At 48.5% G+C, this 71573-nt stretch overlaps 2 protein-coding genes and 1 long non-coding RNA gene across 4 annotated transcripts in view; all 3 read right to left on the bottom strand.

Moving 5' to 3' along the window:
* The window catches only part of LOC144144286 (prolyl 4-hydroxylase subunit alpha-1-like), a 16900-nt gene extending 8108 nt beyond the window's left edge, over positions 1-8792 (bottom strand). Inside the window, exon 1 of the mRNA XM_077675649.1 lies at positions 8271-8792. Within this exon, the coding sequence (XP_077531775.1) occupies positions 8271-8792 (522 nt within the window). The remainder of the gene's footprint in view (positions 1-8270) is intronic.
* Positions 8793-20021: 11229 nt separating this feature from the next.
* LOC144144287 (DNA polymerase eta-like) lies at positions 20022-51730 on the bottom strand. Of its 2 annotated transcripts, none has more exons than XM_077675650.1 (11): positions 51541-51730; positions 50893-51043; positions 48149-48283; positions 47331-47530; positions 45182-45333; positions 41323-41426; positions 34885-35004; positions 31000-31123; positions 29550-29615; positions 22597-22769; positions 20022-21908 (listed from the first exon to the last, which is right to left on the bottom strand). In XM_077675650.1, the coding sequence occupies exons 1-11, from the start codon at positions 51569-51571 to the stop codon at positions 20774-20776; spliced, it is 2391 nt and encodes a 796-aa protein (XP_077531776.1). In that variant the 5' UTR covers positions 51572-51730; the 3' UTR covers positions 20022-20773. The 2 variants fall into 2 exon arrangements, with proteins under 2 accessions (XP_077531776.1, XP_077531777.1); XM_077675651.1 differs by having other exon boundaries at positions 50893-51048; positions 51541-51728.
* An 11911-nt stretch (positions 51731-63641) lies between these two features.
* On the bottom strand, positions 63642-67842 carry LOC144144285 (uncharacterized). Its single transcript, XR_013317210.1, has 3 exons — positions 67774-67842; positions 64407-64490; positions 63642-63762 (listed from the first exon to the last, which is right to left on the bottom strand). It is a non-coding gene; the product is annotated as an uncharacterized LOC144144285 (long non-coding RNA).
* Between the last annotated feature and the right edge of the window lie 3731 nt (positions 67843-71573).

Raw genomic sequence — 71573 nt, 5'->3', positions numbered from 1 at the left:
ACGTGAGATTCGAATTAGACAGTTTTAGTTTCACGTACGTAGAAGCTCCGCGTACGTAGAACTTTCACGGGTGACCAGTGCGCATGCTCAGAACGCAAAGGGCCGTACGTGAGCCTTACGGACGTACGTGAGATTCGAATTAGACAGTTTTAGTTTCACGTACGTAGAAGCTCCGCGTACGTAGAACTTTCACGGGTGACCAGTGCGCATGCTCAGAACGCAAAGGGCCGTACGTGAGCCTTACGGACGTACGTGAGATTCGAATTAGACAGTTTTAGTTTCACGTACGTAGAAGCTCCGCGTACGTAGAACTTTCACGGGTGACCAGTGCGCATGCTCAGAACGCAAAGGGCCGTACGTGAGCCTTACGGACGTACGTGAGATTCGAATTAGACAGTTTTAGTTTCACGTACGTAGAAGCTCCGCGTACGTAGAACTTTCACGGGTGACCAGTGCGCATGCTCAGAACGCAAAGGGCCGTACGTGAGCCTTACGGACGTACGTGAGATTCGAATTAGACAGTTTTAGTTTCACGTACGTAGAAGCTCCGCGTACGTAGAACTTTCACGGGTGACCAGTGCGCATGCTCAGAACGCAAAGGGCCGTACGTGAGCCTTACGGACGTACGTGAGATTCGAATTAGACAGTTTTAGTTTCACGTACGTAGAAGCTCCGCGTACGTAGAACTTTCACGGGTGACCAGTGCGCATGCTCAGAACGCAAAGGGCCGTACGTGAGCCTTACGGACGTACGTGAGATTCGAATTAGACAGTTTTAGTTTCACGTACGTAGAAGCTCCGCGTACGTAGAACTTTCACGGGTGACCAGTGCGCATGCTCAGAACGCAAAGGGCCGTACGTGAGCCTTACGGACGTACGTGAGATTCGAATTAGACAGTTTTAGTTTCACGTACGTAGAAGCTCCGCGTACGTAGAACTTTCACGGGTGACCAGTGCGCATGCTCAGAACGCAAAGGGCCGTACGTGAGCCTTACGGACGTACGTGAGATTCGAATTAGACAGTTTTAGTTTCACGTACGTAGAAGCTCCGCGTACGTAGAACTTTCACGGGTGACCAGTGCGCATGCTCAGAACGCAAAGGGCCGTACGTGAGCCTTACGGACGTACGTGAGATTCGAATTAGACAGTTTTAGTTTCACGTACGTAGAAGCTCCGCGTACGTAGAACTTTCACGGGTGACCAGTGCGCATGCTCAGAACGCAAAGGGCCGTACGTGAGCCTTACGGACGTACGTGAGATTCGAATTAGACAGTTTTAGTTTCACGTACGTAGAAGCTCCGCGTACGTAGAACTTTCACGGGTGACCAGTGCGCATGCTCAGAACGCAAAGGGCCGTACGTGAGCCTTACGGACGTACGTGAGATTCGAATTAGACAGTTTTAGTTTCACGTGCGTAGAAGCTCCGCGTACGTAGAACTTTCACGGGTGACCAGTGCGCATGCTCAGAACGCAAAGGGCCGTACGTGAGCCTTACGGACGTACGTGAGATTCGAATTAGACAGTTTTAGTTTCACGTGCGTAGAAGCTCCGCGTACGTAGAACTTTCACGGGTGACCAGTGCGCATGCTCAGAACGCAAAGGGCCGTACGTGAGCCTTACGGACGTACGTGAGATTCGAATTAGACAGTTTTAGTTTCACGTACGTAGAAGCTCCGCGTACGTAGAACTTTCACGGGTGACCAGTGCGCATGCTCAGAACGCAAAGGGCCGTACGTGAGCCTTACGGACGTACGTGAGATTCGAATTAGACAGTTTTAGTTTCACGTACGTAGAAGCTCCGCGTACGTAGAACTTTCACGGGTGACCAGTGCGCATGCTCAGAACGCAAAGGGCCGTACGTGAGCCTTACGGACGTACGTGAGATTCGAATTAGACAGTTTTAGTTTCACGTGCGTAGAAGCTCCGCGTACGTAGAACTTTCACGGGTGACCAGTGCGAATGCTCAGAACGCAAAGGGCCGTACGTGAGCCTTACGGACGTACGTGAGATTCGAATTAGACAGTTTTAGTTTCACGTGCGTAGAAGCTCCGCGTACGTAGAACTTTCACGGGTGACCAGTGCGCATGCTCAGAACGCAAAGGGCCGTACGTGAGCCTTACGGACGTACGTGAGATTCGAATTAGACAGTTTTAGTTTCACGTACGTAGAAGCTCCGCGTACGTAGAACTTTCACGGGTGACCAGTGCGCATGCTCAGAACGCAAAGGGCCGTACGTGAGCCTTACGGACGTACGTGAGATTCGAATTAGACAGTTTTAGTTTCACGTGCGTAGAAGCTCCGCGTACGTAGAACTTTCACGGGTGACCAGTGCGCATGCTCAGAACGCAAAGGGCCGTACGTGAGCCTTACGGACGTACGTGAGATTCGAATTAGACAGTTTTAGTTTCACGTACGTAGAAGCTCCGCGTACGTAGAACTTTCACGGGTGACCAGTGCGCATGCTCAGAACGCAAAGGGCCGTACGTGAGCCTTACGGACGTACGTGAGATTCGAATTAGACAGTTTTAGTTTCACGTGCGTAGAAGCTCCGCGTACGTAGAACTTTCACGGGTGACCAGTGCGCATGCTCAGAACGCAAAGGGCCGTACGTGAGCCTTACGGACGTACGTGAGATTCGAATTAGACAGTTTTAGTTTCACGTACGTAGAAGCTCCGCGTACGTAGAACTTTCACGGGTGACCAGTGCGCATGCTCAGAACGCAAAGGGCCGTACGTGAGCCTTACGGACGTACGTGAGATTCGAATTAGACAGTTTTAGTTTCACGTACGTAGAAGCTCCGCGTACGTAGAACTTTCACGGGTGACCAGTGCGCATGCTCAGAACGCAAAGGGCCGTACGTGAGCCTTACGGACGTACGTGAGATTCGAATTAGACAGTTTTAGTTTCACGTGCGTAGAAGCTCCGCGTACGTAGAACTTTCACGGGTGACCAGTGCGCATGCTCAGAACGCAAAGGGCCGTACGTGAGCCTTACGGACGTACGTGAGATTCGAATTAGACAGTTTTAGTTTCACGTGCGTAGAAGCTCCGCGTACGTAGAACTTTCACGGGTGACCAGTGCGCATGCTCAGAACGCAAAGGGCCGTACGTGAGCCTTACGGACGTACGTGAGATTCGAATTAGACAGTTTTAGTTTCACGTACGTAGAAGCTCCGCGTACGTAGAACTTTCACGGGTGACCAGTGCGCATGCTCAGAACGCAAAGGGCCGTACGTGAGCCTTACGGACGTACGTGAGATTCGAATTAGACAGTTTTAGTTTCACGTGCCTGGAAGCTCCGCGTACGTAGAACTTTCACGGGTGACCAGTGCGCATGCTCAGAACGCAAAGGGCCGTACGTGAGCCTTACGGACGTACGTGAGATTCGAATTAGACAGTTTTAGTTTCACGTGCGTAGAAGCTCCGCGTACGTAGAACTTTCACGGGTGACCAGTGCGCATGCTCAGAACGCAAAGGGCCGTACGTGAGCCTTACGGACGTACGTGAGATTCGAATTAGACAGTTTTAGTTTCACGTACGTAGAAGCTCCGCGTACGTAGAACTTTCACGGGTGACCAGTGCGCATGCTCAGAACGCAAAGGGCCGTACGTGAGCCTTACGGACGTACGTGAGATTCGAATTAGACAGTTTTAGTTTCACGTGCGTAGAAGCTCCGCGTACGTAGAACTTTCACGGGTGACCAGTGCGCATGCTCAGAACGCAAAGGGCCGTACGTGAGCCTTACGGACGTACGTGAGATTCGAATTAGACAGTTTTAGTTTCACGTGCGTAGAAGCTCCGCGTACGTAGAACTTTCACGGGTGACCAGTGCGCATGCTCAGAACGCAAAGGGCCGTACGTGAGCCTTACGGACGTACGTGAGATTCGAATTAGACAGTTTTAGTTTCACGTGCGTACAGAGTTCACGTACGCAAACGTGGAAAGAGTACATAGCCCACGCGCATGTAGTTTGGTATCCTTTTAGTTACACGTACGCGACGCACTCTGCGCGTAGAGCCTTTGGATGCACGCGCTCTCTCCCCAGTCATAGCCGCACGTAGGGTGCCTCGATGCGCGCCCGCTCCACGCTACTCCTAGCGCCATCTGCTAGCAGACACAGATACAGCTCGTGATCTCGCGAGCCCGTTGCTATGACGACGACAAGCGCTACTTCGTCACGCTTAAAAAAATCGCACTTCTCCAGCGACTGCGCCCGTAAAATCGCAACCTTTGGAACCCTGTTTTAAGCCCCTTTAAGTCCTCGGCCTTAGCTGGGCCATAGCCAGGCGCGTACTTTTAACATAAATGGTTCATGTTTGAAGCGCGGACAGCGCTTCAAACATGAATCAGATCTAACTATGAAGCTCAAATTTCCGTTCTACTTCATAAATGGTGGCCTTTTTAAAGCGAAGCTTTCTAGGCCTCACTGAAGGCGCCGATGTCCGAGCTAAACGCACTGTTGGAAACCCAACTTTACACAATGGATTTCACAAAACGACGACGATGATGATGATAAGCGGAGGCACATCAAGCGCCTCAAGAAAAACGCTTTCCGTGTTCCGAATCGAACCTGTGTCCCTCGCGTTATGAAGCCGACGTCTTTCCGATTGCGCCACCATTCAGAAACAGTCGAAGCAGCTAGGATTTTATGCGTGCCCTCACCCCTTCCACATTCAGATGCACGCATAAAAGTGGCAGCGGAGGAGATAGACTCCGCGCGTGGCGAGCAGAATACAAGACTCCGGAAAGAGGCGGCACCGGTGGAGAGGAGTATGAAGTATGGCTGCTACCATACTCCCTCCGTAGATGGACATGCTTCACTGTGCGACACACACTGTGGGAAGTGAGAAAGCCAGCTTACAAAAACCAACTTACACCAATGTTTCTTTACGGCAGGCTTCACCTCTAAACAAATGAATTGCTGGGAAGGCATTTTTCCGGGGTCAGTATAAGACATCTTCGATCATAATATGGAGGCCCTATACACCTTTGATTTATTTTTATGAATTCCATTTTATTGAATTTTTTCAATATACGAACACAACTCCCCGAGTTTTCGTTCCACACGGGGGTGGGAACTTAAAAGATTAGGCATACAGTTTCGCTGTAAAACCAGGCTTTGTTTCAACGCCCATCTACTGCGTAAAGGTGACCCCACCCTGGCAATGCCGTTTGTTGCTCCTAAAACTCGGGCACACTGCTTACGTGTGGGGTTGCGAAATCATTACGTCTAATTCGAACCGGAGCGATCCTGTACGCCTCGTGGTAGGTCGGTCAGGATGATTTCCTCTTCTGTTACGGCAACGTTTTCGTCACGAGAAGCATTGCTCCCAATGCGGCATTTTAAAGCGAAGCTTGCTATGCCACACTGATGGCGTCCCATGTCGCAACACAACGCACTGCAGGAAAGCCAACTTGGGTTTCACGAAACAACGATGATGATGATGATGATAAGTGAAGGAAAATCAAGCTCCCCAAGAAAAAAAATTGTGGTTGATTCCTCTGTCGTAGACATCAGTAAAACACAAAAGGGAAATGTGCAGCGGAATCTGCAGCTGAGCATGATTTGCGAGTGGCCGGCTGTCTTGTGGGTGTGCTTGGCGAGCGACGTCCTGCTGGCGGTCGCTTCGGCGAAGGTGTACTGGTATCATTTCCGTCGCGGATATGACGTCAGTGAAATCTTTGTAAAGTGTACTGTTGGACGAGTTGGTAGTTCACTATAGAGGATGCTACAGCACGAAATAACTTACACTTTGAAATAACGTACACTTTGTCAAGCTTTATTTCTAGTTCACCAGGCTCTTTTTCTTGTCTAACCTTGCACCCTTCCATTCTTGTTACATTAATTGCAGTCGCGGTATGTCGCTGTCGTACCTTGTCGTTATGCCTGCGCACAAATGAGGTTAACACCCGATGTAGCACAGCTGTTCGGTCTGCGCTCGTCCCGTCGTCTTTCTGTGTCCGTGTTTTATTTCGCGCTGTAGCATCTTTTATAAATCTTTGTGTATACAGGAACAAAACACTTTCGTGTTAAAGTATAAAACCCGAAAACGAACAACCCTGAGTGTGACGTAATCTTTGGTACTAAAGGTTGCTTCCCCGCAATAAGGCCCTGTGTGCAGGGGTGCACCCTTTACAGGCCGCTTGCTTCGTTGTACTGGCGTTACTTCCGTGGCGGATATGACGTCAGCGAAATCTTCGTGTATCCGGGAATAAAACACTTTCGTGTTAAAAAAACGCTTCCCGTTGTACGGAATAAAACCGTGGTCCTTCGCGTTGTGAAGCCGACGTCTATCCTGTTGCGCCATTCGGACACGGTAGAAGCACCTCGGGTTTTGGATTTTGACTCTGTGCGGTAGAAAGCTTCGCGTTCTAACCATCTTTCTCTTGAGAAAGGGGCTTTAAATTCTTTTCCTTTCTTTCCTTTTTCTTCGCCTTCGTATATACGCTATTAGCGCAGGCGTGGTCCGCTAAGTTCCCCAATATCACGCTCAAATTACTCCTGCATGCACCTATGTATGTTTCTTAGGAGCTAGTCTAATTCAAAGGCCACAACGAATTCACGAGGCTCGCCTGTTCTTTGCTTGAGCCGAGGCTCGGCGATGGTGCTGGGGCTGCGTGTTGGAGTCGCATTCCGAAGGGCTACGTACTGTTTACTCGTTCAGCCATTTTCCCGAGTCCCGATCATTTTTGAGTCACGCAACGCCGCATTTTCGCGAAGTGGTGTATTTAACACTTTAGCCATAATAACGGCGTCATATTGTCATGTGAGCATGCCCCTGCTATATTCCTGCGGTTTAAAAACACTCCAGCCACCCTTCGTCAGGCCGTGCTGACGACGACGATGAGGGCAACGTCGCGGGCTCTTGTGCGCGAGAGCACAGTGCAGCGAGCCAGACGAGCAAGAACGCCGGTGTAGCGCGTAGTGTGCAGGGGCAATGTCTTTATGTCTGAGTTTTTAGAAGCACTAGTTCGCTTTATAAAGCTATCTTCAGTCCTACCACTCTACCGGACTATTTCACCTTCATTCTTGCAATACGCCATAATATATTCAATTGTAACTTGTTTCAACCATGACTAAATAATACCGGAACTTTCGGGAATCGAAGAAATAATGCCAACTGTTTACGGGAATTCACGCGTATAGGATCAACCACTGCACAAAACAACCGTGCACGTTGAAGGGAAAATTTCATTTGACCTGTCGCATGGGTGACAATATTGAGCGCTCATCTCGCTAATCGTCTCTAGCCATGCAAACATGTGTAGGCGTTTTCGGTTTCGCATGGAAGTTTCCAGATGAGGGACGACAGCCGACAGAAGCCGATTCCATGTGATCTGAGTACTAGCCCTAGCAAGGGACGGAATAATGTTAACTAAGTGTATACTATCTATTGCTGCTGTTTACTTTCCATTGCGATAAACATGGCGCACCGAACCCAGGTCAGTCATTCGTAGACTGGAACAATGGCGGAGGGAATTGAAAAATAAAAATAAAGAAATTGCCGTATATTGCTAAGGAAGAGATTTTTTTTTTCACTTAAGTTATCTATCTTCATCGAAATTAATACAATGTTTCTCTGTTTCAGATTTGACTGGATAAATAATACCAACGGAACAAGTAACCATTTGCAATCACACACAAAAAAGTGTTTGTTCATGAAAAGAATATGACGTTTTCTGGCATCTAGGCTTAGCTGAATAGAAACGGTAATGATTCAGCTTTCAACTAGCCTAATTTTTTCGCCATACCGAACCAAACTGTTGAAGACTGTAGGGTAGCCAAATGACGAAAATGATAGGCTGAGCTCCGAAGAATCCGTTTGCTGAATCAAATGTAACGAGTGCGCGCATGCGCATATGAGACTCCGTACGTTGGATTGTCGCAAATCAGTGCCCAGAAAATTTTCGATACCAAACATTGCCAAACTTACAAATGTCGCAGAAAGTGGGGACTTCCGGGCCAATGACGCCCGCTCTCTGCTCCTTGCCAAACCATATAAATACTCCGACCAACCTGTACTCAATTGTACTTACAAGTACAGCGTCAACAGCTCCCTTCAAGCACTGAACTGGCTTTTCAGTCCCAACCCTCATGATGTCCTAAATAAAGGTGTGGTCAGGATTTCGCCCAACTGGCAATTCCAAGGGCAAGTTGCGGTGGCGTTTTAATTCTCTCCTAGCTCGACGTGACATAACACGCGCAATTGAATGCTGAGCTTGCAATGGGCGCGCGCTTGTACGTTGAGAGGTTCACGAAATTTTACCTACCTTACTAATACGGAGCCAGCTGACAGCATCTGGAGTGTAGTTTGCGCGAGTCAGCGCTCTCACCGAATTGTGCCGGATGAAGTTGACCTCAGAACGGCTCAGGAAGCTCGAGAAGAGGACGATACGAGGCTTCGGGGACAGCATTTCCAATGCAAGAGGCTTCAGCACGAGAAGAGGATGGCCGGAATTAGTCAACGTTCGGCAAAATAAATGTTTCGCCACAGGTCTTAAGTCACCCTCCCGAACACACACAGATTTGTATTCGTGAGCGTCGTTGGGTGGCGCATCGGGGTGCCTAGTCTGTAGTCGTGCCTTTTTAAGCGCTTTGCGACGTTTGTCATTTGCATCGAGCCAGGAGGCACCAAGCTCCAGCTTCCTGTATGCACGGCCCCGCAATTTCGCCGTAGAAAGGGCGGCCTGAAGCCAGGCAGAAGTGTTGCCGAATTGTCCTTTTACGAAGCAGCCTCTTGCGACGTCCACCGATTCCCCGGGCGAAGTGGCGGGCATCGAGGGAACCGCCATGGCGGCCATCCTGGTTGCAGGTATGTCGTAGACCTGTTGAAGTCTGCAGATTCCGACGGCCGCTCCGCTAAGGTCGTGAAGTGCCGACCACCAATCTTCAGACGACGGTGGCTTGAAGGCGGACCGCAGTGAGCGGCCGTTGCTCTTCCGGCGTAGGGCTAAAACGTCCTTCAAGAAGACACCGAAACGGCTCGCGGAGAGGAACTTGCCTAAGACGTCGTGATCGGTGTGTGAGGTGGTTGGCACCTCCCGTCTGTGGCGCTCCTTCGCTTCCTGCAAGCATGCCTCATCCAGCAGCAGGAGGTACGAGGCATCTTCAAGGGCGAGGGTTTCGCTTTCGAGCACTTCCTGCAGATCTTTGCTGGATGTGAATAGGTCTGTTGCGCTTAAACTACTTCGCCAATGCGGGCAGAGCGCAAAGAATCGCAGCCAAATGGAAGACATCTTCATCCTCATTTGAACAGCTGATACAATGGTAATGATGATGATTAATAAGCGAGCGCAGAAAAAAAGATGATGATGATACCCTCGATGTTAATTTCGCTCGTACCCACAAGGGGGATTGGCCAGGGCTAAATCATTGACTGTACTCCGATTGGACCTTAAAAAGAACAATTTATTTTCAAGGAAAAAAAAAATTGGTCGCCATCCAGCCCTGCGAAAGGGGATGTCCAGTAAAGCTGTTGTAAACCACTACAAATAGTGATGGAGGAGGGCATGAAATGTTGATCGTCGTCTCGGCGAGCTTGTCGCTTGCGCTCGGCTAGTGCCACTATAGATAAGGGTACTAAACAGAGTGGATACTAAAGGTACTAAAGGTAAAGTGGATAAGGGTAAAGTGGATAAGGGTAAAGTGGATAAAGGTAAGGGTAAAGTGGACTAAAGGTAAAGTGGATAAGGGTACTAAAATGGATACAGAGACAGAGTATCGGCACTCTTCTCTCTCATTGTTCCGTGCCACTGCCATGATCATTGGACAGTTCGCATTACGTGACATTTGTTTACACTGCGACGGTTCATTGGCGCCGCCATTTTGTTGTTGCCGTTTATGCGTTTTAGTCGGTCAACTCTGGTAGGCTTAGCTTGTCCTCTTTGCTCTGCGGCTGTTCGCGACTGACGCTGTTCCGAATGCGAATCAAAGGTAACGCGTGTAACAACATTTCGGCAGCAGAAGTGTGTCAAAAGATTCCGTTTTGCTGTACGTTCGGTAGTGTTGTTAACAAACACCCCAGTCGAAGTTAACGGTGAGGCTGTAGATGCGCCAATCTCGCAACACTGATGAACTACAAAATGGCCGCCCTTGCTGACTTGCGTTCTTCAGTGGCAGTACTCTCATACCTTATCTACTGACACTACCTCGGCCTCTCTGGCGGCCACGGAGGAAAGCTTCCTCCATGCTGGCGGCAAATGCTGGGTTCTGCCTAGCCTGACGCATGCGCTCGGCGTCTTGGGCAAGAACTGCTCTATTCGGTGTCACTATACTCCGTTTCATACATCAGGTGCAACGCTGTCAAAGCTAGCGCTCTTGTTTGCGCTGTGTGCTTCCGCGACCAAAAGTAGTGGGTCGCTTGCGGTGCGCCAGATACAATAAATGCTTCGCCGGCAACCTTAAAGCATAAATATTTATCATCAGCTTGACAAAAAACGCCCGTGTTGCCGGACAAACGATCGAAATATGCGAGTTTGTATTTTATGTTTGTCGCTTTCGTATCAGGTTTTCCCTCTCCGCGCAACCTTGAACGCCGTTTTTTGTTTACTCTTTGAGGCAGCGTTGAAAAAATGGCGTCCAGCTCTCGGGCTTCGCCCACGTTTCCTGTAGGTATTTTTTCGAGGGTTTGCGCATCAAAGTTGTCAAATAACGCCAAGCAAGTAATTGCAAATGTGTGCGCCCGTACCAGGGTGCGTTTCCCGGTGAAATCTGTGCAGGAAGTACTGAGTGTTGTGAGCGAGGACACCGGAGTATCTCACCGTACCGTGGCGAAATTAAAGGCGGAGTGTCTACGTGGGAATTTGGTGTCTCCAAAGAGAAGACCTCGCGACGTGACGATATCAAGCACGTGGACCGTCAAGCATGACAGCTTCACAGTCCATGCCATCCGTCTGAATGTGAAGAGCATGTACGCCAAGAGGGAGATCCCGACACTGGACAGTGAGCGAAAGGCTGTCCACGAAGACGACGACTTGCCGAACTTCACGAAAACCACCGTGTGGAGGTTAATGAAGGACATGGGCTTCACCTATGATAGGGGAATACGGAATCTTGGCATCATTGTCTGGCGCCGCAGGTACCTGCGGGCGATCAAGGAATTCGAAGGCAGGGCAGGGGGGAATCGTTGATGAACTTCCCAGCAATGTGTGTCCTGTCAGTAGTGGCGGCTTTGTTCACGAGGGTCAACTGGTAGAGCTGGAGCGTGCACACCTTTCTATCCAGCCTGCTCGCGCTTCTTCATGCTGCGCCGATTCCCCGAAAAGGCTTTGTTACCGCGACAAAGCAAACTGTGTGTCTTCGTCGTGTGGTTTTGTTTGTGGAGTTTAACGTCACCAAGTGACCCGTGCTATGAAAGACACTACATTGTAGTGCTGTCCTGTTCGGTCGGGAAGTGTATACAGCTGGAGCAGTCATATAACCTCTGCAAAAACTGGGTGGGAGAAAGGAAGGAAAGTAAGAAGTCGGAACCCACCAAGAAATCGACCAGAGGTGCTCTTCTATAAATAAAGTTTGTTTTTTAAACCGCGAAAGTCAGCCTCCTCTTGGAATATTTGTGTATGACACACAATCCGTATTGCCCCTGTATGCATTTGTGTATGGCAACAAATCTCCAACTCATGAGCTAGTACTGTTATTTGTCACAGCATTAACCTATACCATAGACATTTCCTTGACACAGAAAAACGGGCCATATCAGGGTTCCGTATGTAAAAACAATTGACCTATCTATGATTGTCTTGCGAATAAGTGCCTAGCTTAAAGAGCTCTTTCTCCAATCACAAAAGAAAATATAACTCTTGCTTCCGGGGTGAAATATTGCAGTGAAGAAATAAATAAACCACGCACAAGAATTCACAAAAATTTTGCATATATTCGGACTGGAAAGGGGCGAATAACAAATTTAAAATATATATTATGCGTTTCTGTGCCAGAAATCAGTATTCTAAGGTACAGAAATCTGCTTTCTGTCCTTTTCTATGAATAACAAATGATACGTTATTCGCACCAAGAGCTTCGGGATACTCCAGAGTGCAGGGCCAAAGTCGGTTCCAAATGTTTCGGTAAAAACTGAACCCGTTGCTCTGCTGGCGGCCCGGTATAATCAATAACATGCTGAGTGTGTTAAGAGAGGCCCATAAAGAAGTGGATCGTCAGGGCAACGGCAAAAACGAAAGCTGAAAGTGAACACCTGTTGGTAATTCACCCTGGTTAGAGCAGCTGTGCTAAATAATTAATGAATTAACGTGTTTTTCTTACACAAAGTTCTCGCTAGAATCAACGAGGTAGCTGACAATGGTATAGAATCGCGACAAAATAGCAATTGCTGGTCAAACATCGGTATGCATCCAGAACCCATACGTGCAGTTCATTTCCGCATGCGCGTAGTGTTTAAGTTACTGGGAACGAAATAAGATTTAGAATTGAACTCGCAGAAGATGTGATAAAAAAAAAGAAACGTCGGAACGCGGTTTCGAACCCATCAAAATTCAGCGTCTGATCTCCAGAGCGACGCGTTAGACCACTCGGCTACAAAACAGCGCGGAGTGATGCACCTCCTTTCTTTGCGGACTACTTGTGTAGCCTTCACAGCGTTGCACTTGATGTATGAAACGGAGTATAGTCCTGCCCATAGAGTTTCTTATTCCATTGGGCGAACAGGAGCACTTCTAACTGCGCCCAAAGTGCTCTCGCGAGTTCTGGCGTCTTCCAGTGGTCGGGCAGGAGCAGGGGCGTTGTGTTTCATTGGTCGAGGAGGAGCACTTTTTTGGCGCCGAGGGCAGTTCTCGGTGCTCCGTCGCCAGCGGCGGAGTAACAGGGAACGCCGAGGAAGTCACATGACCTCTTTTACGTCATTTCTGGTTTTATCCCCGGGTGGCGGAGGAAAAATGGCGGAATCCGGCAGCCGCGATAGTCGCTCAGTGCGTACGGCAGCAGCTAAGCGCGGCCGTCTGGACGATGCTGCTACTTTTAGATGATGAAAGCACCACAGATTCAAGCGCAAACTCATCATCGGACAGCAGCAGCAGCAGCGACGATGACGACGATTTGACATTGCATGAGTTTATGTTCGAGCACCTGTTCACCCCGCCGGAGCAGCGACCGAAGGTAGAGTCGTATCTGGAAAAGACGGCGGATGCTGTTATCGTTCGCAGCTAATTTTTGGGAGATACGATGGTGACCCTATCATGGACATGAACATCCACTCGGCTTCTTCATTCGTCGCCATGCGGAAGGCAGACACAAAACCACCGGCACGTATCTGGCAAAACTGGCAAGGAACAGCGTGCGGACAACACGAGCGCGCGAAATGCTCCGGGAAGCGAGAGTCGGAAAAGTTTGGTCACATGACTCTTGACATCACGCCCTCCCCCTCTTTTCACTGCTCCCGGAGCAGCGCGAATGTTCCATTCGCGGAACGAAAGCACACGTCCCCGTTACTCCCGTGTGCTGCTCTGGCTGCTCGCTCCACTTGCTCCTGTTCTCCCAATGGAATTCGCCGTGAGCCTGCCCCGTAGGCGAGTTTCTGCCCCGTAGGCGAGTACCAGCGGTGAGTACCAGGTGCAGCGGTGGCGTAAAGGTAGAACCTCCGCCTCACGTGCAGAAGGACCGTGGTTCGGATCCCGGTGAAGGACAATTCCCACCGGATTAAAAAAAAATCCCAGTGTTGATGGAATTGCAGAATGAGGCTTGGGGTGTGGCCTGATCCCGGCGACCACAGCCGGTAACGCATTCCCTCCCCAGAGCCGGATTGGCCACCGTGGTGCAGTAATGCCCACAATTTCCCACAAATGCAACAATTAATCTTTGCCGTACGACCATATAATTCCGTCGGGTCCGGGTTACTCAGGAGCGGCTGTCAAACAAGTTAATCACGCCATGCGAAGGAAGTGCGCAATGGACGAGAAGCTGCACCAAAATAGGCCCAAAACAGCCGTCACTAAAGCCGACGGAATGATCCCGCCGCCACGGCTACCGAGGTGAGCAGCTCCGGCGCGTGGGGAACGCTGGGCAAATTCGCCGCGCCATCTACAGTGTGCTCTGTGAGTGAACCCGCCCCCCCCCCCCCCCCCCCCCCCCCCCCCCCTTGGCCTAGCAGCCACCGATTGCAGTGGAGACATGCAGAGCTGCAGAGCACAGTCACAATCCTTCCTTTGTCCGTGTCGTAATATTCAAACGGTACCTACCTGGCAGTCCTTCAGTCACCGAGCACATGCTTAATTGTTGCTGTACAAGGATCTATGACATGTCACAGGCCTGAAGCCCTTTAGCATTAGATTAAGTTGACAAGCTCATCCATTTGTCTAGATAATGTTAATTGATATTGCGGCACTACTGACCTGTAAAGAAATGAAGCAAGCAATGCTCTCTTTCAGATTTATTGAAAACAAGTTAAAAAAATAAAAATGTGTCCTAACCTTTAATTCTTTCATAAAATCAGGATTGGGCAGCAAATTGTTGTGCCACAAACAGCATCCAGGCACGAGTCCTGTAAGCCCGCTGCGGAATTCTCGTTTTGTTTACCGGCGGGACGCGAAGTTGGAAGCCGCGAGTGCATGCCTCGCGTTCCTTCCTTTTGTGCTTTCCCGATAACCTTTGTTGCGCTGGTATGCGGTCAGCTCTTCCCGCAGGTCGGGCGGCGGCCGTCCTTGGCTTCGGGAGGGGATTAGCCCCGACTCCCTCATTGTGCCGGCGAGCGCCCGTGGACAAAGGCGAGGTGGCGAGACGTTAAGACGTTACTGTAAGGCGTTAGTCTAGACCGCTCTAAGCCGTCCGGGGTTGGCTTTTGAACAGATACCGCCCGTTCAACCTAGTGGGGTGACTACTCCTTACGGTATGCGACTTTGCGTAGCCGAGGCCTTGCTTTGGCTTAGCGGTGGCAATAACGTTCGCGGGAAGCTGACTAGGAGTTGCATGAGAGAGATTATCGGGTCATGTGACCGCGGGGGTGACATGTTTACGATTGGTTAGTTCTTTTTTTGTGTGTGTGTTTTATTTGTTTGTAGTGGACCAATCGGGGCTTTGAGAGCTGACACCCTGATGTCAGCCCGGATATCCGCCTGACATCATGTGCACTCTCGCACCAGCAGGGGCGCTGCCCAAGTCCTATAAATGCTAGGAACCCCATTACCGGGGGTCGGATTTTACTTCTTACAGGCGCTTCGCGCCATCGGCTAGGCCGAGCGTTCTTCTAAGATCCACCACTTGGGTCCATTCTCGTTTGTAGGTACCCTGTACCTTCGGCTATGCCGAGAGTTGTAACGAGTTACCCCATTTTATGTAAATATTGTAAATTTCTCTTGTAAATAGTACTGCCCATAAACTCCAAGTTATATCGTACCCAAGCCTGCGTCTAATGGCTACCGGAATCCAGCAACCACCGAACCCCTCGACGGCCGCCTCCGGCGGCTTAACAGATCGCCGGCCGCACCGGCGAACATCTCGTCTGGTCTTCATTGGCCGCACCGGCGAACATCGCGTCTGGTCCTCACCGGCTGACGGCGGTACCAGCGGATCCACCTTTGGGGGAGGAGAGCGAAGGAAAACCTTACTGGCGCAGTCGGACAGGCTGGTATCCGGAAGCAACGGTACGACACCTGCATCGCCTCTGGCGATTCGCCTCGGGCAAAACAACTTGGCAGAACTTCACCGCGGCGAGATCTCGGATCGTCGCCCCTGGCTGCGGAGCAGCCGAACGTCGACAGAGCTACAACCACCCTGGGTGGAGTCACCGATCGACAGCATCACCAGGAAGCCTGGCGTAACTCCGGAAACCTCGAGCGACCACAGGCCGCTAGCCACACTTGACGCAGCTAAAGTGGGTGAGTCTCCTCATTTCTTTCCCCGCTGCCACTGTGGTGTCAGAGCTGTGTGTGGGCCAGAGATAGCGGGTTAAAGGGCTAACATGTCTGGCGACGAGGATAACGAGAGTGTGAGTGGCGGTAGCGACGTACAAAGTGAGGTGCTCTCAGAGCGCCAGATGGAGTACAACTTGAAAATGGCAAGGGAGCGCCGAAAAACGCTAAAACTGGAACTCGCTCTGGTGAATAGGGCCTCTCGATCGCGTGAGCCAAGCCCAGCTGGCAGTGCGTCTCCGCGCGGTAGGAACAATGGGTTGCGGTACCATGCGAAAATGCTGGCAGGCGCATTCCCAAAATTCCCCACGGACGCGGAAGTACCGATATGGTTTGAATCGGTTGAAAGCACACTCTTGGCATACGAAGTCCCTAAGGAGTTCTGGGGGCAGATAGTGTTTCCCATTATCGCCGAGAGGGTCGAGTACCTTTCAACGAGACTAACTCCCGCTCAGCACCGCGACTACGAATCGGTCAAGGAGGTGGTACTTGAGGAGCTGAGGCTTTCGCCCTTAGAGTACCAAAAGCGGTTCCTCGGGGCCCGCAAGCGTAAGTCGGAGACGTGGAAAAGCTTCACCACCCGCCTTCGCAGCTACCTAAATTTCTACGTGGAAGCGAGAGGTGTGTCAACCTTCGAAAAGCTGTTGGACCTGCTCGTGGCCGATCAACTGAAGACGGGGCTGACCGAGGAGGCTTTGAAATACGTGAGGCTGCGTGAGGGGGCCAGCTGGTTTGACGCATCAGAGTCCGCAAAGCTGCTGCAGACCTTTGAGGGTGCCGCAGGAAACAAAGACGCTAGCGCTGAGGCTAACGTGACCAACGGGGAAAAACCGGCGACTAAGCCGAGCGGTGACAACCCGAAGGGGGCACGGAAACTTCCGCATGGGCCCAAGACAAGGTTTAACCAACAGAACAAGGGAAAACCTAACGCATGCTTCGAATGCGGCGCGGAGGGTCACCTGCGCCCGAACTGCCCACGTGTACGGGAGCGACAGACAGCCGCGACAAACGCGCCAGCGCGCACAGAAAGGCTAATCGCGCGGGTCGCCACCGAGGGACCTACAGGTGTGGGGGATCGCTTAACGAGCGTAACCATGCACTGTGGGAACCAAGAGATAAGCGCAATAGTGGATACCGGAGCAGAAATAACTGTCGTGCGGGAGAGCATCGTGCCCGACGCGCTAACGGAGTCTCATGGCACCGTGAAGCTTGCGTCCGCGTTTGGGGAACAAGTCGAGGCTAAGCTAGTAGTCCTCCCGCTTGCACTAAAGCGGGATTCAGACGACGGAGAAACCCTCTCTTTTTGGCCCGCGGGACCCGCTCACGTGACCGGTTTTAGGCTCCGCCCCTCGGTGGGGATAGCACGCGGTGGCTCCGCGAAAGAAAATGCCTCCGCGTGTTTTCGCTCGACGGCGGTGGCCCTCGGCGGGGAATAAAACCTGTTCCTCGGCGCTGTCGTCTGCTACTCACTCCGCGTAGCTCCGCACGTGTGGGTGCGCCGCCAGGCCGGATAATCCGGTCTCGTGCTGTTGACGTCACATATCCGTCCGCCTCCGTGAGAGGGTTCCTCCGTCGTGTGAATCCCGCTTAAGGGCGGGCCAGGCGATTTTCTCCAACGTCGTGGAAGGGACTCCAGTGCTTTGCGCACTCACAGACAAGCTAACATCGCGTACAGACTGTTTGCTATCCGCGGAGGATTGGGGCGTTCTGCAGGAAAACCGAGATCAGGAGCAGGAGGCAACCGGGATGGTCGCGCCACCGACGAAGCGCGATGAGCTGGTAGCCGCGCTTGAGCTGAACGAAGCAGACGCTCCCCAAGAAACCCTGGAACAGGCTGAGGAAAACGCGAACGAAGCGGTGACCGGTGAGGTTGACGGCGACGCTCGCCTCGGTGGGCCTCTCGGCGAACTTAGAGAAGTGTCAGATCGCGCAGTCTTCCATCCGCTACCTGGGTCACGTGGTGGGTTCCGGGAAGCATGGCCCCGACCCGGCAAAGCTGGAGGCGATCAAAGGGCTTAAGGTACCCCAGACCAAGAAAGAGCTCAGGAGCGCGCTGGGCCTGTGCGGATATTACAGGGAATATGTACCTAACTTTGCCGCAATCGCGAAGCCTCTGACTCACTTGACGGCTAAGGGCACTCCCTCTCGCATCCCATGGTCTACTGAAGCCGATCATTCCTTCAAAATGATAAAACGTGCTCTCTGTGATGCCACCTCCTTGACAACACCCGATATCACCAAACCCTTCTGGCTGTTTACCGACGCGTCAGCCATCGCCGCGGGAGCCTGTTTGGCTCAACTGACCGACGACGGCAAGGAGCTGCCGATAGCATTTGCCAGCCACCGCTTCACGCCCACGCAATCGAGGTGGTCCACCATTGAACGCGAGGCATTCGCGGTGATTTGGGGTCTGAGGAAGTTCGATACTTGGGTATTTGGCGCCCAAGTCATAGTCATGTCCGACCACAACCCACTCAGTTACCTCACCCAGACAGTACCGCAAGGGGCAAAGCTCACGCGTTGGGCCTTGGCATTGCAGCGGTATAACATTGTGGTAAAACACCGGAAAGGCGAGGCACACGCCAACGCGGATACCCTGTCCCGCCTTCCGAACGAGTGCTGGAATGAGGCGCAGTAATGGCTCTGACATACGCATTGGCCGGGGAACAGCGTGGGGAGGCCACCGGTGCCGGTGTGTGTGCGAGTATGTGCGCGTAGACGAAAACGGAACACTGAAGAAGTGGCCGTATGAACAATCGTCTAGCCAGTGGCAATCAGTGTACCTGTGGTGTTTCTATGTGTTTTTTTTTCTGTTCCTTTTGTCTAGCATTGCGGTATTGTTGTGTCAGGGTGTAGCGTGTCTCACGTTATATTGTGTCATTTTTAGTTTCAGTTCTAAGCCCTCAACTGCGTGAAAAACAATAGCTACATGCAGCTGACTTTTATTATTTTTTTTTTGTTCTGCTAATACTGAGTTCAAGTTATTGCAGAATCTTGGCATGGGGGTGTAAGCCCGCTGCGGAATTCTCGTTTTGTTTACCGGCGGGACGCGAAGTTGGAAGCCGCGAGTGCATGCCTCGCGTTCCTTCCTTTTGTGCTTTCCCGGCCGATAACCTTTGTTGCGCTGGTGTGCGGTCAGCTCTTCCCGCGGGTCGGGCGGCGGCCGTCCTTGGCTTCGGGAGGGGATTAGCCCCGACTCCCTCATTGTGCCGGCGAGCGCCCGTGGACAAAGGCGAGGTGGCGAGACGTTAAGACGTTACTGTAAGGCGTTAGTCTAGACCGCTCTAAGCCGTCCGGGGTTGGCTTTTGAACAGATACCGCCCATTCAACCTAGTGGGGTGACTACTCCTTACGGTATGCGACTTTGCGTAGCCGAGGCCTTGCCTTGGCTTAGCGGTGGCAATAACGTTCGCGGGAAGCTGACTAGGAGTTGCATGAGAGAGATTATCGGGTCATGTGACCGCGGGGGTGACATGTTTACGATTGGTTAGTTCTTTTTTTGTGTGTGTGTTTTATTTGTTTGTAGTGGACCAATCGGGGCTTTGAGAGCTGACACCCTGATGTCAGCCCGGATATCCGCCTGACATCATGTGCACTCTCGCACCAGCAGGGGCGCTGCCCAAATCCTATAAATGCTAGGAACCCCATTACCGGGGGTCGGATTTTACTTCTTACAGGCGCTTCGCGCCATCGGCTAGGCCGAGCGTTCTTCTAAGATCCACCACTTGGGTCCATTCTCGTTTGTAGGTACCCTGTACCTTCGGCTATGCCGCGAGTTGTAACGAGTTACCCCATTTTATGTAAATATTGTAAATTTCTCTTGTAAATAGTACTGCCCATAAACTCCAAGTTATATCGTACCCAAGCCTGCGTCTAATGGCTACCGGAATCCAGCAACCACCGAACCCCTCGACTCCTCGACGGCCGCCTCAGGCGGCTTAACAGATCGCCGGCCGCACCGGCGAACATCTCGTCTGGTCTTCATTGGCCGCACCGGCGAACATCGCGTCTGGTCCTCACCGGCTGACGGCGGTACCAGCGGATCCACCTTTGGGGGAGGAGAGCGAAGGAAAACCTTACTAGTCTAATTCGCTCACTAGAACAGTAACACACCATCTATTCATGAATCCATAATAAAATAGATACACAGGGGTGCATAGCAGTAAATGACCGTTACAGAACTAGCAGCTTTGTTATTACAAACAATTTGTAAAATGAACATCAATCGAGCCATCATCAAGTTCGTTGCCTAGAGAATGCATTACTCATGTGCATGATAAGTTTGGAGGAAAAAAAGAAAAACGGCGTTTCGATGGTTTATGGTTTTCTTTACAAAAATTAGAGACGAGTGAAACAGTTTGAACTATGTTTATGAAAATTCTCAGTGTTCTACCAACTAATGCGTCTGCAGCACTAGGCTTGAACTATGTTTATGAAAATTCTCAGTGTTCTACCAACTAATGCGTCTGCAGCACTAGGCACGGGTTCAATAATCACACTAGAACAGCAACGAACATGCATTATGTAGTAACAAAAATGTAACACAGGCATATACTTACATTACAAATCAATGACTAACATATAAAAATTTGCCAAACTTCTTCTGAAATTATCTTTTGATAGATAAATAGCGCGCTTCAAATGTATATTGAACAAGCATTAATAAAGTTGGATTCATACAGGTATATCACAGGGAGTGTCAACATCACCTCTATTTACAACTTTCACTGGTATCAATTGAATGCATTCGGGAATAAGATAAAATTTCACTTCTTTTGATGATGCAAGTCATGCAAGAGACATGTCACCGTAACATCGACTTCCTCAGCACCACAGTAAGCCACCTGCTGAGAATTGGTGTGCCGAAGCAAGTCTAAAATGAAAAAGAGCTACAACACCGAGTTTCCGGAATACAAATCTTAAGTGAAAAAATCCTTCAGTGTCTTCACTTTCTCTGGCCGCATTTTCTTCGTTTTACTAGTTCTTTTTGTTGAAGTCGAAGCAGTTCGTTTCTGGCCTGCTGCCTGCGTTTTAGGCTTGGATGCAGCTGTTTCGTCAGAACGGCTGAGCTTCAGTGCAAGATGGTAGTCATCGTGCTCTTCTTTCTTCCATACCACCACCGTCTTGCCGCAATGCTCGCACTTGTGCAAGAGGCTCGGGTCAATCGGCGGAAGGTCCCCGCTCAGGCTGATTTGGTCACTGCTCGCCGATGTGGCGCCGCCGTCTGGGCTGTGCACGGTGTCCACACTGACGATGTCGTTTGCACCTTTGGCGCTCACACAAGCTTTCTGTCCTTCAGCACCCGAAAGGACTGAACTCCGCGTTGAGTCATTGCTGTTCTCGTTGACAACTGAAGGCCCTGCTAACGCAGCTTCATTAAGGGATTCTGACAGCGCGTCTTCTAAAGATCTGTCGAGGTCCTGTGCGGTAGCAATGTCTTTCACACTCACTCTGGAAGCGTCTTCTTTCTCTGCTGACGTTTGCGCTTGCAAGTGCGTACCAGTTTTCGCCCACATCTTCTCGAAGTAACTTTCTTTTGGAGTAGCTGTGCTTGATTTCTTAGCATTCTTCTTGGTGGAGGCTGTTTTCTTTGCCTTCTTCGACGTCGTTACCTTTGCAATTGTTTTGGAAGCGGTGGCTGATGGTACAGTGGCTGCTAGGGCCCGTTTCACCTCTTCGATGCGGTGACTTGCCGCAACCACCGGTGGCGGCACATCGTCCCGTTTCCTGGGCTCCCGAGGACTTTTTAGAATCAAGGCCAACTTCTCTGCAAACGGCAGGTCGTCTCCTTTCTTGGGTGTCTCTAATGGTTTTGGTGGCTCTGGCGGCTCAGCAGGCACAGAACTCTCACTGTTGGTTACCGGTTCCGCAGATTTTTCAACTCCTGCTTCTGCCTTCTTGGGCGTTGCAGGGGGCGGAGGCAGCGATGTCGCATCCTTGGAAGTGCTGCCCTTTGACTGCCGTACGAGGAACCTGGAGATCTCCTGAGACCCATCCTCCACGCTGTCCCGAAACTTGGTCGCTGCTAACGAGATGTTTGTCAAAGGTGGTGACCTGCAAGGAGTTGGGGAGGGAGTAATGGTGCACGAAATGAGTTGAGTTCAGCAGAGGGGTGGTCACTGAAATTCAGCGCAATGCTTTCCAATTACAGAATGGCTTTTCATTACTAAATTGACATTAAATGTTACTCCGGTAATAATAACACACAATGCATATGTCATTAAGTGGTTAATGTCCTGCATCAAAGATTTAGTTCGCCTACAGCTCGGCAGATGGTACCAGTGGGAAAGTGAACAGATGGCGGTGCCTACCACTCGAACTGAAGAGGTATTTAACACCTAGACATCCAATCACACCTCAGGAGTTTCTTCTGCTCGTTCATAGGTGGTGTAAATTAGAGAAGATGATGATGACAGAAGGATAAAAGACAACCAATGAAGCAACCGGCCCAGAATTGTCAGATGACAAGCCCAGAACGTTCCACGTTAATGTTGCAAACACTGTGGACGCGCCTTTTGCAAAGCAATCGCTCACTTTTACGCCGCCTGTCTACACAACCGAAAAGGGGATGACGGGTGGGCAAAGCCTAAATTCGTTGGCATCGTCCTTCCAGTGGGTCGGCATTTTCCCGAGCTAGTTTCTTTTTGTGTTAAAGCTGTAATGTGACACCACTATTACAGAAACGTGGCTTCGGCAGGCCAAACCATCTGGTGGGAGGCTCTCCACCATGCCGTGCGCTCACCAGACATCCCCAGTGGCCGCCGCAGAGGACGTATTCAGCTTGGCGAGGACTGCCAGCGCATCCTTGGCCACCCTGGCCGCATCGTAGGCAACCAGTGGGCACGACCGAGACGTGCCCCCTTCCTGGCCCACTTTGCGCACGCTCACCACCAGCAGCTGGGCTATCCTCTGGTTCTGCGCAGGCACCACCACGCAGGGCAACTGTGTTACTCTGAGCGTCCCCTTCACAGATGGCCGACTAGAACATCTCTCGGTTCTAGAAAAACTAGAACACCTGCTGCTACTGGAAGTGTGGTGCAACAAAGCAAACCTATTACTTGGAGACAAGCTAGTACGGATGTAGTTTTGTTCACTTTACGTTAACTGGTTGTTGTCAAACGGTGGCTCGCAAATCCTCTAAAACTCACAAAAGGGTTTCAAATGTCCGCGAGGCTCATTAAAAAAAAAAAGAGAGAGAGAGAGAAAGTACCCCTTTTTTTGTGTCCCTTTTACTGGCAAGCCTTGGAAGTGCTGAAAAAGTTGTCCTAATTGCAGAACTCCCATACATAATCTTACCTTCTCTACCCTCGTATGTATGTTTGTGGTTTATTGGCGCAAGGGTTTCTAAGACCAAAGAGCGCCAGAACTATGTTACGTGGTCTTTCAATAGTCATGTTTGTGCTTAAAATATGTATGAAATGAGTATGATACATCTTAAAATACTGTATATATGGGTGTAGAGGGCCCGTCCACTAAAGCATGAAGATGTTCATAATGGTGGCTGAAATGGATTATGGGTGCAACGTGATGCACCTCGAGCCAAAGAGCATGCGACGAGAGTGGGCCTCCCGTGCGGACAAAGGGAGCATGAGGGCCTCACTCACTGCTCGTAGGCTCCGAGGTCACGCACTGTACGAGATGAGTTTTAAAAACTTGATGTCAGCAAGATAACTTAAAAGACTTTTGTTTGTAAACATAGGTTCATCTCCTAAGAACAGTGAAGGATGAAGTGGAATGTTGTAGGTATATATTTTCGGGAAATGCCGTTTTCTGGCTTCATTGCAGAATGTGCACTCAATTAATACATGGAGGACGGTGAGCCGTTCCCCACACTTGTTACAAACAGGTGGGAGTGTTCCATTCAAAAGATATGCGTGTGTAGCGTAAGTGTGGCCTATTCGCAGTCTGCAAATGGATACCTCAATGAATCTGTTTTGTTTTTCTGTTGTGTATCTTCCTAGGTTTGGTTTTACTGAGTGGAGCTTGTTGTCTGTGTGTGTGTCCCACATGTGCTGCCAGCATTTACGGATTCCCCTCCGGATTACTGGTTTCAGATCGAGGTGAGGGACCTGCGCTACATCAACACCACTACGTAGGGCCGCCAAAGTGGCGTTCTGGTCAGCAATTTCATTGCCCAGAATGCCACTGTGTCCAGGGATCCAGCAAACAAGTATTTTTAGCTTTGACTTATAGGCAGTTATAAGAGCTTTAAAAAGGCGGTTTAGAATAACGTTTTTTGTGTGCTTAAAGGAATTCAATGCAGTTACTACGCTTAGGGAGTCTGTGTAGATGACTGATTGTTGTATTTTGTTCTGTGTAATGTGTTCCACTGTGATTAGAATACCATAGGCTTCTGCTGTAAAGATGCTACAATTTCTGTTCAATGTCCTTGTGCTGGCAAAGTCCGGGCCATGTGCAGCACAGGACACAGAAGAAGAAGACTTGGAAGCATCTGTGTAAAAAGAGGCGCATGGATATCTGTGTTGTAAACTTAAGAAATGCTGTAAAATCAATTCGCGGGGTGCACGACGCTTGTCAATTTGTTTAAAGGATGTGTCACAATGAATAGTTGACATGTCCCAAGGTGGGACTATATCGGCGATACAGGTTTTTATGCCATCATCTAAAGACACCCCTATCTCCTCTGCAAGGCCTTTGACACGCAAGGCTACAGGGGCAGGGATCGACGGGCGCGCTAAATACAAATGGGCGGATGAGATGTCGTTCACAATAGAATTGCATGGGTGATTCGTCATAGACATTGTCCTAATAGCATAGAGGAGTGCTGTATAAGCACGCTGGTGCTCTAGGCACCAGTGGTCGCATTCTACATAAAGACTCTGGATTGGACTTGTCCTGAAGGCTCCAGAGGCAAGGCGAAGGCCCAAATGTAGTACTGGGTCTAACATTTTTAAGGCAGTTTTAGACGCGGACCCGTATGTTACACTTCCATAGTCTATACGTGACCTAACTAAACTCACAAAGAGACGTAGAAGGCAGTCTTTATCAGCACCATAAGACTGATGTGACAACACTTTTAAAATGTTAATGGTTTTTAGGCATTTTTGTTTGAGTTTCTTTAAGTGCTGTACGTACGTTAGTTTTCCGTCAAGTACAACACCTAAAAACTTGTGTTCTTTCTTGACAGCAATCCGTTCTCCGTTCAGTGTGACATCGGGTTCTCGACGAATTCCACGCTGTCTTGTGAATAACACACATGTACTTTTGTGAGGATTCAATTTAAAACCATTTTCTTCCGTCCATTTTGCAAGCCTGTTCACACCTAACTGTATCTGCCTTTCACATATGGACTGATTGCATGACCTAAAGCTTATTTGGACGTCGTCAACATACATTGAGTAGGAGATTGAGGGTGGCAACGACTTCCCAAGTGAATTCATTTTAATTATAAACAGAGTACAGCTTAATACTCCACCCTGGGGAACCCCATTTTCTTGTATGTATGTTCTTGATACCACTGTCCCTACTCTTACCCTAAATGTCCGCTCCGACAAATAACTTTCAATAGTGTTTAGCATATGTCCAGACACACCGAATGCCTTGAGATCAAGCAGTATGCCGTAACGCCAAGTTGTATCGTATGCTTTTTCTAAGTCAAAGAAAACAGAAAGACAGTGCTGTTTGTGGATAAAAGCATCTTTGACATACGACTCAAAGGCAACTAGCTGGTCAGTTGTGCTTCGACCTGATCGGAAACCAGCCTGACAACTGTCCAGGATGCCGTTATATTCAAGAAAATGGATTAGCCTCTTATTTACCATTTTTTCAAAAACCTTTCCTAAGCAACTTGTCAGAGCTATCGGTCGGTAACTGGCAGGTAGTGAGGCATCTTTCCCCTGTTTTAATACGGCAACTACAACTGCTTCTCTCCAAGCTCTCGGAAAGTATCCCACCGCCCATATTTTGTTGAACAAGTGCAAGAGTGTTCGGAGAGTTTCTGGGTGCAGATGTTGTATCATTGTGTATGATACACTATCTGCCCCAGGCGCTGAAGCCTTACATGTTCCCAAGGCGACCAAAAGCTCTGTTATGGAAAATTCCGTGTTGTATGGTTCGTCAGATCTTTTGTTATCACGAATCGGTTTCTTCTCCATAGATGTTTTGTGTCGTAAGAAAGCATTCGTGTAATGAGCAGAACTCGATACATATGAAAAGTATTTCGCAAGTGTGTTTGCCTGGTCTTCTAGGGTATCGCCTGTACTGTTGACCAAAGGTAGGGTGTGTGTTTTCCGTCCATTAAACTTTTTAATTCTGTTCCATACTTTGCCTGCATCTGTGTACGAGTTGATAGAAGTGACGAAAGAGCGCCAGCTATCTCTTTTTGCTTGCTGGCGAATGCGTCTTCCTTGTGCTTTTGCACGTTTGAAGGAAATCAAGTTTTGCGTAGTGGGGTACCTGCGAAGGACACCCCACGCCTTATTTTGAGCCTGCCGTGCAAGCCTACACTCTTCATTCCACCACGGCCTCCTAATGTTAGGTGTGGCACCAGATGTTTGCGGAATTGAGCCCTCGGCAGCATGAAGAATGTGTGCAGTCACCAGTTCACAGGCTTCGTCAATGCCCAAATAGCTTAAGGACGTGTATGAAAGCTGAGATAATTGTTTAAATTTTAACCAGTCAGCACCAGATTCCTTAAACTTTTTATGGCAGATGGAACTGTTACGGGCTTTATCAATGCCTTTCAAGATGACAGGGAAGTGGTCGCTCCCATAGGGGTTGTCGTCCACTTCCCATTCAACAGCCGGAAAGAGGACAGAAGAGCCGATCGCCAAGTCTATGTGTGAGTATGTATTGTGTGTAGTGTTGTAGTATGTCGGCTCTTTTTTGTTAAATAGACAAGCTCCAGATGAGAAGAGGAATTTTTCTATCAAGCGGCCCCGGGAATCTGTGCGTTCAGATCCCCATAGTGGGCTGTGTGCATTCAGGTCACCTACGAGTAGGAACGGTTCCGGCAGCTCATCTATGAGAGACTCAAATTCAGAGCTAGATAAACGATATTCAGGGGGAATGTATAGTGAGCAAATTGTTGTTAATCTGTTGAAAATAATTGCCCGGATTGCAACCGCTTCTAGGGCGGTACGCAATTGAAGAGATTGGCAAGGGATAGATTTTTGCGTAACTATAGCTACGCCACCAGAGCAGTGCGTGCAGCTATCTCTGTCTCTCCTAAATACTGAGTATTGGTTCAGGAAATTGGTGTGCTTAGGTTTCAAGTGTGTTTCCTGTAAACATAGGATGGCTGATTGCGTTTTGTGTAGGATTTCATATATATCATCTAGGTTTTTAATAAGGCCCCGGCAGTTCCACTGTGTAATTATTTGTGCTACCATAAATGTTTAGGGAGGAGATTTTACCTGGTGTAGATGAGGACTCGGGCTGGATGTATACTATCTATCAGTTCTGACGTGGGCCTGTGACACGGGTGGCTGGTGGCTTTTTGCCTCGCCCCGCCATGGTGCGCTGTTCTCTTTCCGCCTTTGGCACTGGCAGAGACGGTGTTACCTCCATGTCATCATCTGAGTGGTGTGACAGTGACGAGATGGAGTCCTTGCGGGCTCCGCCTCGAGATATGTTCGAAGTGGAGCCAGGAGCCCCTGCCGTCCCCGACTGTTTGTTGGACACAGAAGTGGTCGTGGGACCGACCACATCTACGTCCATGGCCGCCTGCAGTCTGGCAGCCGGAAGAGGAGGATTGACGGCAGAGCCGTCACTCCTCACACTTGCAGCTAACACAACACTTGCGGGCGCCACAGGTGTCGTGTCAGATGGTTGGGCTGCCTTGGGCAGCACCTGGGGGGGCTGGGACGGCACCAAGTCTGCTTCGCAGTACTGGGTGGCCGCCGTGACTAGACGCCGCTCCGCCCCCCGGCGAGCTGCATCGGCATACCTTTGCGAAAACATTGAGTGTTTCTGTCGTGCTTCTTGATAGGTAATGTTCTGGGTGACCTTCATGTTTATGATTTCTTTCTCGGCTTTGAATTTAGCACATGACCGAGAGTATGCAGCGTGGGGTTGTTCACAGTTGGCACATTTCAATACGTTAGAAGCACAGTTCTCTGAAGGGTCATGATGTCCTGCGCACTTGGCACATGTCAGTTTTCCGCGGCAGGTGGTAGTACTGTGCCCATACCGCTGGCACTTGAAGCAGCGGCGTGGGTTGGGTATGTAAGGTCGTACGTTGCAATGAAGGAAGCCTGCAGTGACAGACTCCGGTAGGACACTTCGGTCAAAAGTTAGGATCACATGTTTCGTTTTTACTTCTTTGCCATCGCGTCTGATCATTATTCTTCTTACCGCAGTAACGCCCTGGTCACGCATGCCCTCGAGGAGGTCAGACTCACTTTCATTGAGCAGGTCCATCTCAGATATGACGCCCTGCGAGCTGTTAAGGCTCCGGTGTGGCGTTACAGCTACTTCAAGGCCAAGTAGGTCGGTCTGGTTCAAGAGACTATCAGATTGTTTTTTAGTAGATAGTTCTACAAGCACGTCCCCCGATGTCAGCTTCTTTGCCTTGTAGTTCGCGCCAACTACACTCTCAATGAACTTGGCAATTAAGAAGACCGACTTGCAGGTAACTGGAGATTCCTTGTTCTTAGATTGTATCACTAAGAAGCGAGGAAAGTTGTCCGGGGTGTTAAATTTCATGTTGGGCAGAGGTTTGAAAATTACATCGGTGCGGGCCCTTTTTGGGGCCCGATCATTTGGAAGAGAGGATTTCGAAAGTACCATGCGGCATAGTATAAAGCAGGGAACTGGGGTACTTTCTTCTTTGACGTTACCCTGATGGTCAAAGAGGTCCCGGAGCTCCCAGCCTGATAGACAGACAGGGAGCCCATCGGCCGGAGCTTGACCAGGGCTCCGACGGCCACCGTTCACGGCTTCTAACCCTTCACCTTTCAACTTCTCGCCACGGTAGGTAACAGCTTAAGTATGGGGGGCTCGGGGTACGCGGTGTCGCCACTCACCGTCACCAAGATTACTCAAGGTGCCCCGTGCGGGGCCTTCTCTACCCTCGTTCTAGCTTTCCTGTATGACATAAGAGTCGTGTAGAGAAGCCAGGCATGCATGAAAAACATAAAACTATAAGCAAGAAAACTGGTTTTACAAGTTGTGCCCCCTTTATTTTACACTTGCATTTGCCTCTGTATACTGTAGTGACCACTAGAAATTACATTTTTGCTGTGTTCAAACTCTGTGAAAAAACATGAAGCTGTGATGCAAAATCATGGTCATTTTAACCCAACTGCAGCGTAATCACAACTGGCATCGAGGAATTTTTACTGCCATCGAAACAAGTGCAGGTTGAAAAAGCTTCTTAGCTGCAGCTGATCTATGATAAATGTTGCTGCGTTAAGTGTTGTCTTGCGTTTTCTTTTCCTGAAGCCCGAAATATAAGAAAAAATTAATACACGCAGGTGACTTTTTATACAAACTGGATTTATAATAAACAGCAATCACTATGCAGAAAAAATCAAGCCACATTTTACCTTTAGTTCACGAATAAAAGGTGCAGTGATGTTTAAAAGTGCAAACTTTTCAGCGCCACCAGAGAGTGAGAGTTTTACAGCGCCATAAAGAGCTCATACGGGCTCCCAAGGTGCACAGGTGTGTTCAGACAAAGAGCGACCAGCCAGGCACAATTCAAGACTCCCATGACTGAGCAGACAAACCGACCTGCTCTTTGTCCCTGAGAAGTCGTATGACCAGTTCCTCAGACAGCTGCTCCAACCAGTGCTTCACCTGCGTGACATGCAAAGGAAGGAACTCGAGTTGGAAACCACATTGGCTTCAAACAAGCACCACGGACGTACAAACATGGTTCCAAATTTTTACTTTCCAGTGATGTGGCCTGTTGTGAGTGTGCTCTGATAGCCTAAAAGGTGTCCTATCACCAGCCCAAACATTAAAGTTACGCTAAACTTTCTTGGTATTTGTTCAGGGACAAAAGCTGCTTTCTTTGCTGAGAAGTTCACCACTACGGCAGGATGTTCCCGTTCTTGCTTGCTACTCGCACATATTTCGTGGCATAGAATACGACACCCTACATTCCTGTTTGGGCGCTACTTTAAATAGCTGAAGGTATCAAAGCAAAAAAACGTAATCATTATTTCTGTCAGAACTCAGCCTGGGCACAAACCAACATTTTCCAAGCCAGCCCAACACAATGTGAAACAAACTGAAAGCGGGAAAAGTTATGGTTACCTTCTTGTGGCAAAAACAGCATCATTTGCACTCCAGGACACTTGATGAAGTCCTCTTTTATTAAATACATCAGTTAATAAATAAGCTAAATCAGGGGTTGGCAACCTTTTGAGGTGGACGGCCGAGTTGCATGAAGCCGAAACAGTGGAGGGCCAGATGGCAAATTGGGTGGGGGGAAGGGGGGCTTTGCAGGTGAAGAGAAAAAAGTCAGTAAATTGACAATAACATCTGACAATAAATGACAATAATCTGGCTAAGTATGAAGATGGGGGACAATGCCAACTGGAAGCAGTCAATTTTCTGTTCTTGTCTCCCGTCTGACCCCATTTGAGGCCAAAACTAGCGTGTCATCCTTCAGGTGGGAAGTGACAGGGGGAGGGGTGGGGGTTCTGACGACGTGCTGGGGGCTGCATAATACTGCCCCGAGAGCCACCAGCAAATCTCTCACTGGTGCGATTGGCTAAACGGTATGTCTGGTTGTCAACTACCGTGCTGGTAAATAGCATAACTAGTTTCTACTGCCTCTCCTACCAAGCAGCACCTTTTGGGCTAGAAATGCCTTGAATGATTTTATAGGCGCGCGATGGGATCTCTTCATGGTGCGTAATGGGACATTCTAAGCCACATAAATACGGAAGGGAAGCAAGGGAGGGAAACGGCAGCTTGAATTATTCCTATCTGAACAAAAAAAGCATCATTTGCCGTCGAACAACAGTTGAAACAGTTTTGAATATGTAGTGCGATTAAAGAAAACAGTCATTCAGCTTCTACTGCCTCTTCTAAAAAATGTGTTGAATTACTAAGAAAGAAGAAAAAAGGAAGCTTGCCAGTTCAAGTAGCTCTACACTAAGAAAAAAAGGTGCTAAAAGTGGAAGAGTAGAAAATGAACAGAGACAGTATAGGAGCAGAGGATGCCACTTGCCTTGCTGGTGGCGTCAAGGGCGAGCTTTCCCCGGAAGTTCTTCCCACAGCCAATGGACAGAGCCAGCTTGCGGGGGGTCACTGGTTCGTGGTCGACTCCTCGGACAAGCTGGTATAGCCAAGTCCTGCAAGCGTCCCGCTTGCCTCATTAGTACCCAATTAAGAGTCTCTTAACAATGATAATTTAGGTTGTGCAAATGCCACAGCTCTCATTAAGGGTGTGCCGAGTAACGGTGAATGAAAATAAGCGCTGTTAGAGCTACAATTTTTTGTTTGCTTTCTAGAGTTAGTTCTATTGTGCAGCAGATGCACTAATTTTCAGCAATAATCCTCACACAACCAACATCGATAGGCTTTGCTAATCAATTGTATCATTTTCAAAGTTTCTTCTTAATGCCGAGATCAACACATCTTTAGCCCCAAACATTCACAATAGGCTCCAACATTCTTTTCTTTTTACTCCAACATATTTTGTGTGAAGAACCAAAGCTGAAAAATTTGTTTTAAATGATGTGGATAACTATCGTTGCATTCTAAAGCTAAAGAACTAAAAGCTCTAAAGGACTAAAAGCTCTAAATGCTAGATCATATGCCATTTATTATATACACAAGGTCAGTGCACTGAGATACTAAATGCAAGTGCCTTCTTTCACCACCTACAAGTGTGATATGACTACACAGTCTATACCTACAGAGTACACCTCTTTCTAGTCCATGCCTACAGTCTATATAACTAAAAAAGTCCAAGCAGGTCTCCCGCTGGAGTACATTTCATGGTTACAAGCTTCACAGTTTTAAAAAAAAATGTTTGAAATTACTTTAATAAGGTGAGTATGAAGTTCCTTCTGTTTTCACATATCGTTATCACTTAAACTGTATCAAATTCCACTTGGAATCTTTTCTCTTTGACAACATTTTGCCTATAGCTGAGTTCACTACACTCTGGAGACTAATGTACGTAAACAGCTGAGAAAATCAAAGAAAAAACTGTGGTTTCTTGGCAAATATGCACTACTCACATATTTAATGGATTTTAAAGGCTCCTATTGGACCTCATTATCTTATCATTGTTGTAATAACTGTCCCTGCTCAAGCCAGATGTCAATTTTTAAGTTGCAGACTCTTACCATTCCACAACTGACAAGAGATGGCGCCATTGGCAGGGGAATGAATGAAGGTGAGATCCAAACTGAAGTGTACATACATTAAATTTGCTTGCACCCTCCCACCAAGAGACCAGCAGTGTAAAATTAAGGCAGCTTACAATGCAAAAGTGTGCATGACAAGCATCAGCTGAAACAATGAGCCCCTCAACTCTCCTACTTCGAGCAGAATGCTTCACCAAGCAGCTGCACTGCACATTTACTGTATTTACTCGCATAATTTGCACCCTCGCATGATTAGCGCACCCTTAAGTTTAAGGGAGCAGACTGGCCTTAGGGCTATTTTTTTTATTTACCAACCAATTTTAATGAAACTGCACTGCATTATAGAGTTTTTTGTACTGATTTAAAATCTTCCATTAGATTTCTTGTAAGTTGATTATATTTTGAGTTAATTAATGGTTAATTGCCATTATTTTGGGTCACGGTTACAAAATAACCACTCCACACAGAATGGCAATTACCATGTCGCTAGGCAGACAAATGACTAAAGAAAACAACATAGGAAAAACTTTTTTATTTAGCTATTTTTGGTCGTTTTACAACACAGTGAACTTCGCTTCTCCCGCACTCTGCCAGAAATGGCTCACAGGTGGTACCAATTGAACACAATAATAATTTTCCAAAGCCTCCACTTGAAAAATTTGTTTCCAACATTGTATTCTCCACACATTTTGGTATCAGAAGCAAAAAGAATTACAGTTGCACCTGCTCTGGGTGCCGAGATATCTGAGGATGAAATGCTAGCTTTGTATTGCAAGAAAAGTGCCGTTTCACCATCGAATTCTACGCTAACTGAGCTGTAGAGTGCACTTTAAAATGCTATTATAATATAATAACAACAAAATATGGTTACTTTTGATGAGGAAATTCACAGACTGATAAAAAAAATGGCTGTGAAGGCCGAAAATGCCATTTTTCAGAAAACGCTTTTTTTGACCGTTTTTCGGCCCCAAAGACCCAACTGCCCCCTTAACCCAGGTGCACAGAAAAAAAATTTCACTCGCATGTTTTGTGGTCCCTGTCTCGCCCAAAGAGACAAGACGTCGGGGCGTGCGAACAAACAAGCATGCTTTGAATGGCAGCACGGCACCAAGGAGCATGGGAGCAGAGTGATACACGAGACTGTGCATTCCCTGCATTTTTTCCTTGTTTCTTTCCTCCTGCGTGACTGGATCTTCCTCCTGCCCTCCCTCCGTAACGAAGCGGAGGAGAGGAGGAACATCCAGGCAACCTTCCTCACCACACTGTCCCTTCTCCACCCTTCCCGACACATGCACACCCCTTCTTTTATCCTTTCCACGGGGAGTTGGAACTGCTCAAGCATGCGCCGCCCTCTTTTCCTCCTTTCTCTTCTACCGTGAGAGCTCACACACAACACTCATAAAGGCAGACGCGGAGTGAGAAGCACTAACTTTTTCGTCGGAGGTGTGCGAGGGCATATCAGCCCCGCCACAGTGTCGCCCCAGCCTTGCCTCTACTTTCCTGTGTTCGTGCTGTGATGAAACCCTCTGCCTCTCTTTCATGCGTACGCGCTCTGACCAAATTCGCCCTTTGCACTGATGTTTCGAAATCAGTCGATCACCTTTCGCTTCAGTAGCAATGGGCTACAATAACTATACGGCGAAATTCAAATTCAGTGTCAGAAAGTTTGCCGAGGAAAAACAGGACCGTGCAGGCGCAGAGCACTCTAACATGCACGAGAGCCCTGTGGGGTATTAAGGGAAGAAGAAGAGTTCACTCCAACATACCAAACCTGGAAGGAGGGCGTTTCAAAGACTAAAGTAAGGAAAGTTTCCTGCTGGTGGAGAGGCAGCGGAAATGTGGCACACTCTACAAACTCTTGCTAAATAAATTATTTGCGCTAAAAGGAGGAAGTCCGTGTCCCTCTTTTTAGCGCAAATCATGCATGCAGGCAACCATGTGAGTGCGGCGTCACTGGTTACGTCGGGCTCCGCAGGATGGCGGTACTTGTCCGTGATGAGTGTTGGATGCACATAATGTGTGTTGGACGTTCCAAACTCTACCCCACCAAATGCAAAGTAAGGCCTCGAGTCCAATGTGAATGCGATTAATAACATCTCTGTTGACACCACCGTTGAGAATCGGGTTGAAACCATGCAGACGACGCACGCCGGTGTTTTTCTTTTCTTCGGCGTGCGGGCGCAGTGGCACAAGCCGCGCCACGTCCGTGGTGCAGCGGCCATGTCCGTGGTTGTTTCCAGTGTTGCCAAGCAAAGAAATTGACATCTAAACTTCTCAGTGAATACCACCTATACCACTCCTTGTGCGAGTGCCTTGCAGACCCTTACCCCCTGTTTTCCACCCCACCCACTCAGAGCAGGCCTTGGGTAGCTCTTGCCTCATGGATCAACAGACACTGACTGACTGACTGACTGACTGGACTGGACTGGACTGGAGTGGAGCGGACTGGACTGGACTGGCTCACTCACTACCCCCCCCCCCCAAATCTGCCACCAGCACTCCCTCGCACTAGCCATTCACCACTCACAGTCACCGCTCACTCACATTTGACGCAACAAAAAGGTTTTGAGGCTTACCCTTCACCACAAGAGCATACACTATGCTCATGCTGAATTATATTCCCTATAAATCATTGCAAACAAGCCAAACTGACCAGCTGAAGCGCAGTAGCATTTAACTTCCTTTTTTTCATTTATATTCTACCCAAACACCTTTGTCTTGCAAAGCGCCCAACTCACCCGGTCTTGTGGCCAAATTGAGTGGTGAGCTGGTCCTGGGAGAATCTCAACAGATCAGCCACCACTTCGACCTGCAGGAGATCCTGGATGTCTTGGCCAAGCTTGCCACCCAAGTTGCGCCTGTGATAGCGGGAAGGGTATGGGGTGGGCAAATGAAAAAACAGGACACAGCCAAGGCAATGAAGTAGATTCGGCATTTGACAAGGATCCACTATGAGAGCTGAACGGTGTTCTGTACACACACTTACGTCGTAAAGTGAGCAAGTATAGTGCTGTGGGGAAGAGAAAAATAAAATGAAAGCAGAGAGTTGGGGGTAGTGGGGAGGCAGATGAGGCTGTAGGAACGGTAAGTGGTTGAAAGAAAAACCAAATAAAATAAAAAAAGAAAAATTATGATGATGATGATTATGGGGTTTAACGCGACGGAACTACACAGGTTATGAGGCACACCGTAGTGGAGGACTCCAGATTACTTTTGACCCCCTGGGAATCCAAATCCAATGTGTGCCAAAATCTCGAAACGCATGGGCGTTGTTAGTGGCCGCCATGGCCAGAAATCAAACCAGTGTCCTTGGGATCAGCAGCACAACGCCTTAGCCACTGAGCCACCGTGGTGGATAAGAAAAAGAAAGAAAACTAAGGGGTCGTCCATCCAGCATGAGGAATATAAAATATGGATATAAGATATGCTATATGGAGGATACAGTAACCCTGACCCCAACAAAAGTTTGCATGCAGAGACTTCTTTTGAACTTTCCATTTACATTATTCAGGGTTCATACAGGCTTCAAAAGCAAAAATTCAAGGGTTTTCAAGGACTTTCATGGACCAGAAAACATATTTTTAAGGTCCCCATCTAACGTTTTATCTGGGATTAATTATAACTTTTCCAACAAAATGCAAAAGTTTTTTATTGCACAATGCCTAAGCACATTAGTGCACATTTAGATAGGTGCTAACGGGTTCATAAATGCTCCCCCAGCTTTATTTTTTATTTTATGGTTCGTATTTAGAGGTTTTTCTTTTTCCTTTGTGTTTGCTGAGGCTGTTTGATTTCAAAACCTGGTGAATGTTGCCTGCATCTCCTGCTTTGGCAGCAAGAGTATCAGCTGAAATTAAATCCGCAAGTGTTGCTGCAAGGCAGGATGAACAATGTACACGTCCACCATTTGCATGTAAAAACAAACGCAGATGGAGCGTATGAGGCACAGCAAACATGCAATGGGCGAGCGTCCACAGACTAGATGGAAGATGCAAGATAGAGAACAGAAGCTGGCTTTCACTGGATTGTATCGTGACATGGATTGGATTGACAAGTGCCTGCTCCCAATGTTGCCTTGTAATAATGAAAATCCACCAAACTTGTAATTTCACGCAACACACTGAAACTTGATTGTTATAATGTTTCTTTACTTTTGGTAACACCTAAAATCCATGACAACACGTTAAATTCTTGTGAAAACACAGGGCCATTGATTCTCTCCGGAACAATCGAGGGTTTTCAAGGATCATTTAAAAATTCCAGGACTTTCCAGGCCTTGAAATTGACACTTCTGAATTCAAGGGTTTTCAAGGTTTTCAAGGACCTGTGCGAACCCTGAAATTTATTGTATAAAATGCTATGCAACTTCCATACACTTTTACGCAGAAAACACCAATGTGCCGCAAAGCCATAAGAAATACAATAAATTTTTAGAGTGAAATAACAACAGGGGATTATTTACAGCACTCTTTGTACGTGGCTGTTTTTAATGTTCACCTGCCCTTCGAACACAACCTGACTGAGAATGCAGCGAGAGACAAAAGGGAACTGAATGCAGATGCCACAAGTGAAGCTTTACAATGGTACTGTCAGGGTTCGTACAGGCTTCAATAGCGAAAATTCAGGGGTTTTCAAGGACTTTCAAGGACCAAAAAAACACATTTTCAAGGTCCCCGTCTAATGTTTTATCTGGGATTATTTATAACTTTTCCAGCACAATGCAAAAGTTTTTTATTGCAGAATATCTAAGCACATTAGTGCACATTTAGATAGGTGCTAACGGGTTCGTAAATGCTCCCCCAGCTTCATTTTTTTATTTCATGGCTGGTATTTAGAGGTTTTTCTTTTTTATTGGTGTTTTGCTAAGACTGATTGATTTCAAAACTTAGTTAATGCTGCGTGCATCTCCTGCTTTGTCAGCAAGAGTATCAGCTGAAATTAAATCGAGTAAGTGTTGCTTCAAGCACTGTACTTCAAGGCAGGATGAACTATGTACACGTCCACCATTTTCACGTAAAAGCAAACGTCAATGGAGCGTATGAGGAACAGCAAACATGCAATGAGCAAGCGTCCATAGACTAGATGGAAGATGCAAGATAGAGAACAGAAGCTGGCTTTCACTGGATTGTATAGTGATATAGATTGGATTGACAAGTGCCTGCTCCGAATGTTGCTTCGTAATAATGAAAATCTACCAAACTTGTAATTTCATGCAATACACTGAAACTTGATTGTTACAATGTTTTTTTACATTTGCTAACACCTAAAATCTACGACAAACACTTTAAATTCTTGTGAAAAGACAGGGCCATTGATTCTCTCCGGAAAAATCAAGGATTTTCAAGGACCATTTAAAAATTCCAGGACTTTCCAGGCCTTGAAATTGACACTTCTAAATTCAAGGGTTTTCAAGGTTTTCAAGGACCTGTGCAAACCCTGACTGTGTTACACCAGGATAACAAAAAAAGAAGCTGAAGGAAGAAGAATTGCAGAAAATCTAGTCCAAGCCAGAAAACTGCCAACAGGGCAAGTGGAATGGAAGTTAATGACTCGAATACAGGTACGGGCATTCACTGAACATTTATGTTAAGGGGGCACGCGGCTTTCAACTTCGGAAAAATGACCGAAACATTGTAATTTTGCAAATAGCTTGCCCACTTAACACAAGGAGGCGCATTGTTACTTGTACTACACAAAAAAAAGCAATTTAATTTTCTCTACACATTTTTTGGGTAACTCAGTAATACTGACAGCTTTAACTCTTTCGCTACCGCTGGAAAATTGACTATTTTTAGGGGTTCAGGAAAACATTTTTTTTCCTGCTAAAAAATTGGTTAGGCACTAATTGCAGGAACACAAAATGCAGAATATTTAACGGCCTTTCCAATAACACCAGTTTTTTGAAGATTTTTATATATCATAGTTGTAAAAAAAATATCAAAATCAAAATTTCTGTCAAGTTGTCGAAAAAAATGATAAAAAAAGAGTTGTGTATATCAAACCACCGGTAGTAGAAAAAAATTATAATATACATTTTGTAGGAAAACATTTCAAAAACACGCCCTAGAAAAAATGTCGACTTGCGCGGAACAGTTTGTCAGATATAAAAAAAAAAATGTTAGCATGCACGGTGCTCGTGTCATGCGGTGAAGCCCAACCTCCAATTCAAAATGTGCAATTTCGGGTGGTTTCCTGGAATAAATCTGGCGGTTTGTGATTATCAGAGGCACCAATTTGCCCCCACATAACGTAAGAACATCTTGTCAATGGCTGACTTTGCATTTACAGCGAGCACAATATTTGGGACAAGCATGCGATGCGGAAAAAAACATGCATGAAGTTGGAAACGGAACGACGTGGCTGATGCTTGTTGTCTTTCACAGTCAGTTATCTCTCAAAACATAAAGCTGAGCTTTATTATCATCTTCTTACTCGCAATTGTAGCCTTGCTCGCAAAAATGAGGTACGATGAGCTAGAATCGTGCCCTGCGATTTTTGGCCGAGTAGCAGTTGCGCGATGAAAAAGATCAGCACAACGAGCCTCCTCTATTGCAGCGCCACCTAACAGTTTTCAAATGAAACAGTACAAAAACTTATCGGAGACTCCGTCCGAATAGACAGTTCAACTAAGCAGCAACATTAGACACCCGGATATACCCTCGCATGGAAACGAAACTGGAAGGCGAACAGCTGGCAGTGTAAGGCTGGTTTGAAGCGCTGTCCTCGGTGGAACAGATATCTGGCGACTGGGTGTGATCTTTTGACTTGCATCTGAAGTTCTTATCGCAGAAATCGGGTTAGGGTGGGGGGAAATCAGGAGCGGCGTGCTTTGTTCGAGGATCAGTCGCGGACGCTCCAGGCGCCATGGCAGGTAGCCTTGAAGTTGGGTAACTGCGTAGTAGCGCTAAATATGAATTTCGCGATGCAGAAACAAAACCGAAACTGCTGTAAACTGTTCGCGAATGGTCCTGGGGTAAGTAGAACTACCACAGAACTTAGAACAACTGCGCAAAGGCAATAAAACTGCCTAAAATCATAAAGTACCTTAGCAACCAGGCACTGCTTGACATTTTCAGCCGATTTCTGGGATTATTACTGTCAGAGTGCGAACCTGACGATTTAAAAACGTTTGCTGGTTCACCATTCACGCCCTGATAGCTTAAAACAAACGCAGGTGCAGAGTAATTACGAGTGGCACGCATTCTTCGCTGGTAGCAGAGACGCGCGATGACCATGCCCCTTTTCCACACCCAGGTGATTCAAATGCGTGTCAAAAATCACGTTTTCGTTGTAAAAATGAAAACAAAACTGATTTTGAAAGGCCATTTTCTGATCTAACTCCAAACAGCTTTACTTGTTGGAGCAACGCCTGGAACGCTATGAAAAGGCGCTCCCAAAAGTATCAATCAAATTGATCGATTTTGATAGGCGCGGTAGCAAAAGAGTCAAGAACACAACAGCAAGAGAGTATAGTCAAACTCCGTGATAACGAAATCCCCCGACTACGAAGTTCCTGCAGCAACGAAAGTCTACAGAAGCCCCTGTAATTTCATATCTCTTGGTAAGGGAATCTTTTTGGACAGCGAAATTCAATGCAATACAGCTGCCATTTCGTCTACCAAATTGAGGCTAACAGTGTCCACCAAGTGCTGAAATGCATTTTTTGTGCTCAAATAGCATAAGCGCCTGCCAAAGTGTGCTTGAATGGCCACCACCATATTTGTTAACAAAAAGACTGTGCAGCAGGTGGCCATGGAGGCAGCCTTGCAGTGACACTACCAGGGGGGGACACAATTTTGGTCAGGGTTGTGACTCCTGGCACGGCTTTGGCTATGCTAGCCGGCTACCGCTGAACAGCACACAGGCGTTCATTGTTTGAGTGACGATCGGCCCATTTGCTCTCGATAGGATTCCTCCACCAGCCCAAAAGCAGAAGTTCCTATCGCTACAAGATAGGCAGCCACCACTGCCCAAGTCAGTGGCACAAGTGGAGGAAGGGAGGATAGCAGCGACAAGTCTGGGACCACGTGCATTGATTGATTGTGGGGTTTAACGCGCCGACGCAACGCAGGCGATGAGGCGCGCCGTAGTGGAGGGCTCCGGATTAATTTTGACCACCTGGGGATCTTTAACGTGCGCCGAAATCTCGTACACACGGGCGTTTCTGCTTTTCGCCTCCATCAGAAAAGCAGCCGCCGCGGCCGAGAATCGAACCCGCGACCTCGTGCTCAGCAGCGCAACGCCTTAGCCACTGAGCCACCGCGGCGGGTGGGACCACGTGCAGGTTGCTCTCTACCATTTTGAAAAGCAAGGCCACGCCTCTATAGAGACACACCTGCACAAAACCAAACAGTAATAGCTGCGGTGTTTCTGGACGTCGACAAAGCATGCTGACTTGGTTTTGTGAACAGCACTGGAACAAGGTGCCACTGTGTGGCAAAATTTGTCAACAAGAGAACCTGGACTTCACTTGCATGCTCGGTCCCAAGGATCGAGACAGAAAACGTGAAGAGCAAAGGTGTGGGATGCTTTGGATGCATACCACAAGATTCGGTTGTTCTCAGGCGTTAAACGACGACTAGCAGTGAACCACTTGTAGTGTGAGAGCCGAGCTATAAAGTTGTTGCAAGGTATGGCTTGCAAAGTAATATAATTGACTTTCGGAAATAACTATTTGGTTTGCGGGCGTTTTTCTTATCGTTTATGTTTCCTTCTCGCAGCAATGAAATTCTTGCAAAAACGAATTTTTTAGCATTCTCCGGCGGTTTTGTTATTGCGGGGTTTGGCTGTACATGGGAACTGCCGAGTCCGTACTGCTAATGAGGCCCAAGTTAATCTGACTGAACAGCTTCTTTCTAAGCATTTGGAGCAGGCCTGGCACAAATTTTTGGAAACGGCTTGAACTAGCCTACAGATCATGGTTTACAAACGATGGGCATCCTCGATTTACCTGCCGTGAATAGTCCGATAGACCGAACACATGGGAAAATCGAGCACTGGATTTTGTACTAAGCAGTCCATAGAAAGGCTGGGGTGTATAATTGGGGAAGCCCCACATCATTCGCGTCCACTTTGTTCAGTATACAGTGCTGAGATGGCAGCACAAATACCCAAATAGAACAAAAAAAGTTACTTCTCGCTTTTGACGTTACAAGCAAAATGTGTCCACTACTCACAGCTTGTGAATAGGAAGCGTGGCAAACAGGATGGGTACCCCGCTTTCCGTGAGCACCGTCTGCTTGTTGGGCTTGTGCAGGCCGCAGGCCAGCTTCGCTAGCACCTGCATGCATCGAACAAATGCGTCTTGCTCGTGTATTCTTTGCAAACTGTTCCCACTGAAAATACGAGGACAGGATTTCCTTTTTCCATTGTTTTCTAAAACATGCCTGCCGCGTGGCCGGGCATGTCAATGGGTGGAAGTGAGTTTGAAAGTGAGTCCACAAGAGCAGGCGCTCGACTGTGGGTCAAGTACGATGGTAACGCACCACGTTTAGACTGTACCACAATGACACACTGCTGAGAGAGCAACTGTTTGCTTTCACTCTTTTTACAAGAAACCGTCATGGCCAGAGAATCTGGTCGTTGCAGAGGTACTTTGGGCTTCCACCACACCCCTACCCTGAACCCAATGTTAAATAAAGTGGTACTAGTACTACTACTACCAGCCTTTTTCTAACAAGGCACTTGCATAAAAGGGCCACTGAAAAGATATATAAGCTCGGTCTAATTATGTACAATACATATAAGGTTAAATTTGTAGGCGCGTAGGCCATGTTCCACATTTTTTTGGCCAATTCACACATATTATTTTTATTTTCATAGGGAAAATGTCTAAAAATGACACATCTTCACCAAAATTTGGTGAATCACGTAAAACATGAACACAACATGCCCGACAACAAAACTGCTTCATCAGTCCCTTCCCATTCCGCCCCTCAGTCTTCCAGTTTGACCATTACTTGGTACTGCAACAAGCTTGATACATTCTCCATCGTTTGTGAAAGTATACATAGCTCACTTACCGTATTTTCCGGTGTATAAGTCGCGGTGTTTTTCTGAAATTTTCGTTGGTGCGTCTTATCCACCGGTGCGACTTATGTATAGAATAAATCTGATTCGCGGCGGCTGCGTGTGGCCAGCGCACGTTGAGACACAGCTCTATGGTGTAAATCAATCCCAAGTCCACCGGTATGGCATTTCTCATAGCCCCTATGTCGCTTCGGGACATTGCACAAAAGAATTTTCAGCTTTTTCTAGTCAAAAAGAATGATAATGGCCTGCGACAACCACGCGCCACTTTGGGCCATGCGTATACAGTAACTACAGTTCAGAATAAATTCAAAGTACGTAATATCAAACTGGGTTGCAAAAACAAAATGCAGCTAATGAATTATTACAGACAGTTACTCTGAAGGAGGTAAACGTGCTAATTTTTAAAATGACAGCTTGGAGATAAGTTTTGATTTTCGTGCAGCTTCCCGTCGCGTCACTTCCGTCTGCCATGACACCTTTATTGCGCTGATTTACGACAGCACACAAGAGACGCGCGACGTTTGGAGAGGTGGCCAAATGGGTCTCCGACTCTTGGGACTCCATTTCTACAAAAACAGTTGTAGCCGGGTTGATAAAGGCCGGAGTAATCCGGTCCGCGAGTGGTAACGATGTTGGCGAAGAAGACATCAGAGAGTCGGAGGACGACAGTGATGCACCGGTGGAACTCCTACTGAAGATACTGAATTATTTGTTAGCGAGTCTGAAAAAAAAGATTTTGATGGTTTTGCCTAAATGCCGTCCGTAAGTACATGTCATCTGTGTGTATCCATAAACCACTTTTGAGAAGTAGTTATGTCCAGACTTTGGATGTTATATGCCCGTGTCTAGCCCTGTTTACAGGGGGATGCATTACTAGGTGGAGGCCGCCACAACCATGTACTTTCACCGCACTTTCTAACGATCTGAGTCACTATGAGTTTACCTAATTAACAAGTGCGTCTTATATACCGGTGCGTCTTATACAACGGTGCGACTTATATACGTTTTTTTTTTTTTTGAAAAACTCATTTTGAGGGGGGCGCGACTTATACAAAGGTGCGACTTATAGACCAGAAAATACGGTACAAGTAACTTTCCTTATCCCACTTCTCTCATAAGCTCACTAACTGCAAGATCGCTCTCTCTCCCTCCATGCTGCTTTCATAATAAAATTGCATGCAACTCCACAAAGCTCATTTAGAAGTTTTTCCTACTCAGTGCCCACTCGTACCCAGGCCCACTCATATCACTGATTCATTTCCCTAAGGCTCGTAGAAGGTTGGTCCCTCACCCATACCCACGATCACTCAGGCTAACTGAGAACCACACTCATGAAAGCTAACTCCCACGCCACTTTGGTTGAATTTCAAGTGCTTCGCTCCTCCCCTCTAGCATCGGCTTGCTGATTTATGATTTCGACTTGCAGTAAGCAAAGAGGGGGAGAAAGCAACGTGGGATTGGACAGCAGACAACTCACAAGTGAAGCTTTCTTGCCTGTCAGTACAATTCCTGTAAGTTTTGTCGTGTGATTTTGCTTAGGTTTGCCAGGAAGGGTTTATTTTCTCAGAAAAATACTGTATTAACTCAAATGTGACACAAGTTTTTGTTCACAAATTTTGCTACCTGATGCTGGCCTTTGCATTCCAATCAACACAAGCCGTTTCAAACAAGCCTCTGCCTCCCCCTCCCCCCACCCCCAAGTAAGCATGTCAGAAACAGAAGGCTCACACTGTTGAGATTTTTGCTGTGTTTTGGGGCCTATCAATGAGCACTGAAGCTGTCTTCCTTATAGAGACAAAAAACCAAAATGACTTTCCATATGTGACATTGCAGAAAATGTAAATATCACCACATTGCCTCAATTAATCCATAGGCCTCTACTAGGGCCAACCTCAACCCTCAGGTGTTGCTTCAGAGCGTAAAGCCATTATGTAAACCGTGAACTCTTCTAGTACAGTCAGAGCTGTCATATGTGTGGAGCTACTTTACTTTTTCGAATATTCTTTTGAGAAAAACTAAGCAAAAAAAGTATACACACAAACACAAGTGCATGCAGGTCAAAAACAAGACCAGCACACTAACTTGCTCGCAGTCTGCAACCCCCCTGCACTAAATGCAACACGTACTACTGCACTCGCCAACATGTCAGGAGCGCATCAGGGTTTCAGTGTCGGCTTTCTTTGCTGTATTCCTATTGCTTGTCCAGCTATTCCTGCCACTTTCCACACATTCTCTACCCTGAAAATGCCTCTTCGCACTCCCGCTTTGCTAGTCGCCGACTCAGACTGCCCACCACACGTTAGGTTTGCACAACTTCCCTAGGCAGGCTTCCCTGCAGGTGCCCTGTGGCACCGTGGCGACAACTATGCAGTTGTGACTGGTAAAGGTCACTATGTGTCATGGAGGACAAAACAACCGTTTAGGCTCTAAGCTCAGACTGGCCGCCGCACGGCGGGTGCTAGTTCTGAGTTGTGTACCAGCACCTTGACAAGCTTGCCACTGCACTTATTGAAGCACATAATCTACACGAGCTGACTAGCGTCAGAATGTGCCCACACCTGGGAGCTGAGGAAAGAAATGTATTGCGCAATTAGTGTTTTTTTTTACTCACAACTGAATTTTTATTGGACAAGAAAACATACATACACAAAAAACACCGTGCATGTCAGAACAGTTCAATTAAAGAAGGAATCACTACGCAAGCCTGCAACTCGTCTGTAACCTTCCTCGTCTTTCTTGCGCTGGTTGTTTTCCATCATCACGAGGGAAGAAAAGATTTTTGTCAAATAAGAAATTGAACCGGATGAAACAATCGAGGTTGTTTGGTTTTATCAGCAGCAGGTAGCCTTCTCACGAAACAAATCTCGCATCTAATATGATAAATGAAAATAAATTTGCTGACCCATTCATGTTCCGCCTTCATGTTCTCATTCTAGTGAAGTTAATTCCTTATCACAAGTTATGCGACCTGTCAAGGCAATGAGCTGAAACACTGCCACAAACCTTGTTGTGTGCGATCCCAGCTGAGCAGCGGTAGCCTGTTTGGGCATAGACGGCAGCTCGGATCTGCTCCGTGAGTGCCGCAGCCCGTGCCAACAGGGCGTCGGGGCAGTCAGGCTCGTCAATTTCGGACAGCCATGCAGCCAGGTCTGCCTCTGCAATCCGGAGATGGAATGAGGCGCGTCACAGTGGCGCACCATGCGGTGCAGTGAAGCTGCACTTTCACCAAAGTTCGCGCATCACCTTGCACCTCGAGGTCACTCCCAAGTCCTCTGAAACCGCGCCGCCACTTAGAGGCAACGAAGCCGTGAAGAGTGACTCCGAGCTCCAAGCGTAGGGAACTTGCCAAAGCGCACCGAAGGACGAATGACTACTACAGTATACAGTATGGTTCAGGGTAACAAAGGTACCCAGATAACAAATTTCTGTTTCCAGTTGCGCAAATGCCACCTGACCGTCATGTTCCTTACAAGTGGCACCAATTGTGCTTAGATGCTTATATTACTTCATTACTGCATTATTATTCCTTGTCAATTGTGCCTCATGTTTCCGATACGCTTTATGTAGCATTCTTTTTACTCATGTGAACCAGGTGTACAGTGCGCCCTGCACACAACAACCGCCATGTCAATCAGTCATCAGTTTGTTATAGTGCCTCTTGTTTGTTACATGTGAACTTAAGTTACCAATATCTGAATCCTTGCTTGCTTCGCTACAAATTAATAGATGTATAACAAGAGCAGCTGTCATGGGTCGCAAGCAATGATGACAAAACAACAGAGCCTGGAAGAACCACACACATGCATACTAATAGATGTAGCCTCTGACCTCGAATTCCCTTCTTGGCATGTCTGGGAATAACCCTCACCCTTCACTAACAGCTGTTGCACCTGGCGTCAATGTTCAATGTGCAGAATTGTGGGGTTGGATACGTGCTAAATACTTTCAACAGGCTCACACACTTCTAAGACAAGGAAGAAACGCTTGATAATAAAAACGTGAAACATTTTTAATTTTACTATTTCAAGGAGTTAAAAAAAGAAAACTACAGGCTATGTAATAGGCAATGTCGATGAATAAAGTACAACTCTGTTGACCCATCCCCAGGCATAATGTTTTCCTGGTAGCTATGCGGCAAAAGCCTGGTCCCACTGTAACAGCTGCCATTCAATGTAATATTGGTTTGTTTGTGTCTCTGAAATGTACTCTGTTGTCCCCTGAACAATGAAATGATGAGGTTTTACCTCACTTGCAATTCCCGAGCCTGCTCTCTTTCTTTATATGAATTTGTTTAGCAGTGTTTTTTTCTGAAGAACGGAGCGAATCCCCTTGTGAGTGTGTACATGCACATCTGTCTCTTCCATGACACATGCGGGGGCACATCACATATGTTGCCATCAATTAGCACCTCACCCTTTCTTAATTGCCAGACTTAGCAAGAGTTTACGGCGCGTTTCCTCCTTTTTTCCTTTCTTCTAACCGGTGTTTGTCCATGCCACTGGCTTCAGTAGCACGCATTTTCCCCACCTCATTGTGTTTTCTAGCCGAAATCATGCGAGCTTTCGCTTCATGCCGACAACGCAGAAGTCATCCTGTGTCGGCTTCATAAGTGAGGAAACCCCGTTTTGAGATGCCGCCAGTGCAGGATTTGTTTTACTTCAAATTTTTTCATGCATGGGTAGAGCTGCTGATGTGAGAATGCATTTTATGCAACTATACTGGGGGGGGGGGCAACTTATAAATGAAAACAAAAGTTACCTCTGCACCACATCACTACAGCTGGCTGTTCCCCTGCGCGGTGCAAAGAGTGCATTACTACAGATAGTTTGAGCAGGACACGTGTCATCTCCATGATTTTTCGCAGTGGATCAGCTAATAAATTACTGCAACATGAAAAACAAACTAGAAGAGAAAAAGGAAACTATGTCCCGCATTGGGTGCAATCGCCTTTCAAAACACGCATGTGCGCCGACATCACAAGTCTATTGCTTAATTAAGCGGAGTGATACACCACATGAGCTATTGCCGTCCTGAATTTGTACACGAATATAGGAGGCAGGTTACAGAGTGCTCATGCCTTACAATGAAACCAACTTGCCATCGGCTAGGCTGCAGAAAAAGAAAAACAAAAGTGCTGGGGTGGGGGGCTCACTTGTGCCATCCGTGTCCTGTGAAGCCCCCTTAGGCTGCTGCGCCAGGAATGTGTTGGGCAGGCTGCTTGCGTCCTGAGGGATGGGGACCGTCTTGCAGGCCTCCGTGAGGTCCAGGTAGGCCTCGTCCACACTGGCTCGCTCCACCACATCGCTGAACTGGCAGAGCACCGAGAGGACCTCGGCACCAGCCTCCCGGTACCTACGCGCAAGGGCAGTGGTTAGAAGCGCCAGCTAAACTGCTAGAGGGAAATGAACGTATGCTGTACACTGTGTTTCAATTTGTCGCATACAGTGCATTTTCAGAAAAACTGCAGGAGTTGGTGCTCCGACACATTGGCGTTACACCTCTTGTCGCGCACCTGAAGGCAAGTGAAACCTCACACGCCCAACACATGCACTGCACTCACAAGGTCATGCACCCCTGCAGCTAGAAGAACACAAAAGGTGATAGAACTTTCCTGGAAATGACTTTTCACTAAAACCTCAGCCAGCCATTTCCTAAGGTGGGCTATGGGCTACACTGGACCCTGCTGGAAGTGAAAAGAATATGACACCTTTCTGCTGGAATATGATGTCATTGGCTTTGAATGCACCATGCATAACATGTGGACGTCTTTTCGTGTCCTAGTGAAAATTGTCACTAACACCCCGCGAATAGGTGGCTTTGATGTGTCATCGTGGACTGCCCAGCACTGGTTCAAAGCAGCTCCGTATCTTTTTTTTGCCAATAAAGCTGCTCAGGACTGGCAAATAAAAGAGATGATATGTAGCATGCATGCATACCATTAGGTGAAAGAGGAGGGAAGGTGACCCCCACCTGGTAAGGTCAGCCTTGCCCCTGACCTCGGGGACCCGAAACAGGTGCAGGTCCTTGGCCAGCTTTTCCGCTTCCTGACCACGCATTCCACGCTTAACACCAAACGCCCGGGCCTCGTAGTTCACTGCGATCAATCTGCATGTAAGGGGGGAAAATAGAACATTCTGCTTATTCAAATAGGAATACATAACATTTTGCTTGGCCTGTTTCATCCGTGTAGTCTGGAGCCGATTTCTGAGGCATCATGCTACCCGTCTGTCCGTCTACCATTAATACCACACCCTCTCTCAAGGAGAGTCACTTATTATGTAAAGGCCAGCTAACTGGGGCAACCAGTACTGTTTATTCGTATACGTATCTTTGCTCCACGCTCTTGAGCCACATTTTGTTCCCAAGCCCTTCCGCCACAGGAAGTGACAATTTCAGCTCTCATTAAACCTTTCTCCCTCGCAAAATAGTTTTAACCTGGCCGCCTTTTTCCCTGCACGCTCCCTCATGTTTTGGAGATGACGACTTTGATGTAATTATGGCACAGTCCACTTTCAATGAATAGTTACGAACTCTTTCTTTGCGCAGCTTAAGGATCTCAAAAGCACCTGCTTTACTCTGGCATTACTGATGTCCTAGAATACACGCATAGCCTGCTTACATGATTCCAGTTAGTGCTACACATTTCACAGTGCCCTAGTATGTATATGAATGCTGACAATGCCACATTCTCTCGCACACATTCGCCGTGCTGCGAATACGATAGCGGCAAGTCATGCCTGCAGCTATTCTCAAAGGAATGCAGATTTTAGAGTCAAAGTAAGACAACAATGAGGTGCCCCTCATCACTTAAACTCACTGAAAGTGGTCCTCACAACACTCAAAGATGTGTCAGGCTTCCTAGGGACTTTCTAACATGATATATGTGCCTCCTAGACAGCAGGCAAACTTCAGTTATCAGAAAACTGGATTTATCGTGGTTTGCACAAGCAGTCAACTCTGTTTTCTCTGTGCCACAAATTACGAGACCAAATTTTTGACTAGCCAAATAAGTAAGCCAGGATAATTAGAGATAAATATGTGAATGCTGGTTGTACACATGAACAAGATAGCCAATGGAAGAAGAGAATTGCATCAACTAATGTGTGGACATGATGAGCAAGTCCAAAAAATGGCAACATAAGCAGAACGTTCAGAAAAATTTTTCTGTCACTGATTTCCATTCTTTAAATCATGAGAAATAAGGAAACAGCCAATAAAGGCGGAAAGAAGTGTCGGAAAACATAGTAGAAACGAAATAAAAAAAGGAAATAAATTAAAAAGCAGCACACCAGAGCACTTCTCATTAGTTGTGAATAAGAAAGCATTAACGCTTAACTGAACACAGCGTAGTTTTCCTTTTAGCGGGCACGTTCATGTCACATCTAATGGGAATCAGTGAACCAGCCATGAGCCTCTGATGGCAGCCGTTATCGTCACCAGCCAATCCCACTAAGTGGTCATGTGAGGATACTGGTTGGTTGTGATGACTTTTAAGCCAAAAAGGAATTGGTGAACTGGTCGTGAGCTTCTGAAGATAACTGTCATCGTCACTGGCCAATCCTTTTGAGTGGGTATGTGAGAAATGGGTATGTAGGCATTATGCCTAAATGAAATATGGAGAAATAATGGCCATGAGCATCTAACAGCAGCTGTCATAATCACTGGCCAATCCACACCTGAATGGGTATCCTGTTACACTTATATTCAGCCCCTGTCGGTGTACCGAGCAGCGTCAAACTCGTGCGTCGAGCAGTGTACAGGTTTTCTATCATTTTGAAGTCGGAGGCCCCAACCAACGCGTTCACTACGTCCACAATTAGTCAGCTAAAGCAGTGGAACCTTAGTGGTCTCGAGGTCGGGGTACGCGGGCTTGACTTGCATTTCGAAGGCCCTCGGTTCGATTCGTACCCAGTCCCAAATTTTTTTAACTTTCTTTTCAACTCTACTACTCTATTATTCCAATGCCGTCTGCCATTTTAGGGGCCATTAATGTTTCCGCATTAAAAACTTTGAGACACTCCATATTAGGGTTGCCACCTGACCGGTTTTTTTAGACAGCGGGCCGGTTGCCGGTCTGTACCTAAAACCGGCCGACATTGGCCGTTTTTTTTGCCATCGTGCCACGGTCATTTATTTTTGGCCTTTTGTAAGCGTAATCACATGTACTAAGACAACCATTATGTGTTGACAAGCTGGGCAAAGAAACGCGAGCAGAGGAAATGCGCGGCCGAGCGCGATTCCCGAGATGGAAGGGGACCAAAGGGAGGAACAGCACAACGAGATGCCGCCGGCACGACAAGCAAGTGCGGTTACTCTTCAGTGCAGCACATTCAGAGCAAGAGCCAAAACCTCAATCGCCTTCAGTACAAACGTAATGTTGCTTTCTTTGTAGGGAAAAGCTACAAGAAATGACATTGCATGTCAATAAAAAAAAATGTGGCGTCTTTTTTTCAACACAAATCCAACCTTCTACTACCCTCTCCCCCCCCCTCATTTGAATTGCCGGTTTTTTCTTCGGGAAAAGGCGGCAACCCTACTCTATATTAATTGACAGCCAGAGCTTAAATAACCCTGTGAAAACTTTAGTGTAAGATTTCGCACAAACGCATAGCGACATTATGTCCACACACTTATTTTCCTGACCCCCTGCACAGATATTTCGTTCCCGTTCCCCTTTCCCGCCCACCTGTCCTGAGTTTCGACCGTTCACTCACCCTCCGCCCTGAAAGGTGTTGTACTGGGCCACGGCGCAGGGCTTGCCATTCCACTCGGGTGCCAGCTTCTGCTCCACTTGCACGTAGAAGCAGTCCATGTCGACCAACGCCACCGCACGGTGTCGAGGCACGGCCATGATCGCCTTCACCGCTGCACTAGGACGATGCCGAAACCAGGCGACGAACGGTCACGCACACGCGAAAGCTCAGATACGCCTTCCACGGCGAAGCGAAGAAGACGAGAGAAGAGGGAAAGAAGCGACGCCGATTTAGGCGCTCATTTGAGTTCAACAGACTTCATTTCTACTTCACGCTTTTATGAAATTATCACGGTACAATTTCTCAGGGTTCCCCGTGGGAACCAATGTACTACGCCGATTTCCCGGGCGAAGTTTTGCTGGGCTGTGCACGCTGTGTGGCTCAGCTTTCGCACTAACGGGGTTTGAGTGTGCTTTTGTGATGGAGCCTGTTATGTACAAACAGGCAAGTTTTGACGCCTTCGCATTTGGTGGTAGCAACGCGCACTAACCAGGAACTCCGGCCGCCGTACAGGGAACAGCGATCGATGTACGCGAAACATCCCAAGGTGTCAATCGCGCCTGTTTTGGACCAGCACGAAAAAACCAGTCGTGAGGAGTTTCGGCCTACCTCGAAGCAAGATCGATGTCAGCTTTGTCATCAGCTAGTCGACGTTACTCGTACACCCAATATTGATAGCCTTTGGCACCTGGCTAACCAACATGCTTCGTAGAGAAACAACCAGCAGCACGAACCCGCTTCACTGATCATCGCAATCGCGACCGAGCTCGGCGCGTTCGAGCATGCTTTGGCTAACGTCGGCTTTAGCTTCGGCTTACTACGGGAGCGTGTTGTTGAACAACAGTAAAATATTCTAGTTCACTATAGTAAAACCCGGTAAAACCCCGATAACCTTCCATAAATACAAAATACAGACGCAAGAAAGTACACCACACTTTACTTGTGTGAATGGTGACCAGTGACAGTCTATATCGTCTATATCCAGATATCCAGTAACGTCTAGTGCTATCGCGTGATTTCATGTTACCTTGGAAGCAAAAGTGCTTGTTACCACAGGCCAACGTTTTTATAGCATCCTCGATTAACCGCACCGGTGCACACCGGGGCACACCGGTGCGCCTTTTCATCCTCGATAAACCGCACCGGTGTGCACCGTCCGTCCTCGATAAACCGGGGTGCACCGTCGCGGGGCAATTTTTGGTTGCACCGCCGCGCACCGAGAGAGTCGACGGTGCGCCGGCGTGCAGTCCCGAGATGCATCGCGGACGATGCCGGCGAAGGAGCTTCCTCCGCCGTCTGCTGCAGCGAAGGCGCATCGCCGCACTCGTGTCAAGGCGGACGGAGCTGTGTATTGTTGCTGACAAGGATGGCGTGCTTGTGAATTCATCGGGCAACGATGCGACAGTCTCCTAACGGGCGGTAACAACGGCCAATGATTGTAAATGAGGACGCGAACTTTGTGTATACTTCAAAGACGGCTGCATGCATTGCCAGAAAGTTGGGGATTGACATTCGTTTCGTTCGATCGAATTATCATGAACTGTTACCGGAGTGCCTAGACGATGAAGACCTACTTGTTTTGCTTAACGGAAGGGCGGAACAAAACAGGCACTCGCATTATGGCTCAAACGAAGATTAGAAGCAGCTTGTATGTAGCTGTTTAGTGGAAGCAGTGGCGGTACGATTTCCGCATGTGTGACGGATATTTAAGTTGTGCGTACATATAATCATTGGCCTTCAATAAATACCACTTTCTAATAGCGCTGTGTCTCATTACAGTGCTGTATTGTTACTTGTGAACTTTTTTATGAGTTGATTTCTTAGATTAAGAGATGGCGCCTGGGTAGAACCGCCCCGTTTGTCCTCGATCAACACTCCGTGCCGGTACGCACCGTCGTGGGGCACTGTGCACCGCGCCGGTTTTGGGGGCAACACCGGTGCGTGTTTATCGAGGACGCTATGATTAGGTCAGTTTGCAAACTGCGCCTCGAGAGGCGGTACCATTTTGTCGCCATTCCGACAGGTGGCGCTGGCGTTGCGTTGAGATCTAGTTTGAGGAGCGAGGCTCGCCCCGGCCATGTGTTTTCGCTGTGCTGTTGGCGCTCGCCTGCTCGTCACGTCTGTATTAACGTATTAGCTCTGTGCTGTCATCGTGCATACATATTTTAGTGGATCTCTGAAGTGTCGGTGCGGTTTGTTGACGTCCTGCGCGCCAGGCTGCCGTTCGGGGTATGCTTCGGAAGCGGCCAAGTCCGTGCAGCGGCATTTCTTCAAAGCGCCAAAGGGTCCTGACGGATTGAAGGTGTGGGAAATCGCGATTCCGCGGAAAAAATTCAAGGTTACGCCATAAACATACGTTTGTGACATTCATTGTGAGCCTTCAGACGTCGTCAACTGTTACGAACACGTCGTGAACCGTCAAACTGTAAGGATACCGTAAGGCAGGTGGACTCTGAGAGACCGCGCGGCGCCCCGTATTTTCCCTGACATACCTGAGCATCTTTCGCCACCAAAGACGTCAAAGTCATGCCGAAAACCATCCAAATGGATGACAGTGGTTCCCACCTATGTTGCATCCTGCCGAAGACAAGCGGACTGTGCAGTGTTTGCCTTGTCTTTTTTTTTTTTTCTGAAGTACAGCTTGTTTCTCGTTATAATGTCGATAAAATTGTAAACCCTCAGTCACTTAAGCGTTAGAGTAGAGCGAATTTTTATTTCGCATGTCAAACAAGAACATTAACGGTGTGCAGTGGTCGTTCACCGGCGCCTTTCCAAGCAAGGAGTAGCAGACGACGCGCCGAGACCGATCTCAACGCTACCGCAGCGCCACCGCCTGGTCGGCGACAGCACCGGCCCGCGCCGCGGTGCTTGGAAGGCCGCGCTCTTTGCCAACTGACCTAATCTAAAAACGTTGCCACAGGCCAGGGAGAATCTTTCTATTATTAACTGATCGAACAACGCCTTTGGATTGAGTGTTCTTAGTGTTGTCCTCTATTGCGTCACAGCTGACGTCATCTAGCGCGAAATTTTAGATTTCTAATGTTTTGTTTTTCGATTCAAGGGAAAAAAAAAAGGACGTGAGCTGAGTGAGTTTCCAAGGGCTAGTTCTTCAAATTGAGCGAGATTGTATTTTATCTCCATAACTCCATAACAAAACAGAAGCTTTACACCGAGTCATTGCACCTTGGTTTGCGCGTATTCCTCGCAGGCAGTGGAAAAGCGGCGTCCTTCGTGAACCTCTCAGTAGTACTTAACCTGTTCACATTTTTTGAATTATGAATATTGTAAGCGCAAGTGACTGCCGAGCTTCCTTCATCGTTTTCCCTCCATTTATTTGCCATCAATGCATCGTCTTCGTCTTCTTACCTCGCCCGTTCCTCATCAGCGCCTCATCGCCTGGGCGCGGAACGCTCGATCATCATCATCGTGTTTTGAGGTCCCTTCTCGGGTTCGGGCTGCTGCTTGCCGAATAAAGGGCCTTCTCGCCTTCAACAAAGCCTTCTCGCCGGAGCCTCTCAATATGTTGTAATTTTGCTCCTCAACTTCGGTGCTACTTTTGCAGCACAGCCACATTTGCCTTTTATGCAATTCTGACCTGATTTGTACCTTGCGCAGCGCACATAAATTATGGTGAACTTCAATATAACGAAAACGCTGGTATAACGAAGTGACACCATTTACCTAACTGCGTGCCCTTTGAACCCCATGTTTGTTGAGTCTCACAACAGAGCCAGATGCATTATTTAAAAAATATATATGCCGAAGGACTGCTTCCCATTCACAATGCGGTGTATGTGTCACGAATAATACTGCCGCGAACCATGCATTGGGTTTGTTTATTTGTGTTTTGCTTTTACCGCCCGGCTGCGCCGGTCTGTGTTATCTCCGTGCCAAGGGAAGCGCGTGTTCGATTCTTTCTTTCTGTGCCGCATGTGTTATCTGTTCAGATAGGGAGAGCGTTCCGATCTAACGTGAACATCCCGGAATAATCTTCTTGCATCTACAATGTTCTCGATGCGAATCGACGGTTCCAGAACCACGCGCGCCAAAAGATAAAAAGCCTGCAGAGCAGACGCCGGGGCATTCGATTCTGCGACGCTCGCCGACGCACGTACGTCACTTTGTTGACCACTGCTTCGCCGTCTCTGTATTCTTTTCAGTTGTTAGGGGAGCACAAGTTCGCTCCAATAAACTTGTTTCTTTTCCAAACAACTGCTTCGTCCTTGGCTACGTGACATCTGGTGGAGGTGCGGGGTACGCACCCTTCATGCCCACTACAACCTCTGGAAGCCGCCAAGCCAGTCCAACAAGAGCCAGCCTCCGCGTGCAAGATTTACCACCCGAGTTCGGTCTACTACCGGAGAAGACGAAGAAGAAAAACGTCGCAACCAGCACCATGCTCAACCAAGCCAATCCTCCTGTCGTTCTGCAGCAGCCACGGGAACCGCCATCATTCCGAGGAGCCCCCGCAGAAGACCCAGAAGAATGGTTGGAGAAACTGGAGCGCGTCCGGAAATTCAACAGGTGGGACGACGCAGAAACGTTCCGGCACGTTTTCTTTTACTTGGAAGATTCGGCTCGCACTTGGTTCGAGAACCACGAGAGCTCCTTGACAAACTGGGCTCAGTTCAAAAGCGAGTTCACTAAGACCTTCACTACCGTCGTGCGGAAAGAAAGAGCCGCCCTTTTGTTGGAAACGCGCACGCAACACCCCAATGAAGGCGTCTTGATCTTCGTTGAGGAGATGAAGCAGCTATTTCGCCGCGCGGATCCCGAAATGACGGAAGAAAAGAAGTTGCGGTTCTTAATGCGCGGAGTGAAGGAGGAACTGTTTGCCGGACTTGTCCGAAATCCGCCCAAAACCGTCGCCGAATTCGTTACCGAAGCCAGCACCATTGAGAAAGCCCTCGAGATGCGTGCTAAGCAGTATGACCGCAACTTTGTTGGCGCGGCCAATGCGAACGACTTTGGCAGCACGCGGATCCCGGCCGACAGCCTACGCGAGACTATCCGCGAAATAGTGAGGGAGGAGCTGCGGAAACTGCTCCCGACGCCGCCGCAACCACAAGTCGCTTCTCTTACCGACGTCATTAGAGAAGAAGTGCAGCAAGCGCTGGGAACTTCAACGACGCCAGTAGCACCTCGCGAGCCGCAAACCATGACCTACGCAGCTGCTGTACATCGCCCTCGCCCACCTGCACCCTATCGTCACGAGGCTCCGTACCGTCGTCCCCTCTCGCCGGCCCGACCACCTGCGGTGCAACCCCCTGCCCCAAGGAAGACCGACGTGTGGCGAACGTCAGACAATCGTCCGCTGTGCTACCACTGCGGAGAGGCCGACCACGTCTACCGTCGCTGCCCCTACAGGAGGCTCGGTTTGCGAGGGTTCTCCGTCGACGCACCCCGCCCCCGAACTGGCCAGCGCCCATCGGAGATCGAAGAGTACCTGTCCAACACCAGCCGTCGACCAGCAGGTTTCAACCGTTCGCCGTCGCCCTACCCATACCAATCGCCGAACCGCCGTAGCAATGCTGATTTCGCACGTGGAAGGTCCCCCAGCCCACGCGGGGGAAACTAAAAGCAGCAACTTCTGGAGGTGAAGTTGCTCTACGGCGAAAAACTGGAAACCCTCCAACGACGCAAGGACGCGCTGAAGACAGTGATTCACGACATGCCCTCATCCCGACGACCCGACCCAGCCCTGACGAGACTCCTGAACACGACGACAGCTACACGGCGCGACGCGTACCCGACATGACCGAGACGTCCGTTGAGAAGACGACGACAACGACGATGCACAGTGCCCGACCGTCAACACGTACAAGCAGAGATACGACTCCCCGACGAACCCGGAACTCGAGGAAGACTGCATCTGACGTCAAGGTGTCCATCGACGGCTTTGACGTAGTCGCCCTCGTAGACACGGGAGCTGACTATTCGGTAATGAGCGGACCATTTGCGTCTAAACTGAAGAAAGTTATGACCAGATGGGACGGTCCGCATATACGCACAGCAGGAGGCCACCTCGTGACGCCAAGTGGAACATGCACATCGCGCGTCACTATAGACGGCACGACGTACCCTGCCGTGTTCGTCATCTTGCCTAACTGCTCCCGCGACGTAATTCTCGGAATTGACTTTTTGACGGACAACGGCGCAATAATTGATCTGCAGACCAAGTCGATAACTTTTTCCTCCGATCACTCCATGACGCCGGAACCGAACCCCGAACACCGTGCAGCTGTAAGGATAGCCGATGATCATGTCACCCTGCCACCCCGCGCAAGTTTGATGATCACCGTCTACTGTGAAGGTGCTGCTCCTGACGTTGACGCTATCGTGGAGAGTGACCAAAGGTTGCTTCTCGACCGCGGTGTGTCTGTTGCAAGAGGCATTGCGCGTTTCAAGGAACACCAATCCCACATTTTGGTTACTAATTTCACCGAGGAGTACCAGCATTTAAACAAGGGCGCGGCAATTGCATTCCTCGAAGAAACGCAAGAAGCAAGTGACGTGATAGCAGTCGCCGACTTTGAACGCGCACCCGACGATACCTTCAAGCTTCCGCACCCCTTCGACGTGAATCCGGCGCTACCGCAAGAAGAAAGGAACAAGTTATTGGCTTTGCTGCGTCGCTACAGCGAGTGTTTTTCGTCGAACTCAAAGTTACGTCAAACACCTCTGGCGAAGCACCGGATAATAACCGAGGATGGAGCCCGACCTACCCGACAGTCACCGTACCGCGTCTCTTCCCACGAGCGCGAAGCCATCCGGACTCAAGTCGACGACATGCTCAACGACGACATTATACAGCCATCGAAAAGTCCGTGGGCTGCGCCGGTCGTACTCGTGAAGAAAAAAGACGGCACACTGAGGTTCTGCGTTGACTACCGGCGATTGAACAAGATCACCAAAAAGGACGTGTACCCCCTGCCACGAATCGACGACGCCCTCGACCACCTCTGCCATGCGAGATACTTCTCATCGATGGACCTGAAGACCGGCTACTGGCAAATTGAAGTGGACGAGAGAGATCGAGAGAAGACTGCATTCATAACCCCGGACGGCCTATACGAGTTCAAGGTAATGCCGTTTGGGCTATGCACGGCACCAGCAACGTTCCAAAGAGTCATGGACACTGTGCTAGCTGGCCTGAAGTGGCACACCTGCCTCGTATACCTCGACGACGTTGTGGTATTCTCCCGGACTTTCGACGAACACCTCGCAAGGTTGCAGTCTGTACTCGAGGCCATCCGTACGTCGGGTTTAACGCTGAAGCCTGAAAAGTGCCGCTTCGCGTACGAGGAACTGAAGTTTTTGGGCCATGTCGTCAACGCCGCGGGAGTCCTGCCTGACCCGGCGAAAACTTCAGCCATAGCGAACTTCCCAAGGCCGAAAGATAAGAAGGGCGTGCGTAGATTTCTTGGACTGTGCGCATACTACCGGCGCTTCGTCGCAAACTTCGCACGCATTGCAGAGCCGCTAACGCGCTTGACGAAAGATAGCACCGCTTTCAGCTGGCAAGACGACCAAGAAAAGGCATTCTGCGAGCTGCAAAAACACCTGCAAAGCCCGCCCGTGCTCGCTCATTTCGACGACAACGCCGAAACGGAAATACACACGGACGCCAGTGATATAGGCTTGGGTGCCGTCCTTGTCCAAAAACAAAGCGGGTGCGAAAACGTAATCGCTTATGCCAGCCGTGGTCTGTCGAAGGAGGAGAAAAACTACTCTGCCTCCGAAAAAGAGTGCCTGGCTATTATATGGGCCATTTCAAAATTTCGCCCATACGTGTATGGCAGACCGTTCAAGGTTGTAACAGACCACCATGCGCTGTGTTGGCTCGCCAATTTGGAGGACCCCTCTGGCCGTCTTGGGCGGTGGAGTTTGCGCCTGCAAGAGTTCGACATTACAATCGTCTACAAATCCGGCAGGAAACACTCCGACGCCGACTGCCTGTCCCGCGCCCCTGTCGACCCACCACCACAAGACTCCGATGAAGACAGTGCGTTCTTCGGGGTTGTTACGGAGAGCGACCTAGCCGCCCAGCAGCGTGCCGACCCCGACTTGCGAGTAATGATCGACTACCTCGAAGGACGAAACGTCGCCGTGCCTAGAGCGTTCAAGCGTAACTTACCAGCATTCAGCCTCAGAAACTCCGTCCTCGTGAAGAAGAATTTCAGCCCCGGAACAAGAACGAATTATCTACTTGTCATCCCCGCAGACCTTCGTGACGAAATTTTGGAAGCGTCCCACGACGACCCGTCTTCCGGACATCTCGGCACAGCTCGCACTATTGCAAAAATTAAGGCGAAGTACTTCTGGCCCCGCCTTACATCCGACGTCACCCACTACGTTCGGAGTTGCCGGGACTGCCAGCGACGAAAAACGCCGCCGACAAGACGCGCCGGACTTCTACAACCGATCGCCGTCCCGCGGAGGCCCTTTCAACAAATTGGAATGGACCTTCTAGGCCCGTTCCCGACGTCACGATCGGAGAACAAGTGGATTGTCGTAGCGACAGACTACATGACGCGCTACGCAGAGACCGCCGCTCTTCCCCGGGGGACTGCACAAGAAGTCGCCAAGTTCTTTATAAACCAAGTTGTGCTGCGACATGGAGCCCCTGAAGTCCTAATCACGGACCGCGGAACGGCCTTTACCGCGGAGCTGATGCAAGGAATCTTACGCTACAGCAACACGGATCACCGAAGAACGACGGCGTACCACCCCCAAACGAACGGACTAACAGAACGCCTGAACAAGACAATTGCGGATATGCTGTCCATGTACGTCGACGTTGAACATAAGACTTGGGACGAAGTCCTCCCGTATGTCACGTTTGCGTACAATACAGCGACGCAGGAAACTACGCAGATGACACCGTTCGAGCTTGTCTACGGAAGACGACCGACTACGATGCTCGACGCCATGCTTCCGCATGTAGAAGACGACGACCTCAACGACGACGTCCAAGGATACCTTCAACGTGCGGAGGAGGCCCGCCAGCTCGCTCGAGTTCGTATAAGGGACCAGCAGCTGGTGGATGCCGGCCGCTACAACCTCCGACGCCGAGACGCCGAGTACCAACCAGGGGATCGTGTGTGGGTTTGGACTCCCATCCGACGACGCGGACTGAGCGAGAAACTTCTGCGACGGTATTTCGGACCCTACCAGATTCTGCGACGTGTTGGCCAACTTACCCACGAAGTGATCCCCGATGGTGACTCCGGCACATCACGACGACGTACGCGGCCCGAAGTCGTCCACGTGGTTCGCTTAAAACCTTTCTACGAACGATGACGAACTTTTCTTCTTGCATCTACATCTACATAATCTTCTTGCATCTACAATGTTCTCGATGCGAATCGACGGTTCCAGAACCACGCGCGCCAAAAGATAAAAAGCCTGCAGAGCAGACGCCGGGGCATTCGATTCTGCGACGCTCGCCGACGCACGTACGTCACTTTGTTGACCACTGCTTCGCCGTCTCTGTATTCTTTTCAGTTGTTAGGGGAGACAAGTTCGCTCCAATAAACTTGTTTCTTTTCCAAACAACTGCTTCGTCCTTGGCTACGTGACAATACGTAGCACAAGCCCACTTATGCAGCCCTTCCAGACCTCCCGGAAAACATGCAGCCATTGGAGGCCAGTGACAATGCACACCGGCAACACAAAACATTTTTCTCCTTAATTCACGAGCCAGGTTTGTCTGTTTTTCTTCTGTAGAATAAGCATGATTTGTTTAGCTTGGCTAACTCATTAAAGTGCGAAAAAGATCTACCGGTAATTTCTAAAAGTTAATTTTTGTCGATAAACGAGTCAAAATTGCTAGTTGCGCCAGCAATGATAATTAAATAAGGAAATGTTCAATGAAAGAAAGCTTTGGCATTTATCTAGCAACAGGTCTGACCTCTTCAATGAACCAAGGTAAATGTAATATAAAGATTATTAGAAAGTGGGGACCCAAATACTGCATAAAGTAAAAAAAATCGCCCCTTTTAACAGAGTTTTTTTTCGTAAAATGAGCTCCGAAATAAAAAAAAAATGTTGCACAGATTGCTATTATCTTAGTTAATTGCACAGATCTGTATGAGCAAAACTAGTACCCGACGTTTTATTTCAAATAACTTATTTGGAAGAAAGTTATGAATGTTCGAGTAATTGTTTGCACTGAAGTTGTCAACGTTACAAAAATGGAGGAAGCTTGAAGGTAGCGAAGCTGTACGCTACCTTCACGACCATCACGAAGGATGAACTCCACGATGGGAGCCGATTTGCTTCTTCGCTGTCGCAACGGCCTTTTCTCCATCATTGCGGCCGCAAATGTGAGTTTCGTTCAGTTATTCGTAATCATTGGACGTCACCTTGGAAGGACGTGCGCTTTGTTGTGTCTTTCTTTCTCGTTCCGAGCAAGTGTTGCCACGACTATGGTGAACGCTGGGCTCTTTTTTTTTTTTTCGGCTAATCTTCTACAACGTATGCGCGGCTTGAAAGACGGGCGCAGGGGACGCTGGGCGGTCGTCTCGAGGCCGCTAGGCATATTCTTGGTTTTGTTAACTGCCCGGCTGTCGCCGAGAGGCCCGCGCTCACGTGAGTGCGTGCGCTCGGCAATTTCTTGAAATTCTTAATTGGGGACGCGAAAAATTACGATTTGCTAAACATCTTCGCTGTTAAAATTTCTGTCTGCTGTGAATACATTGGCTTATACGGAAGGGAAACGGAAAGCTCCATGTTTGTTTGCTGGGCTGAAACTTCAGTCCTTCTAAGTTTTATTAAGTAATCACAGAGGCACAGTCATTACAATTACCCAAAGATGAATAAAATAAATACGCGTACATTCTCTCACCACGTGTTTGATGTGCATTTTTTGCACCTTCTCCGGCCATCCATCTTCAGAAGCCGGAGTGGCCCCTAATTTATTGCTTACGTTTTATTACAGGAGCCTGGCCGCACAGGGATATTGTGGTGAGATCCCAGAAATATACAAGGTGTAGGGGGGGGGGGGGGGGGGGGGGACAAGGCCCCGCGGAAGGCGTCGCCATATTTAAATGGGCAAAGCACTACTGACGTCATCATCATTGTCAGAGGTGAAGAAGTGACCAGACCCAGGCAACAAAGGGAAGACGACAAGGTTCACGAAGCCCACGTTGGAGGAGGGCCGCTTGACGGACTCGGTGCAGATTTGAAGGTGGCGAAGCTGTACGCAACCTGCACGACCATCACGAAGGTTTAAGTCCATGATTGCAGCCGATTTGCTTCTTCTTCGCTGCCGCAGCGACGTTAACTCCGACATTGTTGCTATACGTCTGAGCTCTTCATCTTTTTAAAGTGATATCATATGAGATCACTTTGGAGGGGCATATGCTATGACGTGTCTTTCTAGTTCCTAGCAAGTGTTGTCACGATTGCGGCGAACGCTGCAGTTTTTTTTTTTTTGCCTATCTCGTCCAATCTTCCTAAGTGTGTATGCTCAGCTTGACAAACGTGCGCCGGGGACGCTGGGCGGTCGCTGCGAGGCACGCACACGCGAGCGCTCGGCATTTGCTTGTTTTTTTAACTGCCGGGAAGTCGCCGCAATCTTGGCCACGCCTGCGCTCTGCTTCTGGGGCACGGTCTTCATTGCGGTGGCAAGGTCGTGGTGCTGTTGCTTAGTGATGCGGTTTTCTTCACTCTGTCAATCACTGCATTCACGCTGCGCTACGATTCTTGAATCATGTACTACCTCGATCTTCAGCGTTTCGGCGGCGTTGGCGCTTCCGCCCCTCTTTTGTGCAGGAACTAATTTGTCCTTCCTGGCCCCACGCTTGCACTCTGTGGCTTTGAACGAACGCCGTTGTTGGCATTCCTGGTGATACTAATAAGCACGAAATTTCCGTGGCCTAGCCATAGCCACGTTTGAACAACAATGAAGGTATTTGACAGTCTGGTCCTCTCCTATCTACCGTAGTGCCTTCGGGGAAGTTGTAGAGTGCTGTGGCGCGTAGTTTTCACTGTCATAATCGCGGGCTGAATCGTCGCATCATCGTTGCGTAACACGTGCACCAACCGCACTCGTCACATCGTTGAGGAATTCATCTGTACTGTACCTGGGGAGGGATATGTCACGTGATAGAGAAGTGAACATTGAGAAAGGGCACTCCGTGCTCCAATCTTAGTGGAAGGTGAAGCCCGGTGCCCATAAGTTTTTATGTCTGGTTCACTGACTGGCAATGACATCAAGATTTCCGACTAGTGAGCTACTAAGAGCTTTGCTGCGCAATCTGTACTAAACTCGATGTTTTTTTTTTACCAAACTGTCTCAATTATACAGGGAAAGAGAATGGAGAAGGAAAACTGCCTATTGGGAACAAAACTTATGATAATATGCCGTATAGTGGAGGAAGGTCTCCTCATTTCAGAAGTCATCGTACTTGTCCTGGAGGTGGGAGCCATGAATGAATAGAGCTTGTCGTCGATGTCCGAGATTGTAATCAAGCCATCCACTGTTAATAGGTAGAAGTGTTGAAAGGCAAGGAGTGGTGTGGGGGCACTTCCAAGTCATGCAGTTAAAAGTGCCTACGGGGGTGGGGGTGGGGGGTGGGGAGGGGGTTCTTTTGGATGCGGGGAGTAGGAAATTCGCTGAGATGTGACTTCAGTGTAAGAAGAAACCTTAAAGTAGTTTTTTTTAAATTATTTTCAAACAAGGTCAAACATGAGCGTGTAATTACACATCTTAGCACACGTTGCTGCTGTCTGACGGAGCAGCGGGGCCGCATATGTTTTCAGAATTTTCGAAGCATTCCGAAGGAAGTTCGTTCGCCGCTTCAGTTGGAACAAACAGAAGACAGCCTGAAAAGAAATATATCAATGAAAGGTGAATCAAGCTTAACAATTTTGCACTAAGCCGGCACTGAAAAAGATATTTTGAGCTGGTAATGCCTCGCCACGGAGTGTACTTTTCATAAGAATATAGTTGTGCTCAGGGATACCATTTGCTTTGTGTCAGTGCCCATTGAAGGAATAACCGTTTAAGCACGATTGTTTTTCCCCTTTCCTTTTGAATGGCGAATGCAAAATAGCGTAAAATGTTTCCATGTTCTTTTCACACCTGTCTCAAAATGGTCTCACGGCATTCGTATTTCTCCGTAATCTAAAATCGGGACCATTTTAAATAAAATCAAGGAGAAATCACTAATAAAGGAGAAAATTCCTGCGTAGCTACAAAATGGCACTACGAATCAGTTATTGATGCTACTTCGAAAGAACAACACTTTCTTCGTTGATTTTTTCTTAGGTTCACAGAATGAGTACTATATAAAATTGTGGCGTACACAAACATGGTACGGCATATATGCCGGTGGTTACTGTCCCTTCCATTTGTTAGAAAACAGTTGGCCTCAGATGACCTGACAGTTACAGGCGTTTAACCAGGCGATCCTTGTTTTAAACGCTTCAAATACAGCAATCTCTTAACGTCCACGTAGGCCCCTTACGTGGTTCATGATAGACGGCGCTCAGGACGGCGCAGTCTTTCAGGTTGGCGTATTCGACCACGACGTTCTCGTACGTGTTCGGCTCTGAAAAGCATAGGAAAGAAAAAAAAAATATTAGGATTGATTCAACTTGAATAAACGCAGTCGCAGAGCTCGTCTTCATGACCATTGAATAAATTTTAAGGTAAGGGGTCATTTCCCTTCGTTTGCTTTTATGAGGAGAGCTGCAACGCTTTTAGGTTCCCCGGGTTAGCGGGTAACTCTGTGGAAAAACCGAAACTGAAACTCAACGCGAAGCTTGCTCCAGGCGTTGCGCTGCTGAGCACGAGGTCGCGGGTTCGATTCCCGGCCGCGGCGGCCGCTTTTCTGATGGAGGCGAAAAGCAAAAACGCCCGTGTGTACGAGATTTCGGCGCACGATAAAGATCCCCAGGTGGTCAAAATTAATCCGGAGCCCTCCACTACAGCGCGCCTCATCGCCTGCGTTGCGTCGGCGCGTTAAACCCCACAATCAATCAATCAATAGCCAACGACACGCCACCGGAACAATCCAAGCAAGAGAAAAGAGAAAGAGGAAAAGACAGATGGCGTGAACGGGAGCCTAACAAGACGCATGCTTTACTGTAGCTCCAATAACATTTAAATAAATAAGTGCTTGTGTTAAAAATACGTCTCCTAAATTCGACGATTCCCACAAAAAGGAACAAGTTAGTGCCGAAACCCGGGATGGTTGGAGTTAAGTTTCGCCTCTCCAACTTCTTGGCGAACTGATGGAGGCGAAATAGTGATGTTCTTTTGATGTGCGAGCCGAGAGGACGATCTCGACTCGCTCCGATGACCGACGACCGATGCTTGGAGCGGGTGAGGGACGATGACTGCCTTGCTTGCTGGATATTAGGTTTATTTACATTATTTACAAAACTCCAAGTTTACATCAGGTCAGAGTGACGGTTACATTGTCACTCTGACAGCAGCAGCCTGTTCGGCCGAGATCTATATTGAACTAGATCCCCTCTCGACCGACCCCCGAGAAAACCCAACACTCCGGTTTTGATAACAAAAACCCCGCCTCCAAAAAAGGGGCGTACAAGAAAGAGAGAAAAACCTTTCAAAACAATTAATACAAACCATTGATTGGCCACAGAAATCAGCCAATCCCACACATGTCCCCACCTGCGGTCACGTGACCCAACCCTCTCTCTTATGCACTCAAAGTGCGTTTCCTACGCACGCTGTTGCACCCGGCCAGAAAATACAGGACATCTGCGGCCTTAAGTGAACCATCCATTACGTTCAGCGGGCGGCATCTGCACAAACAACAGCCAAGCCGAGGGCCCGGAGCGGTCCTCGCGCGGCTGACCTCCCTCCGCGCGGCGCCTCCCGCGACGCCCCCATTGTCCCGCGACGCGCAGGACAATGAGGGTTGCTAATTCCCTCCCAGACGAAGGGCGCCGCGGCCTGCCGCCAGTCTCACCGGAAGACGCGCTTCAGGCCCACTCGGTGGTCTCCCAGGCGATTGACCCGTCAATGACCCACGCCGCCGCCGGAGTCGAAGATTTCCAAACTTACACCGCGCGCGGCTTCCCGTCAGCCTGTTATGCCGGAGGACCCAGCCACCCGTGACGCAGGCTAATCGCCCCCGTCCTTTGACACACAAAAGGACGGGCATAACACACGCTCTCCGCGTCTCCGAACTTGGCGTCCGTGCGGCTACATGGAAGGGACACGGGAAAGCAGCCACCAGCGGAGGCGACGCGGATACCTGAGCCCCCGGCGGCCTTAATTAATTACATGCGGAGCCCGAACTTAACAGTAGGAGATCGGACACTGCTTCACGTCACTCAACGTAAGAACAAAGAACCGCCTGGCAGGAACGTTACCAGCCCAGCTGAACGGTGGCGCCCAAAGGAACTATGAAACGACTCAAGCCGTGCGCGCAGCCGTGCGTTCACAAATGACAAAACACCTCGCCGAAACTGACGCCTTTATCGAGAGCCAGGAGAAAAGCGAAAAACACTTGAAATTTTTATTACCACCGCTTTCCGCCATCCAGGCTCAGTTCCATTAGGCATACAGCGCCATTGAAGCACGAGTATCCGATGAAGAGGCGGAGCAGAATTTCGCCCGAACAATGGAGTACGCAACGTAGTTTACGTCGATATGCTCAAGCAGGCGATAAACGATGCTCGCGAGAATCGTCCGCCCAGGGAAGGAGACCAGCACAGCGAGGTTTCGCTATAATAGTTTCAGTGAAACTCGCGAAACTTGAACTGCTCAAGTTCGGCGGGAGGAGCGTTGGCCGGCAGGAGTTATGGGAGCGGTTTGACCAATTTATCAACGCCAACAGCGAACTCGCGGTGTTGGATAAGTTTGGCTATCTCAATGCAGCTGTGACACGAAACGCGGCGAATGCAATCAAGGGCCTTCCTCCGACAGAGTGGGGTTACCATGACGCCTTGGAGCTGCTCTAATCGCGTTTCGGCGATGAAGAGGGGCTTATTCAGGCGCACATGCGGAAGCCCTTAAAGGAGTACTGACACGAAATTTCAAAGCTGTGATAACTATCCTTTTTATCAGGAGATATCTCCCAGCAAGTTTCATCAGCAACAGTTCAGAGAAACATATTTAAAATCCATTTTAATCTTCGCCCGCACGAGAAAGCCCAGAGCGGGCCGACATGAGATCATGTGCTACTTGCCCCAAACTGCCGACGTCGGGGCTCCCGTGACAAAGCCGACGCGCTGGCTGTGGTTGGCGCGCGCTGCTCGGGCGTGTGTACACGTCATGGTTTTGGTACTGACGTCATGCTTCCCGGGCCTGTGGGGACGGCGAAAACCTCGGCCGGTCTGGGCGCGCGCTTCCAGAGAGGCAGCGATGCGGCAAGAATGGTGACGTCATGTGATACATCCTGTTATGGCGGCCGCTCGGCGTTTTTCAGTCGAAACCGAAACTGGCACGAATAAACGATGCCGTAAATGAATGTTTACGCTGCGCTCGACCGTCTAATCTGTCATTCTATGATTAGTGGGCTGGTAGGCACGCATAGCAGCGAAAAAAACGTAACACGAAAATTTCGTGTCAGTACTCCTTTAATAAACATCCAACCATTTGGGCCTCCGTCTGCTATGCAGTACCGTCCTGTCTCACATCCGAGGCTTGAAAGTGCTCGGCATAACTGCATAACTGCATAACTTTAAAAAAAAGTTATGCAGTTACACACTTTGAGTGTATACAAATATATAGAAGAGAATCTTCAACACGGTGAATATGTTAAAAATCGAACTTTCTGTTCCTCCGGTGGGACTGCTATTTTGTGTTAAATTGCTAAATAGATGGGTAAATTTACATTCGTCCGATGGGATACCAACCTTCGTCTGTGGTGTAGACAAAGCTATCTGGGGTCGAGCCACTTGTCAAGTAGAATGTGGTATTCTTCCTGAAAATACAAGTATTTATGTATTTATTTGTCTATTTAATTTATTTCGAAATACGGCAGTCTCTCTCGACTTTTGCAGGGTGGCCACAAGTAAATAAATACACATACATACAAAACCAGGAAAACAAACAATAAAACATACAGAATGCACAACAATAAAAAGACATGTCTTATTATAAACGCTTTTCAAATAAAGATAATTACAGCTGGGTAACCTTTTCGTTAGTATTATTGTTTCATTCAGCAATAGTTCGAGGGAAAAAAGAATATTTGTAACAAGAATTTCGAGGGTTCAAAGTGGTTATGAAAATGCGCGGTAGGGTCTTGTGCTTTAAACAGACAAATACGTTAAAATAGGGGAAATTTCCATGAAGTAATGTCCTCTAACTAATTGAAAAAAGAACTTCAGGCGACAAATGGGGTTTCTTTCTGTGACCGGTAACATACCACTTTGTTGCAGGAGAGTTGACAGTGAGGTGCGACCATATGAATTGTAAATTATTCTTACAGCCTTTTTTTTTTTCAACTAAACACGGAGCATGCGTAAAACAACATTATCTACGTGGAATGTTTGGCGTAAACAAGCAAATATTCTTTGTTCTCTTGATGACATAGTATCTTTCTTTACGGACTATTTCGCCCAAAATAGAGAGGCGAGAAGAAAAAAAAACGCTTTACACTATCCCCACATCTAATTTTAAAACCGATAAACTATATATGTTACCTGCTGTAAACGCGCGTTACGCGTTCAAGCGATTATAATGTTTTATAAATGCTTTGAGTAAACGGTTCTGGGGCGCAAAAACGGCATAGCGGGGAAAAGCAGCGTACATTCCTGCTTTTAAAGCGCTTTTTAATGCTCATTGATTGACATGTGCTAATTTACTGCACGTGGTTCACACTTTGATAGTCTTGAACGCACGCATGCAGAGTTCGGAGTCCTGTAGCATATGTATGCCGTGGGCTCGTGGGTGGATCGCTAGAGAAATACAGCAAACATCCTGTGATACTTGGCGACTGAGCCCGCGTTAATGGTCGATACTCGAAACGCGTACAAGATGGCCGGGTATACCACGGCATTGCAAACATGTGTCCTTGAGAAAAAGGCGATGTGTCGCGCTCTCCAGGGCTCCAGCGGCTGCCATGGCTTCGACTGCCAGCGGGGGGCAATGGCTGTGCCGCAGATTGACTCCGAGGTAGCAGGTGATGGCCTCCCTCCATCGAACTCCGTAGAGCTGTTGTGATTTGGTGAGCCACACGCCTAGCCACGCTCATACAGTTTCTCAAGCTAGTGAGAAACTCTATGGCCACGCTCCCTTTGACTTGGAAAGATTCAGCCGAGCACGCGAAAAGCGACAGAATGATCGCGCAAGCACGACGAACGCCCTCGCCTGCTCTTTCGATGAGCGTACACTAACGCGACATCATCCGCGTAAGCCAAGACCTTAAAGGAGTACTGACACGAAATTTCAAAGCTGAGATAACTATGTAAAACGCTTCCTTTTTATCAGGAGATATCTCCCAGCAAGTTTCAACAGCAACCGTTCAGCGAAACATATTTAAAATCCATTTTAATCTTCGCCCGCACGAGAAAGGCCAGAGCGGGTCGACGTGACATCATCTGCTACGTGCCCCAAACTGTCGACGTCGGGGCTCCCGTGACGAAGCCGACGCGCTGGCTGTGGTTGGCGCGCGCTGCTCGGGCGTGTGTACACGTCATGGTTTTGGGACTGACGTCATGCTGCCAGGGCCTGTGGGGACGGCGAAGACCTCGGCCGGTCTGGGCGCGCGCTTCCAGAGAGGCAGCGATACGGCAAGAATGGTGACGCCATGTGATACGTGGTGTCATGGCGGCAGCTCGGCGTTTTTTTGTCGAAACCGAAACTGGCACGAATAAACGACGCCGTAAATGAATGTTTACGCTGCGCTCGACCGCCTAATCTGTCATTCTATGATTAGTGGGCTGGTAGGCACGCATAGCAGCGAAAAAAAACGTAACATAAAAATTTCGTGTCAGTACTCCTTTAAGTTTTTCGTCGCCGATTCCGGGCGCACAGCATTGTTTCCTTTGAGTGTACTGGCAGCGTTGACGATTGATTGTGGGGTTTAACGCGCCGCCGCAACGCAGGCGATGAGGCGCGCCGTATAGTGGAAAGCTCCGGATTAATTTTGACCACCTGGGGATCTTTAACGGGCGCCGAAATCTCGTACACACGGGCGTTTTTGCTTATTGCCTCCATCAGAAAAGCGGCCGCCGCGCTCGGGAATCGAACCCGCGACCTAGTGCTCATCAGCGCAACGCTATAGCCATTGAGCCACCGCGGCGGGTACTCGTAACTGAGCCTATCTGAGCTGCTCTTAACAGCAGACATGTTTAAGATACAGCTTGGTCCGATGGCGTGGCGTCATCCACGCTTGCGCGTGGGATTTTGCCACGTGAGGAGCTCGCAAAAACTAAAGAACACAATTCACGTGCATCCGCGCTACGCCGAGTTAGCGCTACAGACGCGAGTTCGCGCTACATACGCCAAGTTCGAGAAGCCGGTTGCCGCGGGTTCTAGCGTGTGCTAACGTGGTCCATTTTCGGAGATATGTGAAAGCCTGAGGACGAAACAATTCGGCCTGCCAGTCATGGGGAAGTTTCAGCGGCAAGTTCGGAAATCAGTGGCAGGCCCGGTTGTGAGGTGCAACAATCGGGCCTCCGACGAAGGGAGAGGGGACGCCAGCACCGCTGTTTCTCTAACGTTGCTCCGCTAGTGGAAGCTCGCCAATTTTTTCTTTGCAGCCGCGTTCCGAGAGAGAGGGAGAGAGGGGGGAGGAGTGTAGGAACCGGCCTACTTTCCGTGGTCCTCTGCGATGTCATTCTCTACTGCGATGTCACTCATCTCGCACTGCGCAGAGCGGTAAGCGCTGGACCCGCCAAAGGAATGAAGGGGCTTGGGTGCCGGCTCTCGCGGTGCTTTCCAGGGACTACCTGCTCCGGTTCCGGCCGGACACGGCTTGCTTCGGCGCAAGAACGACTGGCGTGCTTAGCTACCCACAGCCTTTCTGCAAAAGCCTCTGCGTCTTCGACGATTGTCTGCGGCACTGCTCTACAGTTGTACGGCGTCAGTCATGCGAGCTATGCCGTACGGGAAGCATCTTTTTAAGTGCAATGCACTTCTTAAGCGACCCTGAACCTGCGTCCACCGGCGATGTCCGCGCACGTGGAGATGGGCGCGCGCAGCCTGGCCGCTGACATGGCACATACCCACGTGGGGGATTGGCCAAGAATCGGGCGTGAGAAGGGCTAATGCACCCGCTTAAAGGAGTACTGACACGAAATTTCAAAGCTGAGATCCGCTCTAGCAATCAAGTACAACGACAACACAAATAGGTGTCTGTGAATAAATGTATCTTTCTTTCTTTGTAGTTGTGTGTGTGTGTGTGTGTGCGTGTGTGTGTGTGTGATCTCTCTTTCGCGAACATTACCGAACCGCGCAAATTCAACTCGTGCATTCGCACTTTCACATTCTTCCCCTCGGGGAAATGCGGGGAATTTTTTCTATTACGAAGGCGTTTTAGGCAGTTATTAAACCATGGGTTATTGGAATCAGATTTCACAAGTAGGCAAGGAATAAATTTATTTTTTTAAGTTTATTAGTTCATTTTTGTACAATTCCCAGTTAGCATTAGGAGTGCGTGTTTCGTAGGTTTTACAGAAGGAAGAATAAAATCGCACAAGTTCATTGT

The sequence above is a fragment of the Haemaphysalis longicornis genome, unplaced genomic scaffold (assembly GCF_048455015.1).
Source record: "Haemaphysalis longicornis isolate Haplotype H1 unplaced genomic scaffold, Haemaphysalis longicornis Haplotype H1 scaffold_697, whole genome shotgun sequence".
In the NCBI taxonomy this organism is placed as follows: Eukaryota; Metazoa; Arthropoda; class Arachnida; order Ixodida; family Ixodidae; genus Haemaphysalis; species Haemaphysalis longicornis.
This window is presented reverse-complemented; position numbering and strand designations above follow the sequence as displayed.

Coding starts and splice junctions, on each gene's coding strand:
- LOC144144287 (XM_077675650.1), bottom strand. CDS start 51,571: ATGACAAAGCTGACATCGATCTTGCTTCGAG. Junction 41,427..45,181: donor CTGGGATCGCACACAACAAG/GTTTGTGGCAGT, acceptor CGATGCATGCAG/GTGCTAGCGAAGCTGGCCTG. Junction 21,909..22,596: donor GCGGCCACTGGGGATGTCTG/GTGAGCGCACGG, acceptor AACTCCTTGCAG/GTCACCACCTTTGACAAACA.